Source organism: Chenopodium album, chromosome 20 (assembly GCF_948465745.1).
Source record: "Chenopodium album chromosome 20, dcCheAlbu1.1, whole genome shotgun sequence".
Taxonomy (NCBI): Eukaryota; Viridiplantae; Streptophyta; class Magnoliopsida; order Caryophyllales; family Amaranthaceae; genus Chenopodium; species Chenopodium album.
This window is the reverse complement of record NC_137853.1, coordinates 32,110,556-32,182,644: the sequence shown is the minus strand read 5'-3', so window position 1 is coordinate 32,182,644 and position 72,089 is coordinate 32,110,556. Positions and strand designations below refer to the sequence as shown.

Below are 72,089 nucleotides of genomic sequence, written 5' to 3'. Positions count from 1 at the left end.
TTGATGTTTTGAACTTTCGGAAACATAATAGTTTGATTAGTTTTGTTCTCTCTTATGAGTACTAGGATAACACTTGACAAGGTGAAGGTTATCCCGCCATATGACTCAATTATCAAAATTTCATTAGACAAAATAATATCTTTTCTTATGTGGCGCGCCGAATGCTCCCGAAAAATGTCTACTTTATTTATATATATATTAGATTTTAGATTAATCAATATAAATAATAATATAATTTTGTATGTATTATTATTTACTTGGGCATAAGTCAATAAGTTAATTGATAAACTATAATTATTAATTTTTTATAACGTATAAAAATTATCATTAACCAATTGTATATCAATCTTAAAAAAATATTATACAAATTTTTTATAAATTTAATTGATAAAACATAATAAATAATTTCATCAACAACATTTTTTTTTTTTGAGAGATCATCAACAACATTATAAAATTAATGAAAAACGGTATAAATGGATAAAATTGGAATTATTGTTTGATTTTTTAAACTAAAAATCAGAACATTATCGATAATTTACAAAAAAAAATGCATATGATCATATTTACAAAAAAACCGTAGGATTATATAGGTAAATTTTTTTATTGTATAATTATCAAAATGAGAACACGATTTTTAGAATTTTTTAAAATAATTTTTTTTTAAAAAATTTATGTGCTAAAATTTGCTATATATATAAATAAAATTCATACTATCAAAAGATAATATTTTATATATAATTAATTTAAACTTAAAAATATCATTCCTCTACGTGGCATTTGAATTATTTAATAATCTCTTATTTAATTGGCTAAAACTAAAATTTATAATCCTACATGGCGCGCTAAGAAAATTAAATCCTACGTGGCTCTCTAAAAACTCGGGAAAAAACTCCCCTTTATATATATATATATTAGATTTGATTATTTAAAATTATAAATACATATATAAATTGAAAAATAATAAAGATAATAATTGTTATTAAATAAACATACTAATCCCTAAATTTGATCTATAGTAATTGTTATCACTAATATCTAAAGTTCTTAAAATATTAAGATTTTAAAGAGTCACAATTAAAAAAAATAAATAATCAAAAAAAAAAAAAAAAAAAAAACAGCAACAACAACAGAAATATTTTATAAAAATCCGAAATCCGTGTATCAGTTTTCATTAAAATAGGAGAACCTTCAGAACCGCATATCTTTTCAATTTTAAAAAAAAAATGTTGCATGAAATATCAATGATAAATCAAATTTCATAACCAATGTCATAACATAGTCCAACATCTCAATGCATGTACCTTTTATAACCAACGTGATAAAATAGCGACATTTCAGAAAGCAAATACTATAGTACTGTACAATTTGATCATCTTATCCAACCTTTGCCACATCCACCACAAATTTTTTTTTATTTTTTTTTTATTTTTTTTTATTTTTTTATTTTTATCATCATCTTATCCAACCTCTGCCACATCCACCACTATTTATTTTTAAAAATAATATTAAAAAAAAATTGACACCAAGAATAACATGTGTCACTTCATAGTGCTATTTTTTCCCTCTAAAACTTTTTTTTTTTAATTCACTTCTTTAAAAAAAAAAATCACTTTTTATATAATGGTGATTCACCTCCTTAAAAAAAATATTCACTAAATCATATAATTGAAGTCTTCCTAAAAAAATATTTTATAAAATATTATTTTATACTTCCTCCATTTCTTTATAGTTGCAATACACATTTTATCACGGTATTTAAGAAAAGTGGACCTCACATAATATAATACACTTAAAATGAGGTTAAAAGATTGTTACGATTATAATCGAATGGGTCATGCGCTTTAAATAAAGGTATTAGTACAATTTACACCATTAAAACCTTCCTTTTATGGTGTGTTGCTACTATTGTGACATTTTCATTTTAGGGAAGAGTTGCAACTATAAAGAAATTGGACTTTTAGATTTGGAACTCAATCCTGGATTCAATTTCATTGAAAAATATTAGGATTATTTTTTGGTAGATTTTAAATTAATATTATAATTCGTTATAAAATTTGCAAAAACCGTGCATGGCACGGGACTTAATCTAGTATTAACAATTGGTCACTACTTCTGGATTTTGATTGATTTTTGTATTTTTTTTAACGTAGTATTTCTCGTTGATTTTTATCCTTTATTTATTTATTTATTTATATACTTCCTCTATTTCTTTATAGTTGCAACACTTCCTTAAATTGGAAATGTCATAGTAGTTGCAACACTCCATAAAAACCAAGAAGGTTTTTATGGAGAAAATTGTACTATTATCTTAATTTAAAGCACATGTCCTACTTGAATATGCTCTTAACAACCTTTTAACCCCATTATAAGTGTATAATATTATGTGAGGTCCACTATTCTTAAATAGCGTGATAAAGTGTGTGTTGCAACTATTAAAAAAACGGAGGAAGTATATATTAGCATTTTTTTTTTTGGGAAGATTTATATACTTCTTCCGTTTCTATTTAGTTGACGCGTTTGAGTTAGGCACATATATTAAGGAGAGGAGAGAGAGTGAGAGAGAATAAAAAAGCAAGTGGGGTAGCTTGTAAATACAAGGTAAAAAAGTTACCTCAAAAGGAAACGTGTCAACTAAATAAAAAAACATCCTAAAAAGAAATACGTGTCAACTAAAAAGAAACGGAGGTAGTATAAGCTTATGTAGAGTACACTTATTATTTATGTGGTAAAGATTACATCTTGGAATTGTCAGGGACTTAATGACCTTACTTCTTCTAAGCTTCCATTTGTGTTTTGGCTTTTACAATCTTTTGCTCCTAACGTTTTATTTCTTTGTGAAACTAAAGTATCCTTAGCAGTTGTGACTAGCTTGCTTAGCTCTTCTAGTCCTACTTCGGTTTTTGGAATTGATTCAATTGGTACTAGCGGGGGTTTAGTGGTTTTTGGTTATGGTTCGGAAGTTGTTTCTTGTGTTTTTTGTTGCTTAAATGTTGTACTATGTGATATAAAGCTTACAAATGGAAATAGTAAATGTATGATGTTTGGTGCTTTTGTTGTTGAAGATAGACCTCAAGTTTGGGGTTTGATTTTAGATTTACTTGCTATTGCCCCTAACTGTTTGATTATTGGAGATATAATTCAAATAGAGCACCACTACGATAGGTTGGGTGGTTCCAATGTCATTAAGGGTTGGGATTCCTTTATTGATTTCAAACTTAAATCTAGTTTACTGGCAACCCCCTTTAAAGGACCCCCCTATACTTGGACGAATAATAGGGAATCTGATCAACTTATTTTTACAGCATCTGGATCGAGCTTACATGACCTCTGATTGGTTTCATAACTATCCAGATAGTCGTTTACTCAATCAACCGATTCTCATTTTTTATCATGCTGCTATTTTCTATAATGACTCTCCATTTATAATGCAGTCGAATCGTCCATATCAACTAGATAACTGGTGTCTGAATTTTTAAGAGATAAATAATTAAATTTGTCCTCACTACTTGGCAAAACATCTTTGGCTCACCAATGTTCATTTTCTCGAAGAATTTGGAATATGTTAAGTCACTTGTCAGGAATTGGTGCCTTAAAAATAAGAAATTTTGGGGTGTTGATTGGAAAAACTTCTCAAATGATCTCTCTAATGAGGGAGAGTCACTTCATTCAGTTACCGATGCCTCTCTCTATATGACTAATGTAGTGACTTTAAAAGAGTGTATTTTGTTGCAGCTACAATTTTGGAGACAAAGGTGCAAGAAACACTGGATTCTGAAAGGTGAATGCCCATCAAGATTGTTGTTCTCAAAGGTCAAGAGTTGACAGAAGAAAAATGAGATTTGTTCTCTAGTTGTTGATCTAGGAGTTCTCCAACATGGGCAAACAGATGTTCAGCGTGTTGTAGTGCAATCTCTCAAGAAAACCTTTAAATCTGATTGCATGACTCCTTATAATCCGTAAATTGACACGATACTATGAGAGCTGGATCTTCCTCGTTTCAATTCCTCCCAACTCGCTAATCTGGAATGCCCCTTCACGGCCGCATAAATCCGTATAGCCATGTTTTCTTTAGGGAACTGTAAGTCTCCGGGACCAGACGGAATTACAGTAGAATTCTTTAAGTCTCACTGGGATGTTGTGGGAGATTCGGTGATCCTAGGTATTCAGAGTTTTTTTTCAAACGGGGTATCTCTTGAAGGAGTGGAATCGGTCCCTCCTTGTTATGTTACAAGAAAAAGCCAATTTAGCGACTGATATTTGCAACTATCTTAATATTTAGTCATTTACTCGCAAAAAATATTTTTGCAACTGAAAAAGACTGGCAGTTGCAAAATTTGTCACTAATTTTGCAGTAATTGCTATGCGGTAGCTAATTTGCGACTAATACTTGCAACTACCCTTATATTTCGTCGCAAAAAAATATTTTTGCAACTGAACAAGGCTGATAGTTGCAAATTTAGCAACTAAATTTGCAGTAGTTGCAATGTGCTCACTAATTTACGACATATAATTGCGACTACCCTAATATTCAGTGGCAAAAAAAAATATACACCGAGTACTTGTTATTTCAGTGTAGATAAAAAAATTAAAATAAGTTATGCTTTAGCTTGCTGCCGTTCAAAGCCCAAAATCCCAACAAAATTCTACTATTCAAACCCCTAAAATATTCGACCCCAGAACCTTAAAAATTCAACTAACAACCAAAATCTCCAGCAATTCGAGCCAAACCTCCCCAAATCCGAGCAAAAATCCCCTATTTTCGAGCAAAAAATCGACCCAACCCCCCATAAATTTCGAACCCCTTAGCTTCTTTCCGTTCAAAACCCAAAACCCCAACAAAATTCGACCCCAAAAACCAACAAATTTGATCAACAACTGAAAACCCCCCATTTCTCTCTCATCTACTCACTTTCTCCATCACTCTACCTCCGCCATCATCTCCATTGCCCAGGTCGCTAGATTCCTTGAACACCGGCGCCGATTTCTCTATATGTGTGGTCCTTTATATTTTAATTATTTTCATTTATTCAATTCCAATTCTCATTAGAATCAATTTCTTGATAACCAATTCCTCTATATATATCGCTTGTTTTATTGCTATTTTGGATCAATTTGTTGATTTTTTATTGGAAAAATTGATTCTAATAATCCCACCTTTAACCGGTTTGCCATTAATAATCCCACCTTTAAAGGGGATCTTCTTCTATTGGTCTCTAACCTATTGGTAACCTTTTTTCATAGGTTAAGATGCCATGTGTCATTTTTTAATTGGCTGAAAAATAAAATTAAAAAAAAAACAAAACTAAACTAAAAAACTGAAAAACAAAACTGAAAAAATAAAAAACAATACCCACCAGCCACCCCCACCCACTGTGAACCCAAACCTTACCCTAGCCCAACCAAAAACCAACCGGCTGCCACCCAAAACCACCCGCAAATGGCCGGTCGGAACCACACATTACCGAAAACCACCCCGCCGCAAATAGCAACCCCAAAATCACCCCCTGACCTCGAATCCCACCCTCGAAACCACCACCACCATAAAAACCCAACCCAGCCGCCAAAAGCCCCCTTCTAACCGCCAAAAACCCCCTCTAATTGCCGAAAACCACCATAAAAACCCCGAAACTCTTACCTAAATTCAACCTCAAGCCATCCCTTGAAGAAATTGATTCATTGAATTTTTTTTTAATTCATTGATATTAAGGGGTTCGATGGTTTTCGTGGGTGTGAGAGTTGGAATTGGGCCGGTTTTTTCTAGGAAAGGGTGGGAATGGGTGTTCCGGCTATGGGGATGGGGGTTCGGCGGTGGAGGAAAGGCTGTGAGAGGTTGGGTAGAACTTAGAACCTTAGGGTGTTCGTTGGGGCTGGCTGGGTTTTCAAAAAAAAAAATTAGTTTTTTTTACCAATTTTTGACCAATTATTTAGTGACACATGTCACTCAAATTAAAAAAAAAAAGTTTATCCAATGTTCAGGTTACCGGTCATAAGGGACCAGTTAAAGGTGGGATTATTAATGGCGAACTGGTTAAAGGTGGGATTATTAGAATTCCTTTTTATTTGGGCTTGTTGATGAATTTTGCTCATTTATTGAATTGCGCAATTTGAATTTTTTTTTTAGTTATTCCGCATGATTTTGCTTCATTTTTATGTTATATATTTTGGTGTGGTTTGATGGTAGGAATTTTATTGGAATTCAATTGAAGTGAGAGAAAGTAGAAATTATTGGTGAAATTTTGGGGTTTTTGTGTGTATTTGTAATCACCAATTCATTCTTAGTGTTGCTAGATATTTGTATTTGTAGTTACAATATCAGTATTAATATTCTCATGTTCCTAAGAAACAACCGAAGGAAGTTGTAATATGTATTATACTTGGGCTGGATAACACCCTAAGAAACAACGGAAGATGTAATTTGTCAAACTATTTTATGCTCTTTGATTCTTTATTATGGTGTTATCACCTCTAAATGAGTATGTAGCTTCATGATTTTCTATTTTGACATTGCTTATTGCCTAAAATGTGATCAATATTCATTACACTTGTAGAACAAGCTCATATTCTTCAAGCACAAGTGGAGACTAATCTCCATGTTTAAATATTTGTTTCCTCATTCCGTTTCCAATATGGTTCTTGATTTTGGATTAAGAAAAATACATTATACATGTAATGCTTCTATTTTTATTGTTTTCTGCTAAAAAAAGGTGCAGATGGGCTAGTTCATAGCTTTGATAGGTTAAATGCCCTATTACTTACTATATGGGATCAGAGTTCTGATTTCTCCCATATTTTTGCTTTCTTAACCTTTGCTCTCTTTTGCTACTCTTATCTTTTTTTTATTGCTTCTTCAACTTCAAAATATACAGTATGCATGTGAACTGATATTCCATCTTTTCTTTCATATTGTAATCTAATTTAAATCTTCACTCGCTGTAAAGTTTTTATATTGTTTTTCTTTATTTGTTTAACTCTGTGTTGGGTGAATACCTTACTAAGTTTTACTACCGACTCTCTATCAGCTCTAATAGCATAGAAGCACCTCAGGATCGTCAAACCAACCTTTCTTGTTAGAGAAAAAGAGGTTAGCCTCTAAATATATATATTCCGGTGAATTTAGTTATGATAAGAAGGATTGGGATCTTTTGTATCTAAAACATTTCTTAGTTTTGTTTACAAAAGATGTGTAAAGTTAGATCATTATTGTTGGTCCCTTGATTGCTATGAATCTCCCCAAGCTTGCAAGGGGATCTTGATGAGTTTAAGCATGTCTCTTCATATATCTTTTAACTATCTAGATAGTGCTATAATACTTCGTATGATAAATTATGCTATTCATCCATGTCTTGTTGGTTTTTAAACTGGTCTTCTTGTGTATTCTCTTGACAAATCAAGGTACTTATCTGGTTTTCATTCTGGCAGACTTGTTGCTGATGCCTAAGTCGATGTTATTACCATTGAAGTCATTGATGTTGTTGTTGCTGTTGCCGCTGTTGCCGCTTCTGCTACTAAATGTTCTTATTAATGCTAATCACAACTTTGTACAATTAAAATACTTTCTTTTGGGATAAAATTGTAATATTCAATATAATTATTATTTAAAATATTCAAGTAAATATATATATGTGTATCAATTTCAAATTAGAGATAATAAAACCATTTTTTAATGGAATATTACCCAGTGTTTCATTAAAGAACTAATGCCTTTCATCATGAAGGACATCATTTAGGTACCGGTGTCTTTGTGGTTTTTATACTACAAATAGTCTTATTGCAAAAATTTAGCAACTGATTGGTTAGTAGCAAAAAAAATTATCCTAGCAGTTGCTAATAAATTACACAAATATTGGTTTCCATAGTTGCTAATCCGCCTCAAAATAGTAGGCTCCGTATTCTTAAAATTTGGTCAAAATAGTTGCTAATCCATCGCTAATATTTTGTGATGGACAATGAATATGTTGCTAAAATCTTAAAGTTAGTCATGGAATGATAGTAGCAAATTAGTAGCTAATATTTTGTGACGGACAATGATTCAGTTGCTAAAATTTCAAAGTTAGTTACTAAATGGCAGTTGCAAAGTTGTTGCAAATTCGTCGCTAAATTTGTGACTACACCAAAATTAGTCGCAAAAATAGATTTGTGACGAGGTCTTTAGCAACTAACCAAAGTAGTTGCAAATTCGTCGCAAATCCATATTTGCGACGGATTTGCGACTAATTTGACCGTCACAAATTCCCCTTTTTCTTGTATATGATTCTTAAGATTGGTATCCCAACAGAGATGGCCATTTACTACCGATTAGCCTCTGCAATACGGTTTATAAATGCGCTAGCTTCTAAAAGCTTGGTGGCCAAATTACGCCAGTATCTCCCTCTTCTCATCTCGGATTCACTACATGCCTTTGTTCAAGGCCGTGTAATGACGGATAATATTTTGCTCAGCCATGAATTGATGGAGAAAATCAATGGCTCAAAAACTGGCACTAATTGCCTTGCCTCGATAAAAATTGATATGAGTAAAGCTTATGACAGAGTTCATTGGAGTTTTCTTTTGCAGGTCTTACAAGCCTACGGGTTTCCGGCTCGTTGGTTACAGATGATCCAACAGTGCTTCGCCATGGTTACTTACAAATCTTTGGTTAACGGTACTACCTCGGACACCTCTCACCGTATGTTTTCCTATTCTGCATGGATATTTTCTCTCGTATGCTGCATTTAGGGCAGGACTTGAAGCTTTTCCAGGGAATCAAGCTACTAGAACAAGCCCTATTATCTCCCAGATATTCTTTGCGGATGATGCTCTTATCTTTTTTCAGCCTACGACTGTTTCCTGTACTAATATCATGCAGATCATTCAAAGTTTTACTAACATTTCTGGAGAAGAGCTGAATCTATCAAAATCATTGATTAAGTTTAGCTCGAATTGAATATCGGTTCACCTTCTCGGGTTGGGTTCAAATCAATATTCCAAATGAAGCATGTTCAGGTGTTCGATCATCACCTAGGGGCTCCAATCGACTTCATTGGAAAAAAGAAAGATCACTTCCAATTCATCATCGACAAAATCATTGGAAGAATTCATTCTTTAAATGCAACCAGCCTTTCACTATCGCTGAAGTTAATTTTCATTAACTCAATCCTAGTTCTCAATCCTAGTTGCAATGGCTTCCCATGTGCTTGCTTGCTATGAGCTGCCGATCTCGGTTACTGGGAAAATAGATTCCTTGCTCATGCGCTTCTTCTGGGCACATTATGATAATAAAGGCATTGTAGGTGTCATTCGAAGAGTGCCTACGTAAAAGCATGTGGTGAATATGCTTGGCACTCATAGGAAGTGGGAATTGACATAATACGATTAGGGACATGATAAGGGACAAGGAAAGTAGGGAGCCGCCAACAAGATTTTAAGGAACAATCGTTCACGGATTATTATAAGGCAACCACGAAAAGGGACAACGATAGGCAACAACGATTGACCCGTGAAGGTTACACCCCATTCATAATCCATGAGATTATTAACTCCATATGGTTCTGAACCACGAAAGGAGGATCGGGGATGATGGCAAGAAGTGAGTCATGTAGTCACATTCGCCCGTATTGGCCTCTACTCGATCTTATTGGGAAAAACATTCTTGTGATCTCAAAGGCATGCAAACAAAATATCAATTTGCTCCAAACTATTATTAAGCTAAATTGGTTGAATATTAATGCAACATATAATTCTAATTATTAGTGATCACTTCAATTAAATAACAAGATTAAAGGAACCTAAACCGGTTGTCCAAATTATCTTATTAGTCGTGATATTCAATTACACATTCCCTTTTACATGCAATATGGTGATCATAATAACAATAGAATAAATATTAATATTGGAAGCAATTCAACAATAATATCGTTAGTCAAATCAAATCATAATAACCCTAATCATGATAATAGAAATATTAAATAAAATAAGTAATTAAATTAATTAATTAATTACTCACATTCCGCGCGTTCCTTTAAATTGCTACATCACGAACAAATTGTCAGTAACTTCAATAAAAATAAATCAAATGGAAATTAAATTAAATTAAGTAAAGTTGATTTGGTCCAAACCCTCAGTTAATTATACCTTTCACGCCTTGGTTTAAGGACGGAACCTTGGGTCAAGTATGGACTCCTTGGAGTGCTTAGGGGAAGTATTATGATAGAATTGAATAAGGTGGCTAGAAATTAGGTTAAAGATAGAGAAGAGAATGATTTTTGGAGTAGGGAAAGAGAGATTGTTGGTGCCCCGAACTATAGAAATGAAGGAGGGATATATATAGGAAAAATGAGTAGAGGGAACACACGGAACCCTAAAAAGATAAAAACCCTAAAAAAGGCTACCGCGACACGACAGATTTTACCGCAACACGGCAGAAAATCCTGTGACACGGGAGAATATTGTGTGACGCGGGACAAAATTAGGCTACGAGAGATAAAACGCGTGAAGGGTTCACGCAGAAAGGACATGGAGCTACCCCATGTCACACATCACACAGGAAAGGAACCGTGACGCGGCAAAGTCCACCGTGGCACGGTACAATATACCATGTCACAGTGAAAAAAGCACGTGGAAATGACGAGGAAAAGCACCGTGTCACGGTGTGTGTATTGCGACACGGTACAGACTGCCGTGACACGGTACTAGCTACCGTGCCACGTCAGCATCCCCCGCGACGCGGCAGTTTTACACTGTGCGCGGTAGTTCCAGTTTTTTTACGCGTTTTTAAAATTGCGATAACTTTTGATCCGTAACTTGGAATAAGGCATATAATATATCATTGGAAAGCTTATCAAGTCTACTTTCCAACCCAATTATAATCAGGTCAAATCATTTATAGATTTAAGATATGGTCGTTTTAGTAGAAGGGTGTCGGTTTTGGGCCGAGTTTAGTGTTTGGCTCATATCTTCTTCACTTCAAATTGGAATTAGGCTTATGATATACTGTTGGAAAACTTATTGAAAGGCCTATCCAACCAAATAATAATTCGATCAAAATTATAGGGCCACAAAATCAGTTTCTCTCAGGTTTGTGATGTGAATACGAAAAGTGGAAAGTAAGTTTTGGTTTAGGGAAATGAGCTAGGAATTGGATTGGTTTATGAAATGTATTGGATAGAACATGGATTTAAGCACTCCAAAGATTAAATACTCAACCCGACCCAATAATGGCGGTGAAAGGTTGTTCATCATTGGGTTTGGTTTTGGGGAAACATTTTTAGGTGTCTACAGGCATGCATTGGGTTAAAAGGATACCATGCATCTTCCTCGAGGGTTGGGTGGCTTGAGAATTCGCTGCTTGTCATCCTTAAACAAGGCGTTGTTAATGAAACAAGGTTGTAGCTGGAAAATTGGCAACGACCAATCTACTCTAGCTGGCTCAGCTAAGTGGGTCAATACGTGCATTCGGGAGTTCAAACCTGGAATTCCTTTGCCAAATTTGGCTCCTCATACTGTCAGTTTTTTATCAATCACCAGACGATGGGGTGGGATACGACTAAAGTTGTCGATTCGTTTGTTCCTATGGATGCTTCTACTATCCTGGCAATGGAGGTCCCTAATACGACTCAAGATGATTTCTATTATAAGGCAGGTACCCCTTCTAGAAAGTACTCGGTTAAAACTGGTTATGATATGCTTCAACAACAACTTTCTCCTGCGTCTACACTTTCTACTACTGACTATTTCTGGAAGGTTCTATGGTCTCTCCAGTTGCAACCTAAATGGAAGTTGTTCTTATGGAAACTGTTACACCGTGCTCTTGAGTTCAAGGTGGAACTCAATCATAGAGGAGTTCCGATTCAAGATGTATTTTGTGACCTCTGTCGTTCGACACCAGAGGATTTACAACACCTGTCTAGAATGTGCTTTAGTGCACGATCGGTTTGGAGGGGTGGATGCCTTGGCATTCGCTCAGAATTCAATGGAGACATTTCTCTCTCAGATTGGATCCAAGATTATATCCGACTTTTTATCAGTCAGGATGGACTTTCTAGTACTCGCTTAGGTACCTTCGTCGGTACGCTTTGGAGCTTGTGGTTATGTCGTAACTCTGGATTCTTTAGAGATTCATTGGCGTTTCGGCCTTTTGATTCTATTTGCGCAGGTCATGGATAATCATTCAAACTTTTGTCAACTCGGATGCCCCAGCTAGTACCTTAATATTGTGGTGGCACATGGTGGTGCCTCTTCTCCGCTAGGTTTTTACATTACTCATCTTAGCCTGACTTCCCATGGGAGTACTTTTCTTTCTCTTCAAATAGATGGCTCTTGGTTCAAAGATTCGCAACAAGCTGAAATGGGATGGTGCTTGGGTAATGTTGACCCGCTGGATGATCTGATCAGTGGTGGTAGTAACTACGGGGTTTGTATGCTTGTATGGGCTTTAATGGGCTTTTGATCGAGGGTTTTTGTCTCTCACGGCTTTTATTGATTCATATAATCTGGTCACCCTGCTTCGTGGGGATGGGCAAGGTAATGTCACTTATATATGGCTTATTTGGAGAATTTTACAACTTGGCTCGAGCTTCCAAGTTTGTAGTATTCATAATGCAGATCGTCAGCGCGTCCACAAAGCTCATCAAATTGTAGGAAAAGCGGCGGTTCACTCTATTTGATTTAGTATTAATATGTAATTGTTTGTATCCTTTGTCAAAAAAAAAAATTACAGAAGCTAATTACTTTATCCCTATATTTACATACTTACATATCCCTCTCTTCAGTTCAATTTCAGTTCAGTTCAATTCCTAGTTTCCTTCTCCCATAAACAATTCATTTCAGCTCGATCTATTCAGTTCAGTTCAGTTCAATTCAGTTCTGCTCCAATCGGTTCAGTTCAGTTCAGTAAATCAGAATAAGCCCTCACTTACCTCAAATTTTCTCCTTCCTTCCATTGTGGTTGAAGCATATAGAATTTGCAAAATCAATAAATTTCTGCATGTAGCATGGGGCTCCTTAATTTTAACCTACGCTTGATTAGATGTATTACAATGGAATCGAGGGTAAAGATGAAATTTAAATATGTCACTGCTTATATAATGGAGTACTCTTTCCATATTCTTTTATTTGCTTTGCTGAATAATTAAAATCGGTTTTTAATTAATTTTTGGTCGGAGGTAATTAATGACATTATGATAGAGAAGTGGTGAGATTAATGGAAAAAACTTGCATGGACCTGGTCCACAATAATACCTTATAAAAAAAGTAGGAGATTACGCTTATGAATAGTGCACGTACCGATATATCCTTCAAAATGTTTGTTTACGTTCTTAACCCCATATGTAATTTGTTACATTATTTATGTTCTTCCACGTGTGCAGTTCAGATGTAATGAGTATTGAGCTTTCTCTCTCGTTACATTTATGTAACTTTTATATTATTTATTGGAATTATAGGTAAATTTAAAGTTCACCTCTCATGATCGAAATTAATAAGATGACTCCATTAGACAGATGAATTTGAAGATCTTTTTACTCAATTAATTAAATTAAATGGAAAATAAAATAATGAAAATGTTAAAATTTTTGATATTTAATGGGGGCTATTGTTTAATTGCTTGACAACTTTATCAACCGGACAAGCAAAATGTTGTTTCTTTGTGAAGATCAAAATTAACGACTTACACATAAATGTGTTTAAATGACACTAAGACCAATGAAATGAATTTGATGATTGTACCGAAGTAGATGTACTAGGAAGAAAAGGAAACCAAACTGACTACGACAGTGAAAAGGGAAAAAAAAAAAAAGCAATAAGGAAGTCAAGGGAATTATCAAGGGTTTAGAGGCTACGATTTAGGCTGCATAAAGCTTTTTCTACTGCATAAGCAAATCCGCATTTTTGGAAAAGAGTTGCCAATGCAAGCTGATATTTTCTCTGATTGCCTAAATGTTAATTTGTTATGCGAGTCGGGTATAACTGTTTCTCTTTTTTAGTTTCATATATAGTTATTCCCATATAATTTATGTTGATTAAGGGTCTGTTCACTTCAGCTTAATTTCAATTCAGTTCAACTCTTAATTTCCTTCTCTCATAACATATTCATTTCAGCTCAGTTCAGTTCAGTTAAGTTAAGTTCAGTTCAGTAAATATGAACAGGCCCTAATTACTAGGTTGGGTGAGAGATACACTTGCAAATAGTAAATGCTACGAAAAACTTTTTCATTATTATATGCATATGCAATGTTAAATTACTTCTCTTAGTATATAATATGTGCTCTATCTATGATTTTTGAATTATATTTAACCTATTCCTAATTGAGTTTGTAGATGTTTTTGCAATATTGCACTATTGAATGATGTTTCGTGAGAAAAGATGTAAACAGCTAGAAAAGTTGTGCAGGAAAAAATGAAAAGTTTAAACACAACCTAATATACACATTTCACTAATTTATGAAACTAATTTCCCTAAAAACCCATTATCGTGAAGACTTTAAACATAACCCAGGCCAATATAAACATCAAGAAAGGGCAAGTCACTCCGCACGCATCGCGCCCTTTGGTTGCCCTAGTTATTGTAAATGTGGGGTTTTATACGCATGAAACTGACGTTATATTGAATATAGTAACCGTATTTTAACATAGTAACCTTATTTTGAACGTAGTACCTTTATTAAAACTTGTGTGACCTTTAATATTATTGTAAACCTGAAATACGATGTTATGTTGAGCAGAGTGACCCTAATTTTAGTATAATGACATTTATTATTCATATCGACCAATTTCTTAAAAAAAATTCATTCAAGAAAAATTAACCTCTTAGCCTTTATAATAACAGAAAAATGACTTTTATTTTAACATTATAACCTTTGTTGTAATATAATATTTTTCTATTTTATTAATAAAACAACCATAGTGTCTATAATATAGTGGTACGCAATAAATTAGTGTGAATCAAGTCCATTTAAGAGTTTGTAGTGATGAAATATATCCTCCATTCCCTTAAATTAATATTGCAATGCAAGGGAAAGACACGGAATTTAAAATGAGGAGAGATATAGAAAGAAATAAAGATAAAGACTCTTAAAATGTGGAGAAAGATATAAAAAGTTTGTGTATTATGGTAAATGAATATTTGTATGAGAAAAGAGTACCACGTCGTACACAAGTTTTCTGAAAATTTGATCATACACCCGGGTGTACCACGAGCATGGTACACCCGGTGAATATACACGAGTACTAAAAACGCAGAAAGAACATTGTGTTCAAATGCGATGTACACGAGCAAGAAAAAAGAGATTCAAAATGATTCTCTCCTTGATTTAAGGAATTGACTTGTTATTGATATCTTATTATTTATGGAATTGATTTATTATTTTACCTTCCATATTACTTGTGATAAACTAAGAGAGAGAAATTGAGTTCATAGAGGAAAACTATGGTAAATTTTGAATTTAAAGTGGTTTAATATTATTATTATTACGGAGTTGATTTTATCATTTCGATGAATCATCTAATTGAATGATGTAATTGACGAATTCGTTGTTGATATAAAGGTATTTTCAATATTTTTCGTATTTTTTTTTCTGTTTTGGTGTTATTTTCTAAGGTTGAAGATGATGTTCTTCGTATTCTAATGAATGTTTTTTTATCATTTTTTAACTGCAATGAAATATGCTTTAATTTTTAGTCAGATCAGTATGTTCTTTGAGTTTAAACTATATGTTCTTTACCTTACAAACAATGTTTTTTAAGTATACTACATATATATTAATCATGTTCTTTGGGTATAATTATACAAATTATGTTCTTTTTACTTGTATAATATGTTCATATATTTTGAATTTTGGATTTTTGAAATTTAAAAAATAAATTTTGAATTATATTTGTGTGAATAATAATTTTAGATGGAGAAATTCTTGATATCTGAATATTTAGAAATGATTTGACATTAAATTATTGGTAAAAATCGATTAACAATTATCTTTCACCTTTTTTTTAAAATCGTTTCTCATAAATTACTATGTTCTTTGTATTTCAGTTATATGTTCTTCTATTAACCCATGATGTTCTTTATAATCATATATTATGTTCTTTCCGCTTTAATCCGAGTGTACCATGCGCATGGTACACCTGGTTGTACGAACCACCAATTAAAATTTTGTTTGACACACTTTGTAATACACATATATGCTGTATAGAAAAGCATAGGTTTTTTTTATTATTGTTATTATAATTTTTTATTTTATTTTAATTTTTTTAGTTTTTGCGCTTATAAAAGGAGGATTCTTATGTTTTAACACATACCATAAAAAATCATGAAAAATCTAATACTTCGTACTGAACTACTGACAAGCAATATAGACAAAAGGATTACATCCTACCAATGCATGCAAATGTATGGCTCAAATATTTGTTTTTAATTAGATGGAGCTGTCCCACCTCTTACAAAATACAATGCAAAAACAAGTATTGACAATAATGTATGAGAAATTTGGGCATTAAAAAAACATGCATGCATAAGCGAGTCCACTAGTACTCTCACCGGGCACGCCTATAAAAGGCCACCCTCCCTTGAACTTATATTTCACAAAGAATTTCCTTCTAATCAAAAGAAACCCAAAAAAAAAAAAAACGTCCATTATCTAAGAATCGTTGCAGCAGACTATAGGTCGCACACACAAATATGTACGTAAACTTCTTCTTCTCAACTCTTTTTTTTATATATACGAAGTACTACCTCCGTTACATATTATTTGCAACGATTTAATATAAAATAGAGAGAAAAAATGTCTAATCTATCGTTGCAAATAATATGAAACGGAGGTAGTATATATGTTTTTATTTATTATTGGGTGCTTTTTAAAAGAAAAAATATTAAACTTATTTATCTTGCATGAACTTATTATATTATACGAAGTATTAAACTAATTTTAGTTGTAATTTGAAATCGGATAATCTTTAATTTATTGTTGAAGTAAATCCTATCAAATAACACATGTAAATGTCCAATATTGAGAAAAGAACATAAAGTTAAACACTTTATAAGGTTAAAGGGCTACTCATCTTATTGCCATATGGTTTTGGGATGAAACATCCTTTGATCTTGTGAAGTGGGCTCTCTTTTTTAGTTTGTGGGTGCGGCAACTGAATTTAATTGAACTTATTTGACCTTACAATACGTGAATAGAATAGACCCATAATTAAAAATATTAAATTTAAATTTTATTGTTTTTACTTTTATTAATAATTAAAACTAAATTTCATATATTAATTTGAATAAAAAATCGATTTGATCTTGTGAGGTGGGCTCTCTTTTTTACTACTGTAGATTAGTTCACACGCGATGTACATTGGTGATAAGTAATTTTTTCATTATTTATTTATATATTTTGTTGTTATAACTTTTTAATCTGACTTGGCTCTTTTTTTTTTATTTAATTAATATGCAACTTGAGGCTCCCCATACTTTAAATATTTTAAAAGGGTGGCCAGTTAGATTTATTTGAACCCATGACCTTCTAATATTTGCTCTAATACATACCATGTTATACGGACTTTCTTAATCAAAAGATTAAGATGATGGTTAAGTATAAAGCTGTTAAAAGATGACATGACACGACAAGACAACCCGACATGAAATAAGCGGGTTTGGGTCAAGAATTCTCGGCCCGTTTAAGTAATTGGGTCGACACGAAACCGACACGAAATTAAATGGGTTAGGTTTGGGTTGAAATTTTCTACCCGAAATCGACATGCATAACCCGATTATGTTAATGAGTTGAATCAACCCGTTAAACTGAATCTGACATGCTTAACTTGTCTATTGAAATAGTAAAAAATAACTGAATTTTTTTATGCCAATCTTACTAACCCTCCAAACTACATAACTTGAAAACTTGGTAGTATAAATATTTTAGTAAAAAAGCTTTTAGCAGGCAAAATTTTTGGTTTAGGCGGACAAAATTTACTACTAATTCACTTTAAAGTCTTCTATAGTCTTGAAGTAAGTGGGTAAAAGATTACCTGGATAACCCGTTTAATAAGCGGATTAGGTTGCAACCCGTTTAACATATGGGTCAAGGGTTTTGACAGCCCTAGTTAAGTACGTAAGATTGTAAAAGAAGGAAAAGTTGATGGAATATGCACATTAAATGGTAGAATGTAGCTTAGGGCCGGGTTCGATTTAAAACTTCATATTATTGCAAGGATGACTTTTCAATGGCTACATAAAAAATGTAGCCACTGTAATTACTTTTAATTTTGACCGTTTAAATATTAATGATAAATCTTGTCCATTCATACATTTGACTTTTAAATTATAATTTTTAAAACTGCTTTATTTTGTGGGAAAAAAACTCTTGATTGTCTCTGCCATTGATGATTTTCATATTCAACCATCAACCTAAATCTCCCGGTTTCAAAAAAAAAATAAAAAATAAAAAATAAAAAAAATCAACCTAAATCTCCATTAAATTACAATGGAAGAACAATAAACATGGGTAAGGAATAAGGATTAATGATTAATGTATAACTAAACAATTAATCAAAACTACCAACTAAGGACATGTTCACATTTACTGAAGTGAACTGAACTGAACTGATTGGAGCTGAACTGAACTGATTGGAGCTGAACTGAACTGAACTAAACTGAAATGAATATTTTATGAGAGAGGGAAATTAGGAGCTGAACTGAACTGAACTGAACTGATTGGAGCTGAACTGAACTGATTGGAGCTGAACTGAACTGAACTAAACTGATTGGAACTGAACTGAACTGAAATTAAGTAACTATGAACAGGCCCTAATAACCTTGAAAAAAGGAATACAATTTTATGCATCGGATAGTTTAATACGAAGTACAGTATATGGAAAATTGGATAGGATCAACTTTATTCTTGCACTTAATGGATTTCACGTTAAGTGGATCGTTTGGTTCTTCATACTTTGCAGCAAACATTAATGGAAGCCAATGGAAGCTTTCGTAGTACTCCAGTTTTTTTTTTGTTTTTTTTTTTTTTTGTTTTTTTAAAATCAATGGCTTTTATTTACATAATGATAATCAACGGTGTAGATTTCTTTTGACACAGTGGCTACAATTTTATTGTAGCCATTGCAAAACTGTCCATTATTTCAATTTCTTTCCTCGTGTTTTGAAGAGTAATTCATAATTGGCTGATCTAAATTGCTCATGTTTGGTACAGTTGCTAAGCATGAAGCTGCTGTGGGTTATAGCTGTATGTGCTTGCTGGTTAGCGTTGCTGGTTCAACCACAACAATGCATGGGCTTAACCAATCAACTTTCCATTAAAAAGGGCTCAAACCTTGATAATGAGCAAAAGGTGTACATCACTGGGTTTAATGGCCTGTGTGTTTCTGTGAAGGACGACGATTATCATAATGGAAACTCTATAGTTTTAAGTGAATGCAAAGACGGGAAAGAAAATCAACTTTGGATCATGGGAGAGGATCAAACAATTCGATCCAGAGGAAAGTGCTTAACAACTTATGGTTACACTCGAGGAGACTATGTAATGATCTATGATTGTGATAGTGCTGTTCCTGATGCCACAAAATGGGAATTTCAGAGCGTTCATGGAAGGATTAAAAATCCCGAATCCGATCTCTCCTTAGCCGCGAGAAAATACGATAATGATGGCATGTATTATCTTGAAGTTGATTACAATCGCTTTGTACCTACACAAGTTTGGCTTCCCACTAGCAATACGAAACCACCAGTGAATATGATTGTTGGTGATAACTCACTTTGCCTAACACTAGATAGCTATAAAAGGGTAAAGATGGATGCGTGTGATCAAAACAATGAAGACGGAAGGTGGGCCATATACCCGGATGGTACTATTAGGCCGGAACAACACCAAAGCCAGTGTCTCCGTTTTGAATATGGTGAATATAGGATTGGTGTGGCAACATGCGGTGGATGGACTAATGAGCCTTGGATTATTAATCGAAGTTTTGGCACCATTTTACATGTGGCTACTGGTATGGTGATGGATTTCAAAAGGATTAGTGTACGTCCTATTCTCTATTCTCCTTTTCTCAATTGTAATGATGGAAGAGTCTCCCAAACATGGTTAATGACACCATTGACACCACAGCATGTTTCAGCTTGAGACCCCGGCCCCCTACCTACTAGTACGTGTTTACTACTTAAGTGTTCTATCAATAAATAAGCAGAACCAGATCAAACTAACGTTTATAGCTAGTTTGATTAGATATCATCTGCCACATCGACTGTATGATGTGTTTATGTTTTTGTGCTATATGTACTGTATGAATGAATTATGATGTGTTTGTGTACTTGTTGCAATAATAAAAAGTGGTGTTGTATGATTATGTCTATGGCCAAAACTTGTATAAGATGTGTTTTTATGCTTATTGCAATAATAAGAAGAGTTATTATCTAGTACAGACTTACTTCTATGACAAACTCGCTTCAAGATTCCTTCAACAACCGATTACTTGAAATTAAAAAAAGGAAAAATAAAATTTTGATACAATTCCTGATTTTGAGGTCATTTTTTTTTTTTTTTTAATTGAATTCTCAATAAGTCAATAACCCAAATCCTAAATACTACTACGTACGTACTTGTTTTAATCAATACCCAGTTGCTAAAATCTCGAAATTCAATTACCCAGATTCTTAATATTCCAGAGAAATTTCCAAAAATAAAAATTGAGAAAATGTGATATTTGGGAGAAATTTGATAAAAAGACAGTACAAGGCTTTTGTTTATTATATTGTAGAGACTAGAGAGTTTGTTTATGAAAATTGCGGCTTAAAGTTCATTGTTAATTATGCTTCATTGTTTGCCATGCCCATAACCCTTGCCACTTTTTCACAATAAATTGTTTCAACTCATGTAGTACTTACCTGACCTCCGTTATCCCATAACAAAATTAACAATACACAAAAAAGAAAAATAATAATAATAATAAATAAAATAAAATAATAAAAAAATAAAAATAAAAATAAAAACATCAAATTTCCCTTTCTTCTTCTTCATTAATGGCGGACAACGACGATAAGAAGACAAGGATTAGTAGGTGCTACCGTGTGAGAATATAGCGAGGATGCAGTAGCGTCATTTTCGGTGCATGAAGAGCTTGGAAGAATGTTGATAAGGAGAGATCTGCTTAAGGTTAGGAATGTAAGTAAAAGTTAACTTTAAATGCAGGGCAGTTTTAACTAAATGCAGAATGAGTTAAAATTTTTAAAACGATTATATTCCAAATTTGCCCTTGTTTTTATTTATTCTTTACACTCTTAACTAAATAATTATCCCTATCGACTATCATTATTCAACTTTTCAAATCATCCTATTTAATATTTAATACTACAGAAATTCATGAACAATAATGAAGTGCACTACGACGATTTTTTTGAGGTATGAAAATTATGTGTTGTATTTTTTTTTCCGCAAAATCAATTTATAAATGAACAATCAAACAAAATAAAATTTTCATGTTATACGATTTTATTCGAAGGCATGTTAGGGTATCGGGATGTGTTTTTGAGGGTCAATGGTACCCCTCGGATCAGACATCCGGGGGTCAATGGTAACCCTCGGATTAGATTTCCGGGGGTCAATGGTACCCCCGGATCAGATTTCCGGGGGTCAACAGTAACCCCCGAATTTTTAAAAAAAAAAATTAAAAAAAATAAAAGAAACATTATATTATAAGTAAGAATGAAATAACACATATAAATTACCTTAGATGGGAGGAAATTTGAATGTAAAATATTTACGGGATTAGTAAAAATTAATGGAATTAGTAAAATGCCGCAGGATTAGCAGAGGTAGACCGTAAAAATGGAGAATTTTTTAAGTTGAATTTTACGTTCAAGTTAAAATGGGATATTGAATTCTAAAAATAAATAAAGGTATTTTAGTCTTTTATTATTTTCATATAAATAAATAATTCCTGCATTTAGGTTATTTTGTACTGCATTTAGTACTTGTGTTTCTTTTTTAAAAAAATGAAGTTATGGATTTGTTAATTTGGAGATGCGGTATTTATTTGGAGCTATTTAAAAAAAATTAAAATCTAGAAGTTAATAAGATTTAAGGATTAAGAACAACTCTTAAATTATATGAAAGATTTTTTTTCTCAAAAAAAATATATATATATGAAAGATTTAAATTTTTGGAGAAAAGAAAGAAAAGTAACTACTCCCTTCGTCCCTAAATATAATTCTCATTTGACTTATTTGGGCCAAACTTTGTAAACTTTTACCATAAATTTTTGTTAACTTATACTCCCTTTGTCCCTTAGTTAATAATCCTTTTTGGCCAATTTTAAATCCCAAAAATATAGTCCCATTTGTTTTTCTTATGTACCATTTATATTAATTTTCTTTTTTTACCAAAATTCCCTCCAATTTGCAACAATATTTTTGCAAATTAAGGGTTCTTTTGGCATTGCTATGGTTTTTTGTTTTTTGGTTTTTTGTTTTCTAAAAGTATAAGATATGTGTCCCATAAGGAATCAAAAATTATATAAACTTATTAAAATTATGATAATTTTGAAAACTGACAACAGAAAAGTGGAAACACCTTTTTCTTATTTTCTGTTTTTGGTTTTTGGTTTTCTAAAAAAACAGGAAACTGAAAACCAAAACTAATGCCAAACAAGACTTTCCCATTTAAATTTTGCTTTACTATGTATTTTTATTACTTTCTCTCTCTACTTTTTTGCATATCCAATGTAAATTTTCCTTTCTAATATTCTTTTACTTCTTACTTATGTTTATTAATTCCCGTGAAAATTGCACATAAGGGACTATAATTAAGGGACGAAGGGTGTAAGATATTATATGTTCACGCGCAATCTTGTTGGATTTGTCACAGTGTATATTTTATTAATATCAAGCTTTTATAATTTTTACGCGTATGAAATTAGAGACATAGACGTTTTAAGACACGTCTTGGAGACCGTAAAAAGTCAAATGGAAAATATATTTAGGGGCGCATGGAGTAGTAATTTTGAAGAATAAAAGATAATTAGGGCATGTTCTGTTCACCTTATTTTCACTTATTTCAGGTATAAAAAATCTAAATAAGTTAATTAAATATTACTAGGGGTGTAAATAAACTGGACCGGACCTAAAAACTGAGCGGAACCGGGCCTGTTGATTCAGGTTTGGTCTTAGTCCTTGAAATTCAAGGATTCCAGTCCCGGTCCGAATCAGGTCTAAAACTAGGGTTTTCAGGTCTGGACCTGAAAGCCCGGGAGAGATATTGTTTTTTAAAAAAAAGCTTTTTTTCAAAACAAGAAATCAGTTTCATTTCTAACCCTAAGGGTAGGGCTGTTCACCGGTCAAAATCGAACCGAACCGGAACCGAAATGAACCGGGACTCGAATCTCTAATTTTCTAGGACCGAAGACGGGACCTGAATCCCCTGGTCCGGTTCCGGTCCAGACCTGGAAAACAGGTCCGGTCCCGGTTTTAGACCTGATTTTATTTTTTTTATTTACTCTAAAAAAATTCATTTTTAAAATTGAAAAAAAAAAAAACTTATTAACAAAATTCAACTAGTAACACAATTCAACTAACAGTTACACAGATACATTAAATTAATTTCAAATCACTTACGTTCAATTAAAAATTTTAGAATTCATATTCAACATAGATTTTTTTAAAAAAAATATTAAAAAGACCATGAAGGAACACCGAAGCAGGCAGCAAGTGAGCCAGGCACCACAACATCCACAAGCCTTGAGCCCAGATCCGGTGGCTGCTTGGTCGTTGAAATCACGCGATTTTGTGGCCTAGGTCATTGGGCCGCGCAATCTGATGGTTGCGGTCGCTGGAGCTGCGCGAGGTGGCTGGCTGGTTGCGATTTGTTAGAATCTTGTGCCAAATGGTGGGTAATCACAGTCTGCTGGTGTCTTCGTGGTTGTTACCGGAGAATTGGTGAGGACTTGAGGGAGAGAAGGTTAGAAGGAGAGACCAAGACCATGAGAGAGGGGGAGGAGAAGATTGAGAGTGAGAATTAGGTTGAAAGTTATTGCTAATATTGTTATTTTACTGGAAAAAAAACATCTTCACCGGTTTTCACCCCGGTTTTAGAAAGGACTCAAATCGGAACCGGAATCACCAAATTTTAAGGACCGAGACCGGACCTGAACATGCCGGTTCGGTCCAAACAGGTCCGGTTCCGGTCGGTTTTTAGGTCCGGGTCAGTTTATGTACACCCCTACCTAAGGGCCTGTTCTCTTCAGCTTATTTTCAGTTCAACTCTTATAAGTTCAGTTCATTTTTTTTTATCTTAATTGTCTTCTTTCATAAAATATTTTAATTCAGTTCAGTTCGGTTCAGCTCCAATAAGTTCAATTCAGTTCAACTCAACTCAGTTCAATCAATCAAAACAGGCCCTAACTCCCTCTCTCTCTAACTCTGTCAAGCTCTCAGCCAACACCCTTGTCGGTTAATCCCTCACTTCCTCACACTACACGAATGTACGCTCCCCTTAGGCGACCACCAAACACCAGCGCCCACCACCCACCAGGCCACCAGCATGAAAATTGCCCCTGCATGCTGCATCAGCCACCACACTCGAACTCCACACCCCCAGATCGCGCGATTGTAAAGACCAGGCCATGACCACCATCAGGTTCCAACGACCGCAACCACCAGACCGCGTGGCTCCAGCGATCGCGACCTCGAGATCGAGTGATTCTGGCGACCCAACAGTCACCATATCTGGGCTTACAGTTCTTGTGGATGTTGTGTTGAGGTGGATCCTGCAACCCTACTGCTTGCTAACTGCTTCATAATTTTTTATTTATTTTTTATTTTTAAGTTGAATCTGATTTTTTTTTTTTTTTTTTTTTGAAGAAGAAGAATCTAAATTAATATTAAATATCAATATAAACCATTTGATTTGGTTAACATGTATTTTGTTTTTATTTTCAAATTGATTGTTTTCAAGTAAAAAAAAAAAAGGTTCAATAAGGTCAAAAACCGGACCGGGTCTGTTTTTCTAGGTCCGTTCCCCGGTCCTTGAAAAGTAGAGATTCAGGTTCCAGTCCCAACAGGCTCGGTCCGATTTTGGACCGGTGTAAAGCCCTACGTATTATAACTAAAATAAGTTTTATAAAATTTAGATAAGTGAAAATCAGGTGAATAGAAATATAGAACCCATTTAGTAACGTTAGAATTTTTACTTTGGAAATCTTTGACTTTTCTCCGGGTTTTTTAAAATTGATGATGGTAACTATGATATGTTGTGTTAATTTGGCATTGGTAGGTAGGGATGGCAATGGGTCCTAGACCCGACCCAGACCCGGTTGGACCTGACCCATATTTTAGGGTTTGGGTCCTTAAATTTTAGACCCGATGGAACTGGGTCTAAGCTTAATGGGTCGGGTCTGGGTCTGGGTCCAAAAATTGTAGACCAAGACCCGACCCAGATCCGACCCATGGACCCATTTTTATTTATTTTTTATTTTTTATAAATAATAAATATATATTAGTAATAATATTATTATAAAAATCACTTAATATACTACATAATTAGAGGTTGAGAAGATTGTCTTTAGCGAAAGTGAGCAAATAAAACATCAAACAACCAAGAAATTAAGTTTTTTTTTTTTTGTTGAAAGGACCAAGAAATTAAGTTTTGTGTAGTACCGTTTTTTTTTTCCTTACATTGTCTTTACGTTTTAATGAACAAATTATTTGTGTGTCAAAAATATGAACACATTTTTTTTTAATGCGTCTTTTATTATTTTGAAGTAGTAGTATAATTATAAATTTATAATATATATAAAAATTTATAAAACATTAATAAAAATCAGAGTTAGACCCGTTTTAGACCCGCTAGACCCGATGGATCTGGGTCTGGGTCTGATTTTTTTAGACCCAGTGGGTCTGGATCGGATCTGGGTCCACCTTCGAAATTCCGGGTCTAGGTCTAAGTCTTAGTGGACCTGACCCAGACCCGACCCATTGACATCCCTATTGGTAGGAATTATGATATATTGGGTTAAATTACAAAACAGTCAAAGTAGGTTCTTCGAATAGTGCACAAAGTTAAAATGTATCAAACGAAAAAAAAAAAAAAACAAAAAAAAAAAAAAAAAAAAAAAAAAAAAGGTAGCATATAATTGGGTAGAGTGTACGAATGGGTTCCTTCCCTCAAAGTATCACTATTTTAGTGAAATTAGACTTGCCTTAGTTAAAATGTGTCAATTAAAAAAAACGGATGTAGTTGATTGTATTAGCTGATTTGTGTAACTGGTTATATTAGCTGGTTTTTTTTTTTTTTTTTTGAAAGGATTTGACTAGCTGGTTATAATTAACTTATTGTGTAAAAGTGATTGGTATATAGCTGTTAATTGTTTTAGAGTATTTAAGAGCCAAAAAGCTTCAATAAGCTATTTATAATGAGCTTTTTGAGCCCAAAAAACTCTTTTAATAAATTTAATAAACTATTTACCAAACAGTCAAATTAACTTTTTAAATTGATCAAACCTCTAACTGGGCAAAATAAGCTAAAAGCTCTTTACCAAACAATCAAATTAACTTAATATTAATGATAGCTCTCTTTTCTTCAAATAAAATAAAAATATAGTTGGGGTAGGGTGTATTTATTTGCTTAGCATTTTCTTATCAATGGAGCATATTATCTTTTTCCAGATCTGAAGCTAACAATAGCAAGATGGTGACAAAGAACCAGAAAAAGCCAATTGATGCCTTCACCTTTGGAAATTCAAAAGCTTTATCATAACAAATGGACGAAAATGAAAGATTTCTCGTACAATTTTCAGTTTTCACCAATTCCATAAGCAAAAGAGTTTTTGTGGTAGGACAACTTTGTCATGTGAAACAGTGGGTGCATCATCATCATCCATGTGATGATGCTAACCGTCAGCTTGCTAATATCGTATGAAATTACTCAAACGCCCTTACAAGTTACAATATGAACCTCGGTTATTTAAGCTAGCTGACTGGAGCTAGCTAGCTCTACCCGAGATTAGTTGTCACATTGCTGATTCAAATTATGAAATTACACAGGTTAAGTGACAATTGACAAAATTGCAAGTTAGAAAGACGATATTAAAAAAGTCTAGCAAATTAATTCCATACAACATATACTGAAGCCTTACAATGATAATTGAATCCTAAGGTAAAGATGTCAGTAATCAAAGTCTAAGGCCAGTCTCAAAATGTAACAAAAGCCCCCAATGAAAAATTTACAACATTCTCAAAAATGGGCCAGTTACACAGACTGATTAGGTCAAAATTTCTGGTTCCCAAAACCTCAGAAATAGGTGCTTCCCCAAGCACTCTAGAAATTAAAATTAAAAAAGAAAAAAAGAATTTAAACAAGGCCACTTCATATTTCCTACCTGAATTGAAGTGGCTTTTTTAGACTAAATATTACTCCTCTACTAACAATAGCAAGGTCTTCACCAGTGCTTTCAAAAAGGGTAGTTTTAATATGCAGAGCCACATGAAAAAAAAAAATTACAGCATTCTCCTACAAACACCAGGCTCCAAGTTACTTCCTTAGTCCTCATTCTTCCTCTTCGCTGCTAGCCAGCTGTTGCCTACCCGGCTTTGCCCGAAAACTGGTGCCCATCGGAAATGGTTCCTACAAAAATGGGAAAAAAAACAAAAAAAAAAAAAAAAAAGTATCAGTGCCAGTTTTACGGGCAACCTGATCACAACAACCATGTTGGCTAGTGAATTCATATTTCAAGATTGGAAATATAGTTAAAACAATGAGTGGAAGGTTGTAATAAAGACGCAACATGGATCACACCATTGGCGATTTGTTTTGGAGTTTTTATTTCTCCTCCAGCATTAACTCAAGAGTTTCGTTTTTCATAAAAGTGCCTAGCTATGCATCATTGTTGAAACTTTGATGTGAATTATAGCTAACATTCAATACTCTTTGCAAAATAACTGAAAGAGCCAAAATGTCAATAAGAATAAATGACCTTCCAAACAGAACCATTTATGAATAACGTATGGGCTCAACGCTTACTGAGTTGCATAAAGAAATTTTCACTCATCATCAAATTCATTTATGTTCTATATTAGGTAAGCTATATGAAAACTATTACCCTGATAAACCCAATGCAAAAAAGGCATTTTTACCAACTCTTGGTTCTTAGTTCTTACATTCAGAACTACCTAAATCTTGACCCATTTACATTGCTTCCCCAACCACCCAACCCACCCATGAACTACAGGTCCCACATCTCAATCTAATCATTATTTTCTGATACATATTACTTGTCTTAAAGAGATTTCATGTAATCTTTCATCATGCTGTGGAAATATCATTATCTCAACCAAAATCCTTCACAAGTATGTTACTTGAATAATCGGACTCGTGAACTTAAGGCGCAACTATGTATCGTGTGGAGGTAAAAGGAAGAGGCGGAGCAACATAGTGGCCTAGTATAGTAGTATATGGCCTAATCTTCAGATGTCACAACTTACAAGAGCAAGTACTAGAGATAAGGTAGCACGAAAAAAGGCATTACATAAAGGCAAGTGGAAAGGAAGTACAAATAAATCCCAAAAACTTTACTGGGGACAGAAAAGAATATTTGTCGAACCTGATCTCCAGCATTTGGACCTTCTGTGTGAAACAGAATGGGGCGGCACCGTTTATCCTCGTTCATCAAGCTTGAATTCTGGAAATGTGCAATAAGGGCTCCTTTTCCTTGAATGCGAGCATAAGCCAGAGATGCAACCTTCTCACTGTTGAACTTCTCCCACTTTCTACCTTCAAATGTCTGCAGAGGATACTTTGCTATTAAATTTTCTAAAGGACATATTTTTATGTAAATAAACACAAATTTCCATAAATCAAACCTGATGAAAGCCAACAATCTGGATAGGATCAATCATGTTGATGAATGCATAGCCCATATTGCATTTATTCTGCCAGTTAAGCAAGTGAATATTAGAAAGAGAAACATTAAATTTTTCCTAGTTCCAAAATAGTGTTGAGTTCCATACCTTAAAATCAATTGGCAAATAAATAAAATCATATTTTCCTCGATGCTGCTCATCAATTGTAGCCAAAAGCATTTTGGAAGTATACCTAGAGTCAACAAGGCATTGCGTTAGAAGAGCAAATCAATGAAAGCCATAGGGAGTTCAAGTTGACTCAAGTTAACAACTTCTCAAAAAACAACCACATGGATTAAGCTGAGTGATTTAGTGAACTTAGAAACAAATTAACAATGTATGCTAGATAATAATGCCATAAAAGTAAAATCACCCTTTCAATAATAGCAAAGCAAAACAACATACTTGTTAGGAATATTTTTTATCATCAGTGTTGTTCGATTGTCATCACCCCGCATGATACGATCAATGTTAAGCTCATAGTGCTTCCTGTCAGCATGACTCAAGTTAGTTTCATTTCTGCTTCTTCTAACACGTTCACTGGGAGAACCAAACGATGTTGGCAGAGAATTCATTGTGTTTCTCTCATGAAACAAGTGACTCATCTGCTGAGGAGATTGTATCCCAGCATTTTTCGACATGTCAGTGCCATGAACATGAGAAAAGCTAATAGGAGAAGATATTTCTCTTGCAGGTGATGCAGAAAATCCAGGAATACCGACACTCCTAATGGCACCCATCTGATAACCAGAGGCTTCATGAGACTCTCCTGCATAAATTTGCTGTCGGTCCCAGATAGAAGCCTTCATTACCGGTGCCACAGGAGCTGAGCCCACCTGAAGATGATGCACTGGTGAAACCATATTCATCATAAGGTGTGGAGCCCCTGGCGATCCGGAAAGCCTTCCAAGGTGATGTGCGTGGTTATTATTCAAAAAGGAAGGGGAGTTCGGCATAAGCAAAGATCTAAGATGATGTTGCTGATACGAGTTAGACTTGCTTGCCATAGACTGCGCATGAACTCCGCTTGGGGAAAAGCCATAAACTGAGGAAAAAAAATTTTAAGTACAAGTGCATTGTAACTTCCAAAAAGAAAAATTCACAGGGGATAAAAGACAATACATGATTAAATAAAATAAATGGATGAAGGAACAAAGCTAAACAAAGATGGTAAGACAAACATAAACTCCTCTAATTGTTAGATTTTATAGAACAAATCACGATCACAGGTAATATAGGAGGTAATCAGATTATCGGTTGCCTAAATAAAAACATTTAGCCATCACCTATGGTACATGTTTCTCAACACAAACAGGCATTTCCAGTATATGAAGGTTCAAAGGGTAATAGTCAGTTGTAATGCATAAAATGTATACTACAGCCTTATATTTGCAAATATTGTATCAAATACCATGGGCCAAATGTAACTTTGCATTCTATGAAAGCCTTTAATTATATGTTAAAAGGAAACATTTAAAGGTATTCCTGATCGACATTGAATGTGGTTTAAAATTGCCAGTCAGAAGTAGATAGCTTCCACAAACATACACAAACAAGGTATTGGAATATAAAACAATAATGAAACTCCTAGCTTACCACTTTCGCCAAGTTCCCTAGCATGCCCATTTATCCCCAAATGATGAGATTCCAAGTTGACTTTTTCAGAAACCCTGGAACGAAAGTCATCAGCAAAGCCATTCACATTGTCCAATGAGTTCTGCGACATCATATTAACAACATTATGCATTGGCACTTGAGGAGAATGAGGATGGAAATTTGGGATGCCTCTGTTATCAAGCTGCACTTGAGGAAAAGATTGGCTGCCCTCACTAAGACCAAATTCATTACCAACAGATGGCATCCTAACCGGAGAAGGATACCCGTTAAAAATGCGAGAATTCTCATGAGGTGATGAATCACCTACCAAAGCACCAGAGGACAGTCTCGCAGTGGAATGGATCCTTGCAGCATGATCAACTGCATGTACAGAACGCTGCTGGTTCTGATGAATGCCCCAAGGATAACCCACATTTCTCCGGCCTGCCTGAAGATTCTCTTCTGCTTCTAACTCTATGCCGCCACTATAAGTAAACACGTCAAAATCTTCCAAATCATCATTGGCATTACCATTGCCCAGATGTCCCATCTCATCAACCATCCCAGAAAACAGCTCTTCTTCATCGGGAAGAATATTATTGATTGCCTGCCCTTCACCATCTTCTAGAGATTGAAAAGGCTCCCCCTCGTCAATTTGGGGAGCAACAGTAGAAGATTGTCGAGACACATATTTATTGGATGACAGTCTAACTGGAAAAGACAAAACTACTATAAGTAAAGCAAGTCATAAGACAACGTCAAAGATTTTAGAAAAATTTAAAAAGCAGCAGAACTTACGCTTATGATTAACCAGCTCGGAGAGTGAACTGGAGAAAAGACTGCTTTCATTTTGAGCCCCAACGACACCAACAAGATGTCGGTCCCCTTTGCAGTATGTCGAATCAAAATACACATCAGGTCGCGTCATTTTATTCTGGTTCATAGATCTCGATAGAGCTCTATGCACGCCAATATTTCCGTCTTCTCCAACTACGTCGATCTTATGTTCTCTGGGAACAGGAGATTGGGACATCGCCAAGCAATCAGACAGCTTACCCACAGCCGAAATTTTCTCCAAAGATGACAAAGTAACCATCTTTTATTTCTTCCTGATTTCTGTACCAAATATCAAGTAGCCGCCTAAACAAGCAAGAATATAAATGAAACAGTATATCCCAAAGATAGAACTCCAGCTAATAACATCAATTTAGTGACAATTCTGAACAAAACCCAAAATTCTATTTTCTTAAAAAACACTCAACCCCACTTCTATGCATTAAATTCCTACATTAATACAGAAGATTTACATATTTTCAGCAATCAATGAGATGTATAATTTAACTCACATTAAAACTAATCTCACAGCAAATGTACCATGTATGTACCAACAACATCACAAGCTGAAATTCCTTTCAAAGACTCAACCCATCATTAACAAAATCGAAATTTCGAATTTCGTAAAAGACCCCAAAAAAAAAAAACAAAGAATTTGGAGAGAGAATTCCATCTCCCAAAGACTGAAATTCAAAGTTGATGATGAATTACTAAAATTCTACAGATCATAAAAATAGTAAACAATTTTTCTTTTTTTAATACTACAAGAGAATACAGATCAGAACCAACAAATAAGATAAGGACTTATTAATTAGCTACTTTGCAGGTAAAAGGTAGGCGTAGCAACAAAACTTTACTTATTTTTAATATTTATAATAATTTAATATCATATCATATCATATCACATAAGATGTCGATACCAACTAGCTTAGTTCTTTAAGGTGGAACCCGAGATCAAATCCCGTGTACATCATTGCCCGTATCTCACCCCCAACACCGAAAAATCATATCTTATAAGATTATACCACTACCTAATTTGAAAGCGGACTAAATTCTAATTGGGTCATAATCATAAAAAGAATCCCCATTTCCGCGTTTTCTGTATATTTTAATTCCAACCCTCTGCTTCAATTTTCATCTTCCCAAAATTACATAATCCGCAACCAAACACCAAGACGTCAAGAAAGATTATGAAATTAAAAAACTTTATCATATAAATTAATAAATTAAAAAGCGTCTAATTTAATTAATTTTAAAAAAATTAAAGCAAACCAATCAATTAGTCATTATAATATACTAGGAAGGAATATAACTAGGTGAACAGGCTACGAAATTAAAATATTCCAAAAATTCAGACCAACAAATGAAATTCGAGAATTTTAATTTTATTTTTTTTTAATTTTTATAAAAATCCGACACTAAAAATAAAATTCGGACATATAGATCGGAACTTGATTTTCTCATTTTTCTGATTTTCTTACTTAACACCCACCAAAAAAAATTTAAAAAAATCCAAATAATTCAAATTTAATTAAATTAAATTTAAAAAAAACGTACCGTACAAGTTTAAACTACTACCACCACCATGAATTTCTCTCTTCAATATTCTTCCTAAGAAAAAAAAATAAATTAAGAGAGAAAAAATTAGAGATCTCCTGCATTGCAAAATTGGGAAAAAAAAAAAACCCCAAAAAATAAATCAATTAAAGTTGTGAGAATTTACCCTTGATTTGAATTCCGGTAGGATCCGAGAAATTGAAGAGAAACCCAGAAATTCCCAGAAAAAGTTATGAAGATCAGAATCAAAGAATCTACAGTAGGTGAACAAATTGTACTTGAGGAAGAAGATGAAGAAGAGGAGAGAGAAAGAGGAGAGAGAAAGTAAAAGAGAAGAAGGAAGGAGACAAAACAGAAAGGCAGTTCAGGGTAAGTAAGAGAGAGAAGGAGTAGAGAGAGAAAGTGATGAGAGAGAAAGTTTAGAGAGAGAAAATGATGAGAGAGAAAGTTTAGAGAGAGAAAATGAAGAGAGAGAAAGAGAAGAGAGGTGGCCTGGTTTATCTTTTGTTTGTTGTTGAAAGGGGATGAGATTTGACACATGAAAGACTTATGAGTACTCGGACAAAAAATAATACGAGAACAACACCATATATTATATTTTATTATTATTTTATATTATATGGTAAAATTATATTATTATATTATATTATATGGTATGATAAAATAATGAAAATAATTGTGATGAAATGGCAGTGTGTAGAGTAGTACAAGAGGAGTTTAAGTTGTAGTGGTAGTTTTTAGAGATTAGGAAATTTGGAAATTGAGTATTGGTGTTCTTTCTTGCTTTTTTTCTCTCTCTTGAGTTGTGTGTCATAAGGTAGTAATAAAAACAATATTTGCATGAACTAATCAATGCACATTGCATTGCTTTCCTTTGCTTTCTTTTACCCCATTTTTATGGTTTTTGATAACTTTATTAATTTATTATGAACTTTTAATGGTGTTGAAATTGGAACTTGCAAGAATTGTCAAAGTTATCCTTTATTAATGGAGTTAGTTACTACTATCATGTAATAAAGAGCATTGTTTGTTTTTCTTGTAACTTTATTTTTTGTACTTATACACCACTACATTATGTATGATCATGGGTACGGTGAAGTATGCACGGTTAGACTGCGTGTAAACTGTATATGTAAGTTGAGGTGTTTCTGTCTTGTTAGGTCCGTGTACGTAGCATATCAAGTGGAACATTATGGTACGGTGCTTTGTACCGTACTCCTTATCAGTTGTAATAATATTGATTGTTAAAAAGTGTTATTTTTGTTCTTGAGATGTTTAGGATTTGGATGATTGTTTCACTATTTGGTCATTCAATTCTTAAACAAATGCATTAGGCAATACTACCACAATTTTAGCTACATGTTCTAAATTGCTCAAACTGTTAAAAGAAAAATCATAAAGGTAACCTACTAAAGAACGAAATAAAATCTTAAATGTTGATAAAATTGAAAAGATAATCAAAACTGAGGAAACTACGACAACTTCATGTTTGCCTACTCGATGTAACCATTGATCAATAATATAGTGATTTTATTTAAACGCTTATTTAATTAAGTAGCGTGATATTACTTTAGTTATATTTCATTACCTTAATAAGAGGGAATCTTTCTCGAAACACTTTCATAATCTTAACCCTAAGTGTTCCATTTCTCAACATGGCTAGTGTCATTGATGTTATAGTCATCCTCGTCTTAATGACATCTATCATCAACTATCCTTTTACCTATTTTCTTTATTATTTTTTTTTTCTATGTAAAAGCGCTATATGATCACATGTTTTTTGGCCTGGTTTGTAAATTCCATGTTTAATTTCTTTTTACTCACTTCGTTTTTCTTTTTACTCACTTCGTCACGTTTAAAAAGAAGTGGTTGACATGCAACAACTTTCCTTGGTTGTTTAATTTGTTGAAAACCATCTTTGATCTCATTAGACTTTGGTGTTGTTGAATCTATCATCTAGCTTATTTTTCATGTTTAAAATGTTGAAACAAGAAGAAATTGTGGGTTTTCCTAAAACCAATGAACCAGTATAGGCAGTATTGTGTGATAGGTTACATTACTATATTGATATTGTAACACACTATGAGAGTCTCTGATTTTGAGTAACAAGTTTCATATTTTGGGTAATGAGGCACAAAATTGGATGATGAGCCTCATATTTTAGATAATGAGTATCATATACTAGATACTAAGTCTTACATTAGACAATGATGAGTCTATAAATTAATACAATGAGTCTCTTACATTGGATGCTAAGTCTCACATTTTGGGTGATGAGTCTTAATTAATTTCACATTATGTCATATACTCTCATCACACATATGATGACATTGTCTCACCCAATACTTTTACTTAGTGACATTACTAGGTGATATTTTCTTCTAAATGTTTAATACTATTACTCTATCAATCTTGATTGTTCAATTTGGATAGGTTCTTGTTGCTACTCTAGCTAATGTGATAAGTATTTTTTTTGCTTTTGAGAATAACATAATCGTTTTCATGTAATTACTTCATAATCGAGATAGGTATAAAGAGACATCCTACTAAGTTGTACTCAGGGCCTGTTCTCATTGACTGAACTCAGCTGAACTGAACTGAATATTTTATAAGAGAGGGAAATTAGAAGCTGAACTGAACTAAACTGAATTTATTAAAGCTAAACTTAACTGAACTGAACTAAAAAAAACATATGAGAACAAGCCCTTAGTGTAGTAGTAAGAATTGTTATTCCCTTTAGGCAATCTGGGTTAGGATTCTCATATTTTAATAATGTTCTCTCATAAACAATTCATTTAAACTCTATTCAGTCCAGTTCAGTTTAACTTCAATCAGTTCAGTTCAGCTCAGTTCAATAAATCAGATTAGGCCCTAAGACAACAATATTTATCGTTGTACTTTGTAGTTTAAAACAAATGGGGCAAATCATGCATAGATATACTCCCTCCGTCCCAAAAAGAACGACCCATTTGGGTTGATTACGCGGGTATTAAGGAAGTTAAGTAAAAAGAAGTAAAAATATATTGGAAAGATAAATTTACATGGGGTTTGTAAAAAAATAGAGAGAGAAAGTAATAAAATAACATGGAAAATCAAATTTTTATATGGGGAAGCTAATTTTGCACAAATATTGTAGCAATTTGGTGGGTGTTTTAATGCAAATGGGTCATTTTTTTTGGGACAAAGTTTTGGCCAAATGAGCCGTTCTTTTTGGGACGGAGGGAGTAGTTTATTACGATATAGGTTAAAAGTTACATTCTTACTATACTTTTGATTTTCACTATTTTGTTTGTTTTTAGCAACAACTTATAGTTGCTACAATTTTTTGAATCCTAAGGCCATGTTCGGGAAAATTAGTGGTACTTATCGGCTTTCACGTAAAGTTATTAAGACTAATATGATTATACCTTTTGTAGGTGAAGATATAAATTAAAGTCAGCTTCAAGAAATACTTATAATCATTTAAATTTTGCCTATCACTAGTAAGAAAGAGAGTTCAATTTATTTTATTTTTTTGGTGAAATGAGAGTTTAATTTATAAATCTAAAGAAGTTTCATCCCAATACCATATGGCAATAGGAATTGTAATCACTTGGCCTATATAATGTTTAATTACTATCTCTTTAATTTCTTAATGTGGAACCTATTGTTTGGGATGCTTACACTTTAACAGTATCTAAATTTCTTTCCTTTTTAATTTATGGCAAGAATTTTAACTTTCATTTATATAAAGTTTTAGATCGATTTTTGGTTCATTTCCATTTACACAGATCATATTGCTTGAAGGTTGCTATTAATATATCTATTACTTGTTTTATAGTAATAAATCTATATATATAGTAATATATCTGCACAATGTGAACATCATTTTGTTTGAAATAAAAAGTATAATATATAAATAATAATTTTTTGTATTAAAAAAAAAAAAAAAAAAAACCCTAGTATATTTTTTAGTATAGGCAATGTCTTACGTGCATTGAATTAGCAATGTACATTTTTCATGACTCAATCTTCTCTTAAGCATTTTAAACTTTTCATATTATCATTTATTAGATTTTGATCTTTAGTTGTCAAAGGGGACATGAAATATGATATAGCTCAATGTTCATTCACTTCATCTGAATTTCTTATCTTATGTTAAGTAAGTAAATTCAATTATTCAAATCTGATTGCATGAACTTATTAGCTTTTACAGTTTTACATTATCTTATATGAACATTTCACTCTTATATATACTATATAGAGTTTTATCTTATCTTTTTTATTTTCCTTTAATTTTGTTACTAAAAGTATTATCTATCTTATATCACCTTATCTTATTTTATAGAACCTTAAAAGAAATTATGAACCTTATTTATCTTTTCAGAACTTATCAACCCTTACCTAATAAACTTTTCAAAACTATAGAGCTCCATAAGCATGTCATGTCACAAAATATTATTTAAACAATAATATTGAAAAAAAAAATACATTTCATTGTTAAAAAATTAAGAAACTTAAAGATAGATAAGAGAAAATAAAAGTTTGATTTCAATAAACAATATTATAGGTAATTAATTTATGTATATTGAATATAAACTTTTACTCACAATTTTTATAAAAGATATGCAATAATTTATACAAGACTCACTCATGATATATCATATATGTATTGCAATAGATGTGTGACTAATAGCGCAGCGAAATAAAATTAGATTGACTTATATGAGAATATCGTGGTGTGAGAAGATATATATCCTTATCCCAAAGTTAAATCTGGCCCGCACGGTGTATGTAGATTTAGGTAGCAAGTGAAGAAGATTATGGCATAATGTAATCTTAGGCAATCAATTTGGTCTTCAACCAAGCAATATGACTAGGTAAATATAGGCAGCAATCAAAGATCATTACATAACGTAATCTTCTTCATAATAGGTAAGAAATCCATAGAATATTTGACATTGCTTAATTAGCATTGTCACTAATTACACAAAAAGGAGATTTGACATGAAGGAAAAAAAAAAACCCACACCCAACACTAGCAATAATTGACTAAGGGTCTGTTCATATTAACTGAACTGAACTGAATTGAGTTGAAATGAATATTTTATAAGAGAAGAAAATTAGGAGTTGAACTGAACTGAACTGAACTGATTGGAGCTGAACCGAACTAATTGATTGGAACTGAACTGAACTGAAATGATTGAAGCTGAACTGAACTGAAATTAAGTAATTGTGAACAGACCCTAATTGTACCACGCCAACCGCCCTCACTCGAGCTCAGCATTTTTAATTTGTGCACTTGTGCGAATTTTACAAGCACACTTTTTTTTCTCTCAAGATTAAGGCCAAACAGAGTTTCCTTTGATAAATATTGATTGTTTTCTAATATTAACATTGCATATAACAATTGGGTCATGGATAGGATGGGATGGGATGGGAATATGGTCTTTTTATGGGGATGCCAGCCATCACCACCTCACCACTTGACTTATATAATAAAGATATAATAAATATATATCTCTACCTTATTCTCTACCTTATAAAAAGTAGAAACATATTCTTATGAATAGTGTAATGTCAATTATACCCTTCAAAATGTGTATTTACATACATATCTTCATTAATATGTAAATGCTATTTTAATGAATAGTGTTTTAAACAACTATACCCTCTAAAATATTTATGTACTTTTATGCTTTCATAAATGTTAGTTGTCTTGAACATTTATACCACCTAAATATAGTTGATTACATATTTTCTCTTATTGTTTTTTTTTAGGAAAAATTTCTCTTATTGTTAATTTAACTAATTTTGTGATTTAAAAGCCAAACCAAAAAAACCTTCAAGATATGGCTAGCTATGATGCGCGCGTTAGCTGCCCTAGTTATAGAAAAAATAAAATTGAACATATTTGATTCATTAGATAGAGTATGTCTTCAAAAATAAGTTATATATGACGAAGGTTTAGAACTGCCAAGCATATTGGTGGTTTTTTTTTCTTTATCAAGTGAAGAGAAACAAAAATGTCTTACAAACTCACACAATGCAAGTAATATGAGCAACACAAAATTGATAAAAAAAAAGTTCAAAAAATTTATGTAAATGTACATTCAGATAAAATAAAATTAGATAAAAACAGGTTTAGACAAAATAAAATAAGTTTAGAAAATTCAAATAAAATAAGGTTCAGTGTAAAATAAATTAAGTTCAGAAAAAATCATATGAATTAAAGGAGCATCAGGCTTTAATCTTCACCTTTTAAAAATATCTTCACCTTTTAAAGGAGCATTAGGCCCTAAGTTCAACAAAATTAATTTGATTTCACCTAAAATTAATTTCAATTTAGGTGAAGAAAACAGGGCCTTAGGCTTTATTTTAGTTTTACTTATCTAATTTGATCTAAACTTATTAAGTATGAGTTTATCAGATTGTTTGATTTGACTAAACTTTGACCTCACATGTACGTTAATCCTTAATTAAGGAAAATTTATGCTTATTTGATAGGGGATCAGACTTATTTGATTTGTATTAATATATATTTTTTTCAAATATGTATGGAGTAATTTTCATTATTATTTGCCTTGTTTCCTTGGACCTTAAAAAAAATATCTAGTAAAAATAAGTGTTGTTTAGTTTATATAACTCAAGTTTTAATTTAGTAAAAATCAGTAATAATATTAAAAATATATAAATAATACGAGTAGAGAATAAGTAAATTAAAAATGATTTCAATCAAATATTATTAATTTCAGTTCATTGACAATTTAAATTCAACAAATATAATTTCAATTTAGTATGAATAGTTTCAGTTTAACAAAAACAAGATAAACACGGTCCTAATTCCAAATTATTTTTTAAACCGCCAACATAATTGACTATTCACATTTAAAATAAGTCTCCACCCAAACAAAAATTACCCTTATTTATGACACCCAAAATTATTATACTACGTACGTACTTCTTAATTTCTCATGTAGTACGAGTACTATGAAAATAATTTTGACTCCAATCAAATTTAATTATTATTATACTCTGTAATACACAAGCTCTCATAAATAAATCTCTGAATTTGAAGTTTTAGCTGGCTAACTGCTTTTCTTACCTACCAAATTCTGCACCCTATTGTCTAGTGCGTGCCTACCTTCAAGCCCATTTACTTCAACTTTTTACCATTGAAATTCTTGTAATTTTAGTCCTAATTAAAATAATTACTGTCATTTTAATTACAGTTAAAATAAAAAAAATAAAAAAATTACAGTAAAAACTTTTTAGCAATTGCTCATAAAAAAATACTCCGTATAATAATATTAAATAAAAAAGTCTAAAGCAGTTATGATTAGCTAAGAAAAGCAGGATTAAAATAATAAAGAGGGAAAGAAAGGAGTAGAATTAATGACAAAAAAGCCAAATAAGAAAAGATGGAGGAAGTTATACTCATAAATTGGCTGGTTCACATGTTATTTGCGCCGATTAATTGAATTGAAAATGGTTTTATCTTGTGCCTATAAAGAAACTGACAAGCGAGTTATAGCCATTTTTCATGGGACAATCATACAAAGTTACTCCCTTTAATTATATATTTTTTTTTAATTGTTTGATTATAGATTAAAGGTTACTACGGTACAATTTAGGCTATTAATATCTTTATTACGAGTTTGTTAGAGAAATTATAAAGAAAAAATTAATATTATACACAGAGTGCATGATAGACTGATAGTGGTATGGTGTCTTACATATGCATTGGTATAAAATAATAGTCAAAGTAAAAAGCGAGGACGCACAAAGTGATACGGAGTACAAAGTAATACATTAACCGTACCCTTATTTGAAAAACTAAGTATGAATAAAAAATAAAAATTGCACTTATACTTAATGAGTGATTGCGCCTTCAAGGCTACACTTTCAAATGTTATTTGCGTTTTCTCTATTAGCCCGTTTCTTACTTTCTTAATGTTCTTTACATTCCTACTTTATACCATTTTAACAAGGAATCTTTAGGGCTTGTTCTCTTACGTTGAAATTCAGTTTAGTTCAGTTTAGTTCAGTTCAGTTCAGTTCAGTTCAGCTCAGTTCAGTTCAGTTCGGTTCAGTTCAGTTCAGCTCCTAATTTCCTTCTCTTATAAAATATTCATTTCAGTTCAGTTCAGTTCAGTTCAGCTGAGTTCAGTTCAGTTCAGCTGAGTTTAGTTCAGTTCAGTTCAGTACAGTTCAGTTCAGCTGAGTTCAGTCAATGAGATCAGGCCCTTACTAACTTATTTTTATTTGGCCCATCATAACTTATCCACTTGCATTATTATGTGACTCAAAGAAACTCCTTTCCTCACTTGTTATCCCACCTTTACACGCTCTTCCTTATAACTTTAGTGTTAAGAACATTAAGGTACCTAGTAGTTACATTTGTAAACTTTCATGACGTTACACCTTTGTACCCAACACTTATCATTGTAAGTTTTGTAACCCGTTTATGTCACTATCTTTTCCGACTCTCTATACACCGAAAAAAGGCGGAAGTAGAAAATAAACAAGAATGATAAAAGAAGAAAAAGAAGGTAATTGAATAAACTCATGGGGCACTAAACATAATTTGTAGAGGTAGTGACAAGTCCTCCATTGAAGACAAATGGAACACGTGTCATCCAAATAAGGCATCCTTAGGAGACATGAGGTAATGGGCTTATATTAGTCATTTTCTCAAGGAAGGCTAAAGGCCACACATAAATCATATAGTTACATTATAGGAATTGGACCACAATTTTATTTTTGCATTTTACATCAAAAATAATGAGTCTTTGTAAGTTATACATCACACCAAATAAGATGTTTAACCTCTTTATAGTACTACTTGTACACACTACTACTATTTTCTTCTTCTCTCCATACTTCTATTCACTTGTTTGTTAGGACGACTTCTTTTTATTGGCTTCACCGATAAATCCAATCACATGTTTTAGTATTTTTTTTTTTACTTCTTTTTTTTTTCTCCTTTTTATTTGGGTTGGGTTGGAGATGCCCAAATGGCAATATGTAGAGCCTTTAAATGATTAGACATTTATATCCTGAAAATCGTGGTTGTGTTTCATTATATTAAAGTCTTTGAAAATTCACATAATATTGATTATTGTAGATGTTTATGACTTAATATTATGAATGATTAAGCATTAATATTTGACGAGGTAATAGGGGGTAAAATTACTCCAAACTTGATAGAATTTATCAATCTACGAGGTACAATTTCTTTGCCCTCAACACTTCAACAGACACATGGTAAATTGGTAACTTGGTAAGTGCCTTAGTGGGCAATTCACCCCCAACGTAAAACTACTCACGATATGTAGTCACCAACTATAAGGGTTGAGGAAGTCGAAAATCAAACCCTTGACCTCTTGATTGTGAGATGAAAACCCCACTGTTCGTAATTATCTCGCTAGAATCATAAAATAAAATGTAATAAATGAGTATCCCTCCCTACACACTCTCTCTCTCCAATCACTTGGTAAGATTTTAATTATGAAACCTGTATATTTCAAGTTGTACAGATGTGAAAAAAATATTTGACAGAATTTTCTTAATTAAGTGGATTACTGAAACTGGTACAATAAAAGGTACAATAAGTTTGAGGAAAGTAGTGGAGTAGTGGGTTATCCAATCTAATCATTTTGCATGATCATTTTATGGGTACTCAAAACCAAGGCACAAACTGATTTCCAAAACTCCCCCAGGCCCCTCCCCCACAAATAAAAAAAATAAAACAATTAATAATAGTAATAATAACAATAATGATAATAATTATTTTTTGTAAAAAAGAAATGTCCTATATATGAATATTTCTGGGTTATGATGAACTCATACAGTATCAGATACAAGGACATGGTCTGATTCCATAGGAAAGTATTGCCTCCTCTATCAAGGAAATGCATTAAATTTACAAGGACTAAAGGCACAGAAAAGTAATTACGCCATAATTCTTTAAGGATAATACAGTACTCTAGTACTTTTGTACAAAGAAATCAACAGTAACCAGTGATCAACTTACTGTTTCAGTAATGACCGTGATTAAGTTATTACGAAACTGTTAATATTAACTGCCTGTAAGAGCATCAGTTTATAACATTCTCATAGAAACATGTTTCTACTAACTTATACAAAATCGATAAGGGCATCGTCTAAACTGAATGTGATCATGTGACCACTTCATAGGCTCAATGACTACATATTAGACATAACTCCGAACTAAACGCATCTAATCCACGCACCCTTCCATTCAATAGCTCGAAGAAATGTCACCTTCATCACTGCAGCTGATATAGGCGCGGAAACAGGCTAATAGGATCGTTCCTAGTTAAGGTAGTCTAAATGAGTAAATAGTGTATAACAAGTAATTTTGCTAAACTCGAAGTGCTCAACATAGGAAGAGTAAGACTCACCTATCTCAGAGGTCAGCAATTTCAATTGCACTTGTCGTAGCTTTGTCCTCTTTCCTAGAAGCTTTCTTTCGCTTCCTCTCTGACTGAGGTTCTTTGGCTTTTAGATCATTGCAAAAGGTCCTTAATGACAGAGAAAGGTTCTCATTACGATGGGCTGCAACAAAATTTAAGACTATCACAAGTTGTCCATATTGAAAGGCTATACTAGTAAATCAATACAAATTTAGTATATTGACTGTGACCAAACACCAAAGTCAATAAGTTGTGAATAACAGGCTGGTCAGGCTCTTGTCATCAAACAAAGGTATACATGTAACAGACAGATGCAAGTTTCAAGAGATGAAAAACAGAATTTTAAGACTTGAAGCTTCTGATATTGTATTTTGATTGTGATTAAGTCATAGAAATCAGTGGATATTGTCTACAAGGATTGTGTTTTATTAACAATTACATAGCAAAGAGATAAGCAAAATATCAACACTCAGAAAAAAAAAATTAAAAAAAAAAAATACTAAACTAATATAGTCACTTAATAATGGATTGCATGTATCAGACATGATAAGAATGTATGCATGATATAACAACTGATAAATATATGGTACTTAACACATATAATACTCCATAAATGACATGTACAAGAGTAAAGCAAACGGTTTGGTAACCAAAATAATTATTAGTGGCAATTGGAAATCAGTTTGAGACAAAGTATGAACCATGAGTGAACAGAAGGGCAACATAAGATATGTTCATCAGTGATTGCAACCTAAAGTAATAAACTAAGTGATTTTTCACAAAGAAGATTGCATATAGTTTTATCAAAACCATCAATACAGAAAAGCTTAAGCCGAGGTCTGAGCATTTTGGTAGTCAGTTTATCTAACAAATTCATGAAATGCAGTTGATGAGGATATGATTTAGAATACAGACTTCTAGAATTAAGATTGAAGTATCATCAGCTGCCCATGAATACTAAGTATACGGCTTCCACTATCGTACAAGAAATCTCAATAGTCCTGGTTACAGGTCATCCAAAGCAAATACTATGTAATCCTTTTTTTAAATCAAAATCCCCTTACCATGATATTTCCAAAGTCCAATATTCCAAATGATGCACTCATCTCTGTTGTTAATAATTGAAAATTGTAATAGACTAACCTAAGGAGGGGTAGTATGGGTATTCAGTATTCTAGTAGTAATATAGTTTACTAGGTTAATAGTCCTTAGTATAAATAGAGAGGGAGGGGAACGATAATGGTAGGCAGAAAGTTGTATGGAAAACCTAGAGAGTTATGGCCTCGAGCCATTGTTAGAGTGATAGCCTCAAACTATATATGAGTAATAGCCTAAAGGCTAAAGCTATTAACCTATCTTTGTAACCCTTTTGCCATTTTCAATCAATCTTCTAGCTTCAATCTTTGTTATTTCTTCTCATTCAATCAATTAGCCAAAAATCAGATTACCTAGTTTAATCAAAGAACCAATCTTTTCTTTCTATTTAACTGCTATTTGTGTGAATAAGTTAGCAGTAATTTCAGTTTATCACAAAAATAAATAGGGTTTTTAACAAGGTTGACCTTAAAACTGTAGGTGACACCCCCGCTTACTCCACCCTGTACATGAGAGAGAGGGTGTGGGGGAGGCAAGGTAATAAAAAGGAAACAGAAAATTCTTATGAGACAAATGAAGCACTGTACATCACATATTACTCAATGTTTTCATATACAGAAATAAATTGTCATTAAGTTCTGAAGAGGATCCTATTGTTATATGATAGTTGCAGTTGATTGAAGAGGTGACCAAAACCAGATTTCGGAGTACATCATGCTACTCAGACAAGTTGTGGTTTTAGATTGTACATAACTCAGAAAGGGATAGAAAATGCATACAAAAATTGTGTTTTATCAGCTAAAAGTAGAACTGCACAAGCATTTTATCAACCAAATAAGATACTGAACTTATACAGTTAATTAACCAAGCATCACATGAGTTGGCCAAGATAGGCATGATATTACTAGTGATAATTGGATAATGCTTAGCACAATAGTAAATAAGCTACATGTGCAAGAGTAAAGCAAAAGAGTTTGGCAGTCAAAAGTAAGTTTGGTGGGAATAAGATGAGACCTGTGACAGATACAATCCATGTATGAACTGAAGGTTGGGTGGTATAAGATGTTTGTTGTCCAGACTACTCAAAAGGGGTGAGAAGACAGCTACATAAATTAAGCTTCTTAAACATAATGTCATGTTATTAAGAACATAAAACTAAACAGAGGAAAAAAGAAATAGGGGGTGGATATGATGACAAAACATAAAAAAAATTAAATTAAAGTTCATAACTCGTTACAATCAAAAGTTGCAAACCAATTATGCAGTTATCATAAACTAAGTAGTTTTTCAGCAAAGATCACATAAGTCTAAACCTTTTAGTATTCTTGTTAAAGATCGCTATTCCAAAATATAAGTCTCAAGACATGCCCCAGTCTGAACTTTCGTAATCAATTTGTCCAGAAATTCATGAAAAGAAATAGATAAGGATGTTATTATAAAAATTAGAGATTGTTTTCCTTCTAACAGAAATTTAGGACTTCTAGGATTCAGATTAAAGTATCATTAGATGCCTTCCTATAAAAAGATATTAGTATTCTTGGTTATCTGTTACAGAAAGTTGCTGCTTCCACCTTCCTAAAATTATCATCTTATGAAAGCACCGTCACAATATCTGTTGCTACCAACCGATTCATAAGAAAGAACAGTTCAAAAATTCACGTTTATTATATTTTTGCCTGCAGCATAAGTGATGTTCTGTCGGAAAAAGAGAAGAAGAAAATGGAAACTAAAACATTCTTGTACGACAGATGAAGCTTTATACTCCTTAATAAATATTCACGTGTTCGACAAAGCACATGCAACCTCATATCCAAACTAGTGCTTTCAATTAAAACAACTGTATGTAATACCTGCAAGTATAACATCCTCAGTATTCACCAGTTTACGACCAGCATGGTGTGCAAATAGTTCAAGGTCCTTGGCCAAATGCTCTGTAATACAAAAGGTAAACCCCCATCAGTTAAAAGAGATTTGTTACACAGTAAGATTACTAGATAGATACGGAAAATGTGTGCTAAATCTCATCACGGAAAACATGTGATAAAACTAGTCATGAGCAGTCAGCACATATTGTGGGTAGTTGATTATGAGGCATCAGGGTAGCAAATTTGAGGAAAGTTGTTTCCAAGACAAAACATGTGAAAGAGCGGGATTGACACAAAAAAGTCAAATTAAGTTCCCATTTTAAGAGTTTAATCCAAATCCGATATGCACCCAGAATGCCAAATGCCCAAAGATGACAAGGGTGGCATGCAAAAACACATCTATTAGCTGAAAAGTGTTAATATTGCTACAGATGCAGATCATCCCATCAAATTATTATCAAATAATTCATATTGTACCCAGAACAGCCAAAAGCATGAGTGATGGTTTAAAAAAGAGTTTAGTATCTCAGCATTTAGTATCCATCAACTCATGCAAGGTACAAAACATAATGAATTAAAGCTAAGAAGAGCTATCAACTTTACAAAGTCATAAATCAATAGTAGCAGATTGTATAAAAACTTTCTCAAGATGTCCCTTAAAAATGTCCTTTCCCATTCATCTCCCTACTAAATTGATATTTGTCTTCTTAATTTTTCATTACCACTCAATATTATCCACTTACCCTTATTTTACATATTCCACATAATCTATCATTTGACATATCATTGTACTACCCAGTAGGATAATTTTCTTCGTAAATATTCATCATCACCCAACGCCTAGTCAATGAACAATAAAACCTAATTAAAATGAAAATATTTAGCATGCAAATTCATGTAAAATTGGTCCTACATACATTCTTAACTAGAAAAGTCACCCACAAACCCATAAAACTATTATAAATCGAAAAATCGTTAGAAGCTATTGACACTAATCCAAAGATGATCTCCTCACAAAGTTAACAACAATGTATGGAATCAGATACTACAAATGCTAACATAGCCTACGAATCATAAAACTTGCAGCAATTTCGATGAAGCTCACTTCTTCTAAACTCAGAAATCACACCTGCTAACTGTAATCAATACATTCCAAATTCAAAGCAACACAAAAGAAATCAAACTTCAGAACAAACAATTTCCATCATATCTTCTAAATCAAAAGAAATAAAATTAAAAATACAATCCAAACCCTACATTTCCAATAAATCAAACTTAGTAAACCCTAGAATAGCAAAAAAAAAATCAAAACAAAGGAATTTCAAGTGTGATTACCAGCATAATTAAACGCCAAATTGGAAATACACGCAACAATCGATTCAGAAGCTTGCATTCCGTTTTTCTTCGCTGATCAAATTGATGAACAAAAAAACGTAAGAAATCGCAGAATTGAGAGAAGAGAGAGATTGAAAGAGAGAGAAAAGGACCTTCGGAATCAGCAATGGAAATGGCGGAAAGACGAAAACGATCCTTCAAAAGTTGAGTTTCTTCATCATCTTCTTCTTCTCTCTCCATTTCCATGTCGCTTCCTGTTCTTTCTATTTCCATTTTTTTCCAAATTTTGGGGAATTTTTTTGAATTGAATTGAAAGTTAGAAATTTGAGGGGTTTTAAGGCGCCAAATTTGTGGCTAATTTGTTCCTTATTCATTTTTTATTTTAAATTCGGGACATATGTCCATAAGGACCATAACCCTTCTACGCTTTTACACTCTTCGTTTTTAAATACTTGTTCTACTTCTTTATGTGCAGAGTTTTAGAAAAAATTGGAGAAATTCATAAAATATGGAGGTTGGGATTAGTGGAAGGTAAGTTGGAGGAGAGAAAGGTAATAAAATACGAGTATAGTTTTTATTGGGTCCTATTGGTTAATAGAAATGCATTAAATATTGTAAAGTTTTTCCAACTAAAGAAATAGAGCAAGTATTTAAAAACAACCGTAAATGAAAAGTGGAGCAAGTATTTAAAAACAAAGGGAATAGCAGCTTAATAGGGGCTAGGGTGGAACCGTAGAATGGTGGATAGAGGGTTTTGGGCTCCTCTGGGGTAATTTTGTGCTTTAGACAATTAATAATGGATTACTTCATTAGTTTTTTCGTTTTGATTTTTAACATTGTTTATAAACTAACTCGTAGTTTTATTACCATTGTGATCTGTATTAATGATAAAACATACTCATGTAAAATCTTGTTTTAATCATCTTATATACTAGTATATTTTTATTAATATCAAAACTCTTTACAAATTCAAAATGTCAATAATTAAAGATATTAAAATCGTTAAAAGTGTACATTAGCAAAAGTGATAAAAAAATCTTATCAATTAAAAAAAAGATGAAAGTGGTCCAGCTAATATTAATTGTCTCAACTCTCAAGACCTGGTTTCATGAGGCATATGATACAGATGCTGAATTTCCCAAAGAGTCATACCAAAAAGCCCAATGTATTTTCCGGAAATTAAACCACAATTAGTTCATACAAGTATATACTAATAAAATTGATCATTGTGCTTGATGTAAAAATAATAAAAAAAATAATAATAATAATAAAAATTGGAGCTTCTTGATTCTCATCTTTAAGACTCTCAAAGTCGACATGTTATTCTTTTTTTTTTTTTTTGGATGTTGTCTTGGAGGATGTCATGCATTGTTGACTTGTTGTACTTCTTTTGACCCGCTTAATAAATCTTATGTAAAAATAGAGGGTAACTTTGTTGCTTATTATCTTGTTAAATTAGTTTTGTACAATATTAAACACATGTGGTTAAAGAGGTTTCCTTTTTGATCTCGTGGACAAATATCATGATTATTAAAACACGTTGATCTTTTGCCTCAAGTTAAATCACGTATGAAGTACATTTTTATTTATTGAAGAAATTAATTATGTTTTTTTTTCTATTTTTTGGAAGAAATTATGTATTATTATTTGGACACTAAGATATAGCCCTTCAATTTCAATTTCCCGAATTCAAAATGACAATAAACTTGATACAATGTACCATATACATTAGGTAAGTAAATCCTCTAAAGCAAGGAAATAATCACCCTAATTATAAGATACACAATTAAACCAGCTATCAAATAATACCCATTATTACTGACTTAAAAGAAAAGATTTTCTCAATAAATTAAAATTGGAAAAACACCCAAAAAGATTACTATCCTACCTTAACTGTAAGATTACTTACAAACCACAAATATTATCTCCAAAAATTATCAATTTCCTTTACCCTAATCACCCCTTTCAATTGTATAGTACAACCCCAAAACTTAAGAACATCCCAAAAACAAAACAAAAAAAAAATAAAGTTTGAATCTTTACTATTATTTTTCCCTGTTTTTTTTTGTAAAAAAACAATGGCAATTATTTCTGAATTAAACGAAAACCAAAACCCGGGTTTGGATGATGGCAGTGTAACTGATGAAAAGTGCAGAAGACACCCAAGATGGACTAGGCAAGAAACTCTTACACTCATTCAGGCTAAGGAAATCACTGAAAACTCCCCTCACAAAGGAAGAAAGATCAGTTCTGCATTACTAGGTAATGCAGGATCAGGAGCGGGAGCAGGAGCAGGATCATCGTCGTCGCAGTCGTTGTTGTTTGATAACACAGAGCCGAAGTGGGTAATGATATCAAGTTACTGTAAGCAGCAAGGTGTGAAGAGGGGTCCTGCACAATGCAGGAAGAGGTGGAGTAATCTGATAGGAGATTTCAGAAAGGTGAAAAATTGGGAGTCTAAGATGGTAAATAAGGCTGATTCCTATTGGAATATGAGGAATGATCTTAGAAAAGAGAAGAAGCTGCCTTTACGTTCGATGTTGATGTGTTTAAGGTTTTGGAAGGAAGGGAGACTGGTTCTGCTGGTGCTGTTTCGCCGTTGCCTTTACAGGCGGTTCCTGCTGCTGCTGTATCTGATGATGCTGAGTTTGGTTCCGAGGAGGGTGGCGATGACGAGGAGGTTGATGAGGAGGATGAGAAAATGCAGGAGGGTGCAGAGGTCTTGTCTGAAATCAAGGATAAAGAGCGGGAGACTCTGGCATTAACAGGGAAATCGGAGGATGTTAAGTCTGCTGACAATGTGACTGAGGAACCTGTGAAGAATTTCTGCATTCCAGAACCGATTTCAGGTGTTCTAAAAACAAGACATACAATTATTGTTTTTCTTGACGTTAGAATTTCTTGATTTTGTGCAAGATAATATAAAATCTTGGCCATAAGACCATAGCCTTAGGCTACAACACAAACCTTCCCAGTTGCAATTCAACCGTTCTTTACGTCGTAAAAAGATATTGAAACATATATAATGCCCTTTGATGTTGAACAGAACCGGGCTATTACACGCCATAGAACATGGTTACAATACAACGTCTGAGTTTTAATAGCCTGTTCAGTGTTGATTGAAATGATGGGTCAACTCTTAGTATTGGATGACAATATTGTGTTGCACCTTTAGTTCAGTCTTAAAGAGTTGTTTTCTTTTCGCCATCTAGTGTTTTTGTATTGAAATTCAGTTTGTTTCTATGACATACATTTTCTGACTGTTGTAAATTCTTTGGGAGCAGAAGAGCAGCATCATCAAGTATTCCAGAAAAAGAACAAAAGCTCGAATCAAGGTACGAGAATTATATACATTAGCTTAACCAAACTTGTTCACTTAATGCACTTTATAAAAATCTATGGATTTATCCTAATCTTCGATTTAGGAATCCAAATCAAGACCAAATATCAGTATGCATATGCATTATCAGGTTATCAGTCTATCGATTTCTCTGAATTATCTACAAAACAAGCTAAACTACAGTATATGAAATTTACTATTATCTCAGACATTCTTTTTTTTTTTTGTACTTGTTAAAAATCTGATGTCTCTTCACACTAACAGATACTCCAAAAGAATCAAGGCCAAACTACTCTAACCGGGATTCACAAGAAAGGGGGAAAAGACAGCGATTATCTACAGATGAATGTAAAGCAAACTGCTCAGAAGCACAGCTCTTAAAGGTGTTGGAGGAAAACAACAAATTGTTGAATGCACAACTCGAAAGTCACAACAAAAACTGTCAATTGGAGAGAGAACAGAGGAAGCAGAACAACAATGAATTGATGTCTACACTTAGCAAGCTTACTGATGTCCTGTCTAAGATTGCTGAGAAGCTGTGACCTGAGAATTCGAGACCTTTACCATGTAAAAGATGTCCACACCTCATAGTACCTTCAGACCTTCGTCATGCATGACACATTTACTTATTATCTTTGAATTGCAAATTTTCATTTAAACATTTTGTATTTATGATTTGTGTACCCAAGTCCCTTTTAATTAGGTATACTTAGATCAAGGTGCAAAGATCCTGGAATCATCTTTCTTTTTTGACACACTGGATGTTGATAATTGCGAATTTAAATGCATATGGATATCAGAAGTTCAAAGCACAGAATATACATTGCATATATGATATATATACTGGAATAATCGCATACTTTGCTAAAAGACCCCTGATATCAAACATGGGGTGCGTGTCCAAGTGTCAATCTCCGCTATTCCATACATAGATTCATCTTTGATCTGCAATTAAGAGTTTATACCCAAGGTGGCTATTCAAAGATCTAATATAATATATATTAGGAATGTAATTGAGGTGATATAAAGAGCTGATGTCTCAAACAAGATGAAGAAAAGGAAGCAATGAAATAATGTTGTCATAAGAAAAATGGGGTGATTTTTTTTCCCCCCCCAATTATCAAGGTCAACAAAAGTACAGGTGAAACATGGGGTGATATCAGTCAATTCTCTTTAAATTCTTCACCTCAAATTTTGGCACCATAAGAATGAAATACCCTTGGAGACGGTTGAGTTTTCTCCAGGTTAACGGTTTTGGTTTTACCCAAGTCGAGTTTCACCATTCTATGAGAAAGACCATCCTATCTTTGGAGTGTGCCTTTTTACCCCTTATATTCTGTCACAATAATGATTCAATCACTTGATTTCTTCACATTCTACACTGCAATTGAATCAAGCCTAGACATCTCTAATTGGATTCCTCATAACAAGGGAAAAGATGGCGATGTCCATAAACCAAAATTGCCCAAAGGCACAGAACAAAACTTGCTCTAACTCCTCTTAAGGCACAGAGACATAGGATCATGGAGGCAGAAGACAGATTATTGAATGCAGAACTCAACAGGCACAACAACATCTGTCCACAGTGTCAACTGGACGGAGAACAGAAGAAGAAAAACAACAATGCATTGACAAATATACTCAGCAAGCTTACTGAAGTCCTAATTAAATTGTGGAGACGCTACAGTCTGAGTTTTTGTGACCATTATTATGTAGAACACAATCACACTGCCTTCAACATATCATTGTTCAGAGGGCTTTACCCAACATAACAGGCATACCTACCTATCTTCTCTGAACTGGAAGTTAACATCAAAACATTCTGTATACTGATTTGCTGCACATAAGTCACTATTTATTAGGGTACAATGTTTGTTTATAATACATAGATTCAGAGGATACTCATAGCAGCATTTACTATTGGCCATTACAGATGGTCATCATCACTTCAAAGCACAGCATATACATTGTATGTACGAGATAGAACGATAGATAGTAATTCAAATTTTTTTGGTCCGAAGTAAAGCATCAAGCGTCTATTAACTCATTCATAACACTATGTCAGCATATCTAGGATCTAACACAGATACTTGAGGTGAACAAAGTGTTCGACTATAATGTAGATTACACATGCAGTCAAGAGCATAATGGACACAAGAAGTAAAAAAATATCTGCTGTCATAAGAAAAATGAGCTGATTATTTTGATTATCATGGACAACAAAAGCCTCCCATACAAAATTGGAACTTCTGTTCTTTGTCTAATTAAAGTTAGAGTTGCCTATACTTGATGAATACAGAATTTTATGATAACACAGAATATTAAGATACACTTAAAATCACAGGACTTTACATAAGACTAACCCAAAAAAATAATCTACAGGTTGAGAACGTGAACAAATCAAAACATGGAGCTAACCTCTCAATTTATTCATGCAGGTACTGCCTCGATAATTTTGGCGAAGTAAAATTGTGTGGTAGTTAATCCTCTCTTCCTAATCTTCCACCCAACCTTCTGCAACGCCCTTTCTACATCATCCTCTGCATGCAAATATGCCCTTGTGGCTTTTGAAGGCCCTGGAAATAGCTCCCCTATTCTCTTCAATAGAGAATAATAAAATGTCTTGGGTGCAAAACTTAGTATTAATCGATTCTCAGCCAATGAAGCAAGGTGGCCAATCATTGCATCTGCTTTATCTTGGGGGTAATGAATGAGAACGTCAAGGCAGACGACTGTATCATACTTCCCATCCAAGCTCTCCAAATCCTTCACCTCGAATTTTGGCATCACAATATTTGATGAGGGACTAGTATCGCTAATTTGAAGCTCCTGTTTTGCCTGCATGTATAAAAAAGGTTCAACAAATTAAATGAAAGCAATTTACAAATAAATCAGCAGAAGAGAGTGCTAACTAAGAGTTTAAGATTATTTAAACGAAAAATGTATCATCTTGTCATACAGGCTGACAACTTGGGATCTACTGCCTAAACAGCAGAAACATATGACACCAAATAAACCATGAAAGTCAGTAGTATTTTTCTACTTCAAATGCTGCTCCTTAAACTTTCCCAAGAAGGCGGTCGTTCTGTGCTCATGCATTGTATTACAGTTATTTATGCCATTTTTTGTGAGTTATCAAATATGTCAATGTCGTTATAACTTTTAGATTCATAAAAGGAAACAAAGTTTGGGCCATAAAGGCAATAAATCTTTCAATAACGGTCTAATCATGATTCTACTGTATTTCTCTATTGTTAAAGGGCTATAGTTTATAGAAATAGAAACTTGTGTTTGATCCTGCTCAATGTCCATGAGATTATACACCGAAGACCATACAAGCACTTCTACAGCTCGAAACTCGAACATAAGAACATACATTGCCACTTTATGCTAAAGCATTTCAAACAGATTTTTTCTTATGAGACACTGAGGCATACTTACGAGACACTGAGGGGACACTGAGGCATACATTGCAACTTTATGCTAAAGCATTTCAAACAGATTTTTTCTTATGAGACACTGAGGCATACTTACGAGACACTAAGGCATACATTGCAACTTTATGCTAAAGCATTTCAAACAGATTTTTTCTTATGCCATACATTGCCACTTTATGCTAAAGCATTTCAAACATACATTGCTTGTTTACATAACATATTTGCAATGCTTAATGGATCATCGGTTTGGTTCTAAATGAATGCAAGAAGTACAGATTTGTAAATAAGTCGCCTTTATCTTGATTTCTAAGAAGTAAAGAGATCTCTTACTATGTTGTAGTAGCACAGAGTTATTGAATATCAGTATTAAGGCCAATAAGAAACAATCTTTCTATTGCCACAGACCACAGGATAAGTCCGCGTGCATCTGATTGAGTTGATATTGATATTAATGTAATCATTAGGGAAAAGTAAGGGAATGCTACAATCCCAAGCACAAGCAGATGTAATCATTCGTGAATTTCCCATCATCTATTCATCTTCACCAAGCTTGCTTGCATTGTGTATTTATGTTAATAATGTAATTCAAACTATCAACACGATAATTTATATCGAAATAGCTAATAATAACAAACAATCATCTAAATGACTAATCTGCAATTCAACTCCAACAATAAAATGTGCCTTACGTTAAGTCCTTGACATTGTAACATAAACTAAAAACGTGACAATTAAATTGAAACAGTTTCATTATGACACCTTAGATTCATAATATCAACATTTCTATATTGAGCATGCTTTACTCAAATTCATTTATATACGGACATATATTTAAATATTAGACATGTACGACTATATGACCGTGTCAATTATTCTGTAAACTAAAAACGTGACAATCAAATCGAGACAATACCATTATGATACCTTAGCTTCATAATATCAACATTTTATACCGGGCATGTTTTACTCATATTCATCTACTTATATTTAAATGTTAGACTATACGACTGTGTCAATTATTCTGTAAAATAGAAATGTGACAGTAAAATCGAGGCTATAACACTATAAGACGAGTAATACCTTAGCCTGAGCTTCCTGAACCATAGCAGCAGAAATATCACTAGCAGAAACAACCGCACCTTCCTTAGCCAAAGGAATAGACAAAGACCCAGTCCCACACCCAGCATCACAAACCGAAACACCACTAAGCTCCCCATCCTCCTTCAACATCATCACAACACTCTCAACAGTCTTAGCATGTCCAATCCGAATATCCAATTGAACCTTATTAACATCATCCGTCTCCCCGTAAATCTTCTTCCATCTCTGAAACCCTGTTCCGTTAAAGTATTCTCTAACAACTTCCTTATCGCTCCCGCCAACGACCTCGGCTTGCTGCTGCCGCCGCTTCTCGGGGTCGGTTAGCGAGAGCAATGCTGCTAGCGCTGCGATTGATGCGGCGAGTGATCCGCCACCAATTACGGCTAGTGTTGTGGGGTTGGAGTCGATGTCGGTGATGGTGGAGAGGAGGGGTGGGAGAGCGGAGAGGGGTGGTGGGGTGAGTCTGCGTTTGTGGGGGTGGAGAGAGAATGTGGTGGTGGGGTTGTTGCGAGTGTGTGTGAGGTGGTTGAGAGAAAGGGTGGTGGTGGTTGATAAGGCTGCCATTGGAGTAAAGTGGGTGTTTGAAATTGAACCAAGTGATGTTTGAGTAATTGAGTGAGTGATGTAAATGTAATCTTGGTGAGGATAGAATGTGGGTTGATTTCTGATTTTTGTGGGTTCCACTTTTTCATTATGTGGCTAACTCAATGAATGTCTTTCCTCTGTTTTGTCTTTTCATTAGTTTAAAATTTTTTGATTAGTTTTAAAATTTCATTGATGATCATGCTCTTTGCTTGATTTTGTTAGTTTTCACTTGATTAGTTTGATATTAGCTTGATTACTTAAGCCCCGTTCTCTTCACCTTAATTTTGCTATTATAATTGAAATTATTTTTGCTGAACTTAAATAATTTTTACTGAACTTAAATTAATTTTATTGAACTGAACTTTTTTTTACTGAACTTAAATTATTTTTACTGAACTTAAATTATTTTACTGAATTGAACTTATTTATAATGAACTGAAATTATTTTTACTTAATATTATTATTTTAAGCTGAAGAGAACAGGGCCTTAGTTTAATTAGTGATGATGATGAAGAATTTGATTTGTTTAGTGATTGTTCTTAGTTTGTTACATTTGTTTTTATTAATTTGTTTAGTTTGATTGTTCTAAGTTTTTTTTTTCTTTTTTGAAAAAAGAATTAAGTTTGATTTTCTAACAAGTATGATCCTTTAAATAGGTTTTATAGAGAGAACAACCTACTAAAGATAATTACTCCCTCTGTTTCGCATTAGTTGCAACACTTTTTATTTTCGATCATTTCATATTAGTAGCAGCATTACTATATTTGGAAAGCGCCCATCATTATTTTATAATTTTTTTCTCCCACTAAGGCCCTGTTTGATTCACCTTAATTTTGCTGAACTGAAATTATTTTTACTGAACTGAGATTATTTTTACTGAACTGAACTTAATTTTACCGAACTGAAATAATTTTACTGAAATTAAATTATTTTTACTGTACTGAAATTATTTTTACTGATTTTCTATTATAATTCTTCTTTAAGAAAACTGAATTTTACTGAACTGAACTTATTTTTACTGAACTGAAATTAATTTTACTGAACTGAAATTAATTTTATTGAACTGAACTGAAATTATTTTTACTTAATATTACTCGTATTTTTTTAAGGTGAAAAGAACAGGGCCTAACACCACTTTCACAAATACTTTATTAATTTTCTTTTTTACCAACCCCACCCACACTACTTTTTATTATTATTTTTATCTTTTACTAATATCTTAAATTATGAGTCAAGCCTACCGTTGCAACTAATGCGAAACGGATGGAGTACAGCATAACAACTTAAAGTGATGCGGATTGGCTTGCTAATTTTGATGTTACAATGGAGCAAAAGCTTATTGTCTTTGAGGTAGTCTCTTTGGATCTTGGTGATGTTCTATTGGAGGATTTATGTGGTATGGCTTGGACTATGATGGTTCCGGATCAAACTACTACTTAGTTCAAGGGGTCTAGTTCATTGTTAGTAGCTTTTATTTTCATTGTTTTGCTTTTTCTTTTTAGTTTTTGCTTTGTTTTCTTTTAGAGGATTGCATGCCCCTCGTGTGCACTCCAAAAAAAAAACTTAAAGTGATAAGTATAAGTATGTTAATTAATAAGAATGCTAACACTATACAAAAGGTACCATATGTAACTAATTATTGGGATAATTCGGTTGAATTACTTCAATATCTAATTCTAGTGCTCAGCAAGTTGAGTATTACAGCCACAAAAAAGAAAAATGTCAATCACTTTTGTATACATCCGGTTTTCAGTAATTTACTGTACATCGGGTTCACTTTTGTCAAATTTAGTGTCACTTTTGTCAAATTGTTCAGTAATTTGCTGAACATCCGTTTTATTTAAAAGTTTGTATACAAACATTACCAAAATAACCTCTTGATTTTTCCAAGAAAGTTAAGTTACTACATTAGTTACAAAACTCTTCATGTTCAAGCATCGCTCCTATGCAGTAGTCTAGGCCTCTGTGGTAGCAAGCCGTAATCGGCATTTGTATGGGGCGTCATCAGGAATTTTTTTTTTTTTTTTCAATTAGAACAATTTCCATGTACCAAAATCAAATTTTTCCGCATATATACACGCTGAAAAATGCTACTCCTCCGTCCCCAAATGATAGTCCCTTATGAGCAAAAATCACGGGAATTAAGAAACTTAAATAAAAGTACTAAAATTACATTGAAAAGATAAATTTACATTGGGTATGTAAAATAGTAGAGAGAGAAAGTAATAAAAGTACATTGAAAATCAAAATTTACATGGAAAAGTTAAATTTGCACAAATATTGTTATAATTAGAGGAAATTTTGATAAAAAAAATTGATATTAATGGTACTTGAAAAAAGCAAATGGGACTATCAATTTGGTACTAAAAATAGGCCATAAGGGACTATCATTTGGGGACGGAGGAAGTAGTTATAAATGAATATAATTACAAAATTGTACAAGCTATTTTCTAGGATCATAAGTTTCTTAGACAGAATCAGTCCTCCATCCTTTCCTTACTGCTTAACCTAGGCACAAAGATCGACAATCTCCAAAAGCCCACCTCACATAGCAGTATTAATTAATGAAACAACATTATCACCGGGCTATCAGAAAATATTCAAGCAAAAATGAAAAATGAAGGACAATGATTGGAGAGACTATAATACATGATGGGAGCTATACTGTGGTAAACCATATGAGCCTTGTGTAGGACTGTCAAGAAAAATGGTGAATCATATAAGTATGACCTGATAATTCTGTATGAGCTTCAGGGAAGGATACAAAATGCTGCATCTCTTAACCCCTCAAGAGAAAGCTATGTAATCCACGGTGGTATACCTCGCTCTGTGAGTCTATGCTTGTGATTCCTCAATTCCTTGTCACTATCTGTTATTATCTTGTAAGAGTGCCATAAGATCAGCATCGTTTATTTTTAAATCCAAAGCCAGCTGCATTGCAGATTTGCCTATGTTGTCAACAGTTCTTCCGCTAGCTCCCCTGCAGAAACAATAAATTACTGCAAGTTGTAAGCACAATGCAAGGCAATTAAGAAAGGAGAATCAAAATAAACTGAAATCATTATTAATCACCCTGCTACAGAATGGGATTAGTAAACTACTAACTGTGAGTCTCGCGTTTTGGTTTCAGACAGCTCATTTTAACTCATAGCTCCACCTACTTAATCAACTGTCAACGGTCAACCTGATATGCCAACTTGCTTATTCAACCTCCACAAATCCCGAGTTTTCTATTTTTGCTTTTCATCTTCAACACACTCAAACCCAACAACTTTTATATATATTTATACATTCTGCATCAAGTAATCTTACCTCTCGCACTCCCATATCCATCAGTCCAAACACACCAATATCTTTCCATACCCATCAGACATGTATTTGATTCTTAAGTGGCTCGGACATTCAATTGCAACCCTCAAGAAATGATAGGAAAACATGTTAAAAAATCTTGACATATCTATGTTGGATAGAATTAGCAAGTCTTTCACATCCGAAGAGTTTAACAGTCATCAATTAAGCATATTTCACTCTTTGCTGTTCTAAAATAGCCTCGTCATCACCTTTCTATTGCATCAAACTGCCTATACAACCCTTGATCCTGGTAAGATTTTTTCAAAACAGCAGCCACCTTTATCTAATTGACTTGTTCTCTTTATTTTTCTCGCCTTGACACACACTCAAGCTCCATAAGAGTCAGTATACACCTTATATTTTTCTTGAGATTGTTCATTGTTCAACCATAACCATCATTCTCTCCAGGAGACCTTTTATAGATTCTCTAAGAAAGTTTGCCTGTTTTGCATAGTCTCACTTGCTCTTTGCAGAGTCAAAGAATCTTCTTAAAACTGTATTTCCCCTTGAACATAAAGCCTAAATTAGTTACTTGGAAACTCACCTGAAAGAATTTTACCATATCACACAAACATCATATAGTTCGTGTGATTTGCACTTCACTACTCTTTGTGATGAAATGTTCCGTTTTCTAAAAACCTGTTAAGTACCATGAAGTCATATGACACCACAAAGGCCATAGTAGTTTTTCCTTCTTATTCTTTTAACCATACCCTGCTCCCACTGTGAATGACTTCATACCCTGGCCTCCAAATATACTTTGTATCAGTCTTTTTTTTTCCTTTCTTTATCTTTTTGTATCAGTCCTTTTTTCCCATTTCATCAAATGAAAGGAAAGCAAGCCATACGCAATTCAGCCTACCAACTATGACGAGGTTCTTCCAGCTGTTCTCTTTCAGTTCACTGTCTACTATTATCCCAAATTTATGCTTTATGGCTCCTGTCAGCCTATCTTGCTAGCTCCAACAAATACGGTTCACAGTTTCCTCAAGCAAATTATATCCATTCTGATAACCCTGTGATTACAGGCTTTCCACAAGTCTCAATGCTTGACTGTATAATACAAAGTTCTAGTGCGGGCAATTAGTAGCCAGTCTGACATTGTCTAAAGTCTGGAGAATCTAGTTTAGGACAAATCTTGCTATAAAAGGAAGCTTAGTAACCTACACCTTTGCTTGAACTGGACTAGCGGGGCAGAAGTAAATAGAAGATGATGAAGATTAAGGGAAGAAAATTTTTCTGACAGATTTCTAGAAATTCAGCAACAATTTTTTTTTTCATTGTCACGATCACATACTCTGTACCCAGAGTTTAGTCAGGTGCATTAAATTTATAATACAGATAGGCAATTTACGTTAAATATAAAGTTCATGTCTTTTCAAACGATCACAGCTCTATGGCTTCCTAAGGAAAGATTGTTCTGAAAGAGTGAAAGAAGTGGGATGTCTTTGAAAGCAATAATGAAAGAAATAAAAAAAATCCATAGAGAAGAAATATATGGGGATGCTCAAGACAAAGAATACCTCATGAGAAGTACTTTTGCTGTATCAGTTTTCCGTTCTGAGATACAATGATGAAGTGGTGTTCGACCTCTTGAATCTACAGCATTTATATTTGCACCATACTGCAGGAGCAGTTCGACCATGCCTACATCAGCAAATTGACAGGCAAGGTGAAGTAGAGAGCAACCATCAAGAGAATTGTCTCTAGAGGCATCTTTTCCCTTAATTAGAGAGCTCAGCGATCTTGAGGCAGTCCTGTCAACAGATTTTGCTCTACCTCTATCAGCATCGTGAATAAGGGGAGTCTCATCTGACTTTCTCGCTCTAGGCATAATAAATGATTTGGCGGATGATGGTTGACGGTGCACGGCATTAACATCTGCTTCAGAGCATACAATAAGGTGATAAACTGCTTGCTTGTTATTGGCACGGACACCCTCCCACATCTGTTGTGGCACAGAGAATGCATTTTGATTTCCTTTGGCCTTGCGAACAAATACTTTTTCTTCATACTGCAGCAAAGGAAAGTCATCATCACCTTTTGGGGTTAAATCGCAGCTCTAATTATTTACAAGAGTTGTCATATCAATTCAGTATATAATTATGCTGCTAAGCAAAAGAAAGATAGGAAAGTTTAGTCCTAGGAATCTAGAAATGTGGAAAGAAACCTTTCAGTTCTCACACAAGAAATGTAGATGGGAAAGACAAATAGGAACATGAGATATATTTCCAATATAACTAAAATTTATCAGGCGTGGTCTAGCTAGTCAGGCATTATATCATTCAGCACATAGTAAGATTCAACTGTACATGGTGGGCCTGATGGGACAAAATATCAGGCTGGAAGTTTTTAAAATTCAATCTGTTAAGAAAACAAAAGTTGCAGATCAAAGAGTTTTCAGGAAGAATAATTTGGAAGAGTTAATACACAAATACACAATTGCAAAGACAATGTAAATTAAATTTATTTTTCCAAAATTTATCTGTGTTATTGTGTCTATGAAAGCTCCTGCCTCTGATATTACTATGCTATGTGTTATGAGAGACAATGAGATATTACATATTCTAGTATGGGTGGGTAGAAATTAGATTCATTTAAATTTCAAACATTCAATTTCCAGCCATGAGCACATGAATACAAATCCTATGCATTATTTTGTTTTTATCTTAGATTCAATTGTGGACAACAGTCAAAGAGGTGATGATCTCATATCACAAGTCCATGTCAATAAAATTCAGTTGTCAAAGTAATAAACACCTAATAAAAAGTCAATACAATGGATCATATAAATGAAATTTAATGAATCATAAGCCTGATACCTTTGCATGAATGAACAACTCTTTGACTGCAACGGGATCACTGGGTGTAGGCTTTTTCATGAACGCCGGTTTATGTTGCTCTGACTTTGGGAAACTGCACATGTGAGCAAAGATTATAGCACTGCAGCAAAAATTTAAAAAATTACATAATATATATTTATATGTTGTGAAAGCATACATCACTTACATTACCGGTCGTTCATCTGTTTGAGAATAGTTTCGAGCATGCAAAAATTCTTCCCAGACTGAATTTGCATAGACATTACCTAAGGCTTGAAACAAAGATATAACAGAAGGCTCCCACACTCTTACATCCAGTGTTAATGACCTTACCTGTAATCAGTAAAAGGCATCACCAATCAGCACAAAACAAAAGCTCGATAAAATTTAATCAAGAATCTAAGAGCAGCAGATGCATTTGACTGAGGAAGAAGTAAATAGAATAAGCAGCGATCTGAGTAAACCAGCTCAAGCGGCAATATGTAGAAACTAAAACACATATTTTGAAGTGCCAATTCAAAAGACTATTAATCAAGTAGTCATAGCCTCGTAGTGATGCAAAGAACTTTAAAGAAACGTATCTAATTTAGAAATCAAAAGTAGGTAGATAATGTTCTACTCGCTCATGATTAAGTGGATGGAGAGGAAGATAAATCTTCAGCCAATCATTGGAAATCTGATGCTACAATTACCAATTATGAGTACTTTTTACCATGAAACTTTGGAACTTAAATTCCAGTGCCACGCTTCACTGAAAGAAGCATTTAACATAATTTGTGTGACAAACCTTTGATATATGAACCCCAAGATTGCGATGGACACCAGAACATTCAATGCAAATGAGAATGCCAAGGTTTAAGGAAGCCCAGTCAGGTCCAGTAGCACCACAATCAGCACATTTTTCATTACCAGTCACCTTTCTTAAGACATCAATAGGTTTTTCAATTCTCACACTATGTCGTTGCTGCTGGAAACTACGAGGTCCAAATGAATTTGAAGAACCTTCTTCAGCGGCTGATGGATCAGAAATAGAGGAACCTTCAGAGGAACCACTATCTGACATACTGACTGGATCCCTTTGATCCCCCCTCGATGAAAGTCGCTGGCATTGCAGTAAAGTATGCTTTAGCAGAATGGTTTGGGAAAAAAAAAAGAACAAATAAACTAAACTAAACAAGCCAATTTTTATTAAAATGTTTGTCATTATAAAACAGTAGGAAATAAAAGAAACAAAATACATTACAGATATACCCCTTCAATGGCTTGTGAGGATAGCAATGAAGCAATTACTCCTCTTATCTTCTCAATCCACTCCATTTGATCTGTTGCATTCTCAGCCTACATATCCCAAGAAGTAGCATTCACATTAGGATTTAATTTTAAAACATTATGCTCGGCGAATCAAATTAGAAATTCTATGGGCCATGCATTACAAATGATAATGGAAAGTACCTGCAAGGTGTAAGTCTTCACAGGAGAGATGATCCTGAAGCAAAATCTCATATCTGACTGCTCAGCATCAAGCTTTATTGTTGATGTTAGCAGGTTGACAGTGTGACGAGCCACAGACTTTTCTTCGCTACTGACAATATTATTGTGAGAAGAGGAGATCCACCGACCAAGTACTGAACCAGGGTCAACAGAGCTATGAAGGGGACTAGAAAGCCTACTTGTTGCCATCTGAATACAATGAAAAGCAAGTAAGTGGAGGTTGAATATATCAACCTGATATGCGAGCTTTTACTTTGTTGAACTTACAGATGCCTTGCTCCGGGGCTTTCGATAATAATATAACATCCCTCGACTGTCGAGAACAAAATACCTTCGTTTCCAGTCAGCCCTCAAACTAGAAGAACGCTTAAATAGGTAACCTTGTCGAATGATTTGGACCTGTGAACAGAAACTAAAAGTAAATTTATGAAAATAAGGAAGCTACGAAGCACTGAAATTAATAGGCAGTTGACATAGGCTCTGATTGTGACAGCAAATTGTGACCTTTCCATTTGCAGAAGATTGCATAACTTCTTCAACTGATTTTTTTGTGCTTTTGGTAAAAGGTTGTGGACAATCCACTCCAGAAAGATCATTAGACCCATTAACAGATTGTCTACTTTGTTCATCTATCTGCCTTTTGTACTCTTTCATCTTTTCATTGAGGGATGTGAGCTCGCTGCTGGAGTTTTGTTTTGACTGCTCAGCGTAGTCAAGAATCTGCAAGAGACATTTGGTAATTAATACTAACACTTTCTCATAGAGGGACTTAAAAACAAAGGTGACTTTTATCATTTGGTATATGAATAATATATGAATGAGAAAAACAACTAAAGTAGATTAGAAACAAAACCAACTGGAAGATAGTAGACTTGGAGAATAACTGTTCTTTTTTTTAACCAAAAAAAAAAAAAAAAAAAAAAAAAAAAAATCATTCTATTGATTTGTGCTCCATCCCCATGCAGGAGGGTGAATCCAACATGGATACTTGAAGTGACATAAAATGTCCAAGTAACATCATTGCACTACTTGAGCTTATTATATTTTTTTTAAAAAAAAGTACAAAGCTGAAATAAAATGTCACTTATTTATTGCAATATTGAATAGTTTGAGATCAGTCAATGCAAAAGAAAACATCAATAAAATACACTGATCATATTACAAACTAGAAACATAAAATCACAAGATACAATAAGACAAACCTGCTTCATAAATGGTTCCATCTGATGCAACAATTCATAACCCTGGAAAGCAAACAATTAGAATATTATCAAATACCGCACACATCACAGACAGCAGATTACACTGATGGGCAAAATGCCAACATATAATGTACCTGTTTAAAGTAATGGAGATGTGCATCCATTGATCGGCTAACAGATTCCAGAAACTCATAATGTTTTTTTGCTTCCACATTTGAAAGAGAAGTAACCTGCAGTTTGAATTTAGAGAATTATACCTCATTAATTTAGATGCAGACAATCAATTATTACGAATATAGTTTCAGGGGAACTTCATACTGTGAAAGAACAAAAGGACATAACAAACTCATACCAAATTGAAACGCGCTTGGTCATATTGAGCTCTTGCAGTGTGAAGTTCCTGGAAGGTCTCTCTACCAAATTAGATTATGAGAAATAGTGATCATTGACAAAAGATAGTTATCATGTATCTATCAGAACAATTTTGGCGAAGGACTACATACCTCCTCTGTGCTGGCCACTGTATCCTTCCTGGCACTTTTCTTCAGCGACAAAAACTTCTCACGAGCCTACAAATACGGTATATTATGGCAATTTAGTTTGAGTGTCACAAGAAGGGGAGGGTGGTTTCCAATATTTACTTCTCTTGAATAGCATTATTTCACAAGAGGGGGGAGGCAAGGAAATCCTCCAACTCCCAAGCAAATGTAGTTGGTGGGGCTCAAAAGTTCCCCACCACCTCCACCAAGCTTGCTTGGTTATGTACTTATGTTTAATATTCTAAATAGGTTAGGACATTTTTAATAAATGATATTCTACATGTATTCTCCTTCAACAAGAATATTCTACAAAAATTTTAATGTCATCACACTTTTAACAGCTGCTTACCCCATAAGCCATAAAGGAGTAGGAAAAAAAATAAACCCTTAAATTTCACCTTAGCTAAATCGAATAATGAAATTTATGATGCCATCATAATGATAATGCGAACAGGAGAGTTACTCACATTAAAATCTTAAACATAAAAATAAAAAAATAAAAAAAAAGATTGGCTTTTGCACAAGTGAATAACATTCCAGAACATAATCGCGATTCCGTAATCAATGCTAAAGATCATTACGAAGCACTTTTTAATTAAACTAGTTTTCTGGCCCGTGCAATGCACGGCTTGTTCATAGAAAATTGCATTGAGAGATGAGTGAGAAAATACCTATAAATAATTTTAAGTGTAATATGTAAATGAAAACATAATTAAAGAAATAAAAATTTTGGGACTTTAATTGAAATGAGACTTAATAGAAAGAAGATGGAGGGACTAAAATCAAAGAGAGAAATTAAAAAGGTTGAATTAAAGAGGGGAGATGAAGATGAAGTGTTTAATGAAAGAGTTAAGAAAAATTATATAATCAAAAATAAAAAATGTAAAACGACATGTGGCACGTTGAGTTGAAGAAGAAGATAAGGAAGTGTAATAGAATGATGAAACATGTTTTTTTTGGTTTGCTTTTTTAAATACTAAGTATAGATTAATTGGAAGAACAGAGCATGCATTTGGAACATGGACTGGCAATCTAATTTGTGAACGGTGTAATAGTAATCCAGATTTTACATAATAATTTAGAGAAAATAGTGTGTTCACCTGATCATATGAAGCGGCAGCCTTGTCAAACCGTTTTCGAGCTTCCTGTTTTAAAACACAATAGATCCTTATATAAGTAAGTAAAGTCATATAAGCATGTTAAGCTTGGTCATATCACATGCACTAATAATTCTAGGTGTGCCTTGTTTTCACACGATGAGCTTCATAAAAAACACAGTAGATTCTGTAGAGGAATCCTATGACTCACAAGAACCACCTCAAGTTCATGATGGATTCTTCACGAACAGTAAGTTTATCAGATGTGGAGCAAATCATTAAAAGCAGAATGAAATAAGCTCAACTAGAGTTTAGAAGTTGATAGTGGGTTCATTCTTAGCTTCCTTTTTTCTTATTTTAGAAGAAATAAGTGGACAGAAATGAAACAGATATGGTAGATACCATCAAGTACCTTGACATCATATAGGTCGACATTGACAAATTGTAGCAGCTTAACGTTTAGTAAGTTCTCCACCTAGTGTAGCCAAAAGATAAAATCAGCACTCAGAAGGACAATAGTACAATAAACAACACAACATAAGTTTTCTAATTTCTATACAGACATGGAAAAAACTCCCTTAATTCACAGGGAAACACCAAGTGTAGCCAATAACAATTAACATTTTACTCACTCCATTATAAGTTAAACACTAAAACCATTTAGACAATAGGAACTTTACAGACTTCAACAAATATGTTCAGCTAACAATTACCTCGGTTATTATTAATAGAATTTTTAATAGAATTGTATGTATAACAATTACCTCGCTTTAAGTGCTTTTTTTTCACAATTTGATAGCAAAGTCCCAGCGGGGAGAAACTACTCATTAATCAAACTCAAGTCATCAAAGTTCAAAAGATACAATAAGAGAAGAAAAATCAGACATTCAGAAACTTTTACCAACATCCCACACACTTGGACATGAACCACTTAATAAGTTAATATGCTTTCTCTCCCATAAAAGACCAAGCAATAGTCTATCACTAGCAAACTCTAAGATAATGCCAACAAACAAATGGAATGAGCTCAAACCCTGTTCGTTCCCACACATCTTTACAGACTTGTAGATTCCATAACAATCTTTTAAAATCCAAACTCCCCTGCAAGCTTCATAAGACTGACTTGATGAGCACCCTTGTGCTTCCACATATTTCACTCCACACATTTTGGAGAATAACAATGTGGGACACTAGGAATGCGATTTTTCAATGGGGGCAATTTTTTTTCCCTGCAAGTCGTAACATTTCAATTGAGGCGATTTCATTTTTCCTGCAAGTCGTAACATTCTAGAACAGTGCAAATCAGAGCCACCAGTACTTTGTGGAGTGATAACACATTGACCAAACTCAGAAGTTAAATAACCAATCTCAGATGAATGTGGTAGTACCAAGTCTACCGACTAACAAGTCTACCAACAAAACATCCATCCACTCACAGCTAAACTAAACTAGTAAACTTCTCTTTCAAACAATTTGTTTTTTAGTGGCTAGAGAGCCACAAGGGCAGGTGATAAGAATCAATCCCAAGATCTCTTGGGACCGGGAGGGAAGCTCTAACCACTTGAGCTATCCCTCTATATGTCTACACTGAAATCTATGCACCACATGTATTTAATTTTAAAGATAAAAAAAAAAAAAAAAAAAAAAAAAAAAAAAAAAAAAAAAAAAATACATGCACCACTATTGATACAACCTATGTTCTTTTATGTGTTCCATCTAGTATATTCCATTCAAAGAGAGAAACTTTGACAATGATGGATAAGAAATAACATATTCATGTGGGGTAATTCATCTCAAAGTATAGTTTCAAAATAATAACATGTAAACATTTATTATAGTAAGTAGTAAATAATAATGCTGCACAAATGTGTGCATTGAAATTATGCAATAAGTGAACTGGGGCAAATTAAAAAGAGCAGAGGTAGAATTATAAATTAGATGAGAATTGTGCAAGCGCCCTGCACTTCATCCTTATATAACCTAAGTCTTGCCATCCTACAAAATAAACAAATCTTTTCAAATTACAAAGGAAGTACCTGTGATCTAAGAACTTCCTTGTACGTACCGATTTCTCTCAAGGCAATAGTAAATTTTGCCATGACTGGGCCTGTATTAGATGATTACACATGAAAATATATATGATGAAACGTAAATATTGATTAGAAACTCCTAAACAAAGTAACTTTAAAAACAATCTTCTTAAGAGAAGCATTATATTTTCCATATAGAAGAGGAGAAAATCAGAGATGAAATACCTCCAAAAGAAACACCTAAAGGATCATTATTCCCTCCTGCAAATGTTTCAAGTGCGCTTGCAAAAGCAACATCTGCATCATAACCCTCTCCAAGCCCTTCCCTGGATTCATGTTAATAGCACAAGTTCAGAAAATTAGAAAGAAAAGGAGCTTAGGACGCATCATGTCACAACCTTCATTGACGAATATGAGCTTGCTGACACATTCCTAAAAAACACAAGATATAGCACTTCTTCAAGTCATCCTATATTTCCTTTACTGCTTTTGCATCAGCACACTAGCTTATTCAATAAAAAGCAGCAAGCTCCTTTAAAACACTCCTTACATATATACTCCTTTAAAATGAAGATGAAACCAAATATTGAGAAAACTAGTTAATCCTCATGATTATAATCAGCGGGAGTCCAAATACTCCACCAAAAAATATGTTGCAAGTAGATAAATACGAGTAGCATTCAGCCAATAAAACAACAGGCCTCCTGACAAATGTTTAATTAGCTCTTAAACTTCCTACCGCTAATCCTCACTTCTAATAGTTATCTGTTCTGTATAAAAAGTCAAAGACCTCCATATATAAAGCAACAGTAGCCATATTGCCAATATACCACCAACATTCACTTGGCAAATCTTGCATGAGGCAAATTTACACAGCGTAATATTTCATTTAAAGAGGTGACTTTCATGGTCCCGCAATAAGTTATTGTAAGTAAACCTAATCTAAGATATGCAATCACTAAACAGCAAGGAGATTGAGTAGCGAGATCAGTAACACTAGCCTGGGATCCCAACCCCTTTACTGGTTTTTACAATAAGCCAATCCGTAAAAGAGGAAGGGGCATACAACAAGTCATGAATAGATACTTAATCACAAAGAAGTCTCTAGGCCATGGATGATTTAGAGTAGCCGGTAAATCAACTTAATGACGAGCTTTAAACCAATTACAAAATAGTACCATAAATGATTGTCAAACTTATGAAGGAAACAAGATAATATATATAGAACTATATATAAGCTACTAAAACACAACGAACTCCTAAACCCCATTATAAAGGACACTTGAGACTTGAGAGCCTCAGTATTGCATTGATGAAGGTATAATACATCATATAAGAATCAAGCAAAAACAGCAGAAAATTAAACAAAAGTTGCTGCCTTACGTGTACTTATGACATCCTTTGTAAAACTTTAAACTTCGATCCTTTAGCAATTCAGAGTTTTCTTCCAAGCATTGAAGCTGTTTCACCAACCAAATAATATAGCTAAGTACTTTGTTCAGCTGGAAACTACTCGAGGCCAAATTCCCCATTACAAAAAAACAAATCAAAATATTTTCAACTAATTTTACAGTTTCAATCATGCATATCCTATCAAAGACAAAGATGATTTATATCTGGTTTTAATGCTTGGACCACCAACTCTTATTAGCTAATGGCAACATTTTGATCAATTTTGAAAGATAATATAAAAAAAAACCAATTATTTGTTTTTATTCAAATTTTACACGAGTACCATTGAAACGGATTAATCTCAGGTCTCGAGTAGTCGAGTAGCAACCCGCGCTTTAACTTTTAACAAACAAACTAAGCTCATTGGTATTGTAAAGACCATGTAATCAAAATTGGATTATACATAATTACATAGACTAGAACAAATTATAAAAACAGCTTTCATTGTCCTGCATTGTATTAACAAAATCCCTTGCAATTTTTTAACTCATATACAATGATCAAAACCAAAAATACAGAAAACAAAAGAAAAATTTAACTAGAATAAAAGTTAGAAAAAATCAAATAAAATGAAGATTATGTAAGAAAGGATAACCTGAGTTCTAAACATGGGAGAATCATCCAGCTTTAAAAAGTCCAATTTTGAGCCTTCGCCCATTCTTTTCTGCAAAACAACATATCATTAATTTCATACCAAAAAATTTACAAAAAATAAATTTGAAATAAAACCCACAAAAATTTATATTATTGTGACAAAATTAAGGATAAAATTACATACCCGAGGAGATAGACCGTAACAGAACATGCAATTTCCTTCAAACGAGTAATTCTTTTTCTTTTGTAATTTTTTGATACCAAATTTTTGATGAATTTATGAATAAAGTTTGAAAAAATCAAACCCAGAAAAGGCCTTAATTCAAGAACAAATAAAATTTTAATACTATAAAAAAAATGATCACGTAAAGCAGGGAATTCGAAATTCCATAGAAAAAATAAAAATAAAAGAGAGAGAAAAAGTGGATATCTGGAAAAATTTTCTAATTATAAACATTTTTTGTTGTATTTCAGTTGAAAAGGAAAGTACTTAAATTAATTAAAACAGATAAGATAAAATAAAATGGAAGATTTGTGCATTTCATTTGTCATTGTTTTGTTTTTGAGAGAGAAAAAAGGAGCGCGTTAAGAGGACGGCTTTTCGTGTTATTTATTATTTGGATGACAAAATTAAAATTCGTATAAATAAGATTTGGTGATGCCCAAAAAAAACATGGGAGGCATGTCTGTTTTTTTAACAAATCTTTATATTGTTGTGTGTGTTTATGTCAATTGTCATCATTTTATGAGAACGACTTCTTTGAAATAGGGTGAACTTATCGATTTTCTTTTGAATGGAAAGCCGATATATATATGTAGTATTACTTGTACTCCGTATCTAGTTTTTTGTTTACTTTGTTCTCGCATCTTTTAAAAATTGTGTGTTGTTTACATATGTCATGAAAAAAAAATTATGATAGTAATTCAAAATAGACGATATTATAATAGATAAGACAGTTGAATTATTTTCAACCGAACGAATCAGCGATAGCATGAACTTTACCTGCTAAGTTGCAAGTATTCATTACAGTAGCGAACAATCGTCAAGTATAGTCGGTTTTAGATTAAATGTTATAATAGTTACTCCATCCTTTCCATTATAATTGACACGCATTTACTTTATCAGTTATTCCATACTTTTAATACACCCATAAATAAACATTAATCAGATAAAAGATTTACTTTACTAGGCTTTTCATCCAAATTTTTGTCACTTAAACCTCACTTTTTACTTTCCTTTATCCCCTCAAATTGATTTTACTACCTTTACTCCAAGATTTCTTCATTATATTGTCAAAATTTTCATCTCTCTTACATTTAAATTATTATCATTCACTTCTCTCACCCTCTATTGCCTCCATTATACTTGTTCTTGCTTCCATTAATTTACGATGGTCTCATCTCAATCGTCTCTCCCTCTCCCTCGCCATTGCATTTGTTCATTTGTTCATTTATTGCTTCAATTCATACCTCAATGGCATGCA

General features: G+C 33.4%; 4 protein-coding genes and 1 pseudogene across 5 annotated transcripts; 1 reads left to right on the top strand and 4 right to left on the bottom strand.

Moving 5' to 3' along the window:
• Positions 1 to 27,110: 27,110 nt before the first annotated feature.
• LOC145597516 (protein MEI2-like 4) lies at positions 27,111 to 33,339 on the bottom strand. Of its 2 annotated transcripts, none has more exons than XM_081653705.1 (9): positions 33,018 to 33,339; positions 32,852 to 32,905; positions 31,259 to 31,576; positions 30,461 to 31,171; positions 29,270 to 29,909; positions 28,973 to 29,057; positions 28,826 to 28,894; positions 28,567 to 28,746; positions 27,111 to 27,590 (listed from the first exon to the last, which is right to left on the bottom strand). In XM_081653705.1, exons 3-9 carry the CDS (start codon positions 31,554 to 31,556, stop codon positions 27,513 to 27,515), a joined length of 2,061 nt encoding a protein of 686 aa, XP_081509831.1. In that variant the 5' UTR covers positions 31,557 to 31,576; positions 32,852 to 32,905; positions 33,018 to 33,339; the 3' UTR covers positions 27,111 to 27,512. The 2 variants fall into 2 exon arrangements, with proteins under 2 accessions (XP_081509831.1, XP_081509830.1); XM_081653704.1 differs by having other exon boundaries at positions 31,259 to 31,600; positions 33,018 to 33,338.
• A 9,322-nt stretch (positions 33,340 to 42,661) lies between these two features.
• Positions 42,662 to 47,847, bottom strand: LOC145599424 (protein MHF1 homolog). The gene is made up of 5 exons (XM_081655811.1): positions 47,717 to 47,847; positions 47,565 to 47,636; positions 46,215 to 46,295; positions 43,258 to 43,411; positions 42,662 to 43,168 (listed from the first exon to the last, which is right to left on the bottom strand). The coding sequence occupies exons 1-4, from the start codon at positions 47,835 to 47,837 to the stop codon at positions 43,263 to 43,265; spliced, it is 423 nt and encodes a 140-aa protein (XP_081511937.1). The 5' UTR covers positions 47,838 to 47,847; the 3' UTR covers positions 42,662 to 43,168; positions 43,258 to 43,262.
• A 1,795-nt stretch (positions 47,848 to 49,642) lies between these two features.
• LOC145597035 (trihelix transcription factor ASR3-like) lies at positions 49,643 to 51,446 on the top strand (annotated as a pseudogene).
• Positions 51,447 to 53,085: 1,639 nt separating this feature from the next.
• LOC145598733 (magnesium protoporphyrin IX methyltransferase, chloroplastic-like) lies at positions 53,086 to 56,027 on the bottom strand. Its single transcript, XM_081655119.1, has 2 exons — positions 55,422 to 56,027; positions 53,086 to 53,742 (listed from the first exon to the last, which is right to left on the bottom strand). The coding sequence occupies exons 1-2, from the start codon at positions 56,004 to 56,006 to the stop codon at positions 53,335 to 53,337; spliced, it is 993 nt and encodes a 330-aa protein (XP_081511245.1). The 5' UTR covers positions 56,007 to 56,027; the 3' UTR covers positions 53,086 to 53,334.
• Positions 56,028 to 58,326: 2,299 nt separating this feature from the next.
• On the bottom strand, positions 58,327 to 70,670 carry LOC145596608 (ADP-ribosylation factor GTPase-activating protein AGD3-like). The gene is made up of 19 exons (XM_081652808.1): positions 70,607 to 70,670; positions 69,943 to 70,019; positions 68,785 to 68,885; positions 68,566 to 68,636; positions 66,942 to 67,004; positions 66,533 to 66,577; positions 65,397 to 65,462; positions 65,246 to 65,293; positions 65,028 to 65,123; positions 64,894 to 64,935; positions 64,196 to 64,411; positions 63,959 to 64,090; positions 63,653 to 63,880; positions 63,452 to 63,538; positions 62,988 to 63,302; positions 62,388 to 62,533; positions 62,201 to 62,294; positions 60,902 to 61,392; positions 58,327 to 59,007 (listed from the first exon to the last, which is right to left on the bottom strand). Exons 1-19 carry the CDS (start codon positions 70,667 to 70,669, stop codon positions 58,893 to 58,895), a joined length of 2,496 nt encoding a protein of 831 aa, XP_081508934.1. The 5' UTR covers position 70,670; the 3' UTR covers positions 58,327 to 58,892.
• Between the last annotated feature and the right edge of the window lie 1,419 nt (positions 70,671 to 72,089).

Bases quoted from the DNA above. Each gene is read 5' to 3' on its own strand.
- LOC145596608 (XM_081652808.1), bottom strand. From the start codon at position 70,669: ATGGGCGAAGGCTCAAAATTGGACTTTTTAAAGCTGGATGATTCTCCC. The intron at 64,412-64,893 runs GTTTGTCTTATT...TGTCTCTTGCAG, and splicing joins TGGAACCATTTATGAAGCAG to ATTCTTGACTACGCTGAGCA. The intron at 61,393-62,200 runs GTATCAGGCTTA...CCTTTGCTGCAG, and splicing joins AGTTGTTCATTCATGCAAAG to TATGAAGAAAAAGTATTTGT.
- LOC145599424 (XM_081655811.1), bottom strand. From the start codon at position 47,837: ATGGAAATAGAAAGAACAGGAAGCGACATGGAAATGGAGAGAGAAGAA. The intron at 47,637-47,716 runs GTCCTTTTCTCT...CAATTTGATCAG, and splicing joins TTCCATTGCTGATTCCGAAG to CGAAGAAAAACGGAATGCAA. The intron at 43,412-46,214 runs GTATTACATACA...ATTTTGTTGCAG, and splicing joins TGAGGATGTTATACTTGCAG to CCCATCGTAATGAGAACCTT.
- LOC145598733 (XM_081655119.1), bottom strand. From the start codon at position 56,006: ATGGCAGCCTTATCAACCACCACCACCCTTTCTCTCAACCACCTCACA. The intron at 53,743-55,421 runs GTATTACTCGTC...TTATACATGCAG, and splicing joins TTCAGGAAGCTCAGGCTAAG to GCAAAACAGGAGCTTCAAAT.
- LOC145597516 (XM_081653705.1), bottom strand. From the start codon at position 31,556: ATGGTTACTTTGTCATCTTTGGAGAAAATTTCGGCTGTGGGTAAGCTG. The intron at 31,172-31,258 runs GTAAGTTCTGCT...TGTCTTTTCCAG, and splicing joins CGAGCTGGTTAATCATAAGC to TTAGACTGTCATCCAATAAA. The intron at 28,895-28,972 runs GTATGGAACTCA...CTTAACTGGCAG, and splicing joins ATTTGCCAATTGATTTTAAG to AATAAATGCAATATGGGCTA.